Source organism: Leptodactylus fuscus, chromosome 2 (genome assembly GCF_031893055.1).
Source record: "Leptodactylus fuscus isolate aLepFus1 chromosome 2, aLepFus1.hap2, whole genome shotgun sequence".
Taxonomy (NCBI): domain Eukaryota; kingdom Metazoa; phylum Chordata; class Amphibia; order Anura; family Leptodactylidae; genus Leptodactylus; species Leptodactylus fuscus.
The window spans coordinates 18,085,207-18,157,295 of record NC_134266.1 but is presented as its reverse complement, the minus strand read 5'-3'; positions in this window follow the sequence as shown (position 1 = coordinate 18,157,295).

Here is a 72,089-nt window from a genome sequence, read left to right as displayed (position 1 = left end):
CTATCTATCATCTATCTATCTATCTATCTATCTATCTATCTATCTATCTCTATATCTATCTCATATCTATCTATCTATCTATTTTATTATCTATCTATCTCCTATCTATCTATCATCTATCTATCTATCTATCTATCTATCTATCTATCTCCTATCTATCTATCTATCTATCTATCTATCTATCTATCTATCTATCTCCTATCTATTTATCTATCTATCTATCTATCTATCTATCTATCTATCATCTATCTATCTATCTATCTATCTATCTATCTATCTCCTATTTATCTATCTCCAATCTATCTATCTATCTATCTATCTATCTATCTATCTATCTATCTATCTATCTATCTATCTATCTATGTCATATTATCTATCTATGGATGACAGTGTAAGTGTCGCCCCCCTGCTAATGTTAGAGCTCATTACAGCTGTGTACACACTTGCCTCCTCCATCTACGTGGCGGACACTTACCCGCTGATGGGGTGTATTTTATTCCAAGTGAATTGTCCGCCTTAAGACCTATTGGCATTAATTTGCCTCTCCTGCGCTATCCAGGAATACTTGCAGAATATAAAGCAGCCTCTCCTGTTAGATGAGAGAAGACTAAGAGCCGGTTGTTTAGTATAAGGGGGGCAGTAAACGGAGGGGGGTTATTAGGAGGCCGGGCGGTGGCGCCGGAGTAATTATGGCAGCACATAGTGGCGGCCTTAGTGCTCTCCACAAAAGGATATTTCCTTCTACAGATATTAAGACGACTTTGAAAATGTCACCGGGGGGGAGTAAGGCGAGTGTCAGCGAATTCACCGGCCCTAGTTAGGAATTCATCTCGGTGTGTTGTGTAATTCCTGTGCTTAGCGCTGATACAGGGGGCCGGGGATGACAATAGGACGTGGCCATGAATTATACAACAATTACAGCAGCTCCCATGTCAGCACGAGGCCCCCGCTTACATAACACAGCCCCCGGCATAGTCGCTGGATGAAATGGACACCTACGCGGAAAATATTCAGCTTATTAATTGTAATGTATTGCTTTCCCAGGTTACAAGTGATCAGATCTCACGGCCCAACCCAATGCCTCAGTGTCAGCACAGCGTGCGCTCTGGTACCGTAAATGCACTTGTTACGGTATTCAGAATCTGATTTAAAAAAGAATAATTCACTGCCTCCACCATCTGCAGCTCTTTGTATCCCTCAATAGGTGGCGCTCCACTGATCCCAGCGCATTTGGAATTTTTCTCTAGTCCAAATGGTTCCCGAGCAATCAGTACCCAGTATGCTGGTGCAGCTCTCTACTGTCAGGTAGGCGGTCTTTGGCGGAATCGGATAGCCAAGGACTGCCCACTTGACAGTAGACAGCCTACTTAGACTATTGGATGCTAAAACTGACAAAACCCTAATAGTAAATAGCTTTAAGGGAATAGTCAGAGTCAGCATGGCTACCAAACCTCTCAGACTGGAGGACCCACATTGTCCACGTAGTACACACGCAGGCCATTGATTTTAGTAGGATTTGTGTAATACTTTGTTTTACCTGTGGAGACGCTGCAGGGAAATTAAACACTGGCGTCCAGGTTGCTTTGCACATTACAGTTGTTCACTGGAGATCCATCTCTAGACTGTCTATCTATCTATCCAATATCTATCTATCTATCTATCTATCTATCTATCCAATATCTATCTATCTATCTATCCAATATCTATCTATCTATCTATCTATCTATCTATCTATCTATCTATGTCTTATCTATCTATCTATCTATCTATCTATCCAATATCTATCTATCTATCTATCTATCTATCTATCTATCTATCTATCTATCTATCTATCTATCTTTATCTCCCTAACCTTGGCTCACAAACACAAGACTAAAATGACAACTTCAGCTCTGCTACATGGGTTCTCTATACATTGTGCAGTAATTCTATACAGCCCATCAGGCCTCGGAAGTTTCTATCTTCCCTCTGTACTATCTGCTTTCCTTTCAAGGTGAATAGCAAACACATTTAGAATCATTTTCCTGCAGAAATGAAAATCTTCCCTTTTATTGAATGGACGGCTGAAAGGACAAAGGCAGAGGTATCGGCACGTGCAGGGGTCTGAGATCAATGAAATTACAGAAGACTTTTCAGGATGGAGAAATGTAGGAAATGCAGAACTGGCGCTAAATAGAAGAATCCGGCTGTGAAGTGTATTATAAAGAGTATCTTCTCTGTGATCCGCCGCCCCGGCCATCTACAACTAGTTATTCATGTATTAGGATTATGCCTGAAATACCTGCTATAATATTGGGCGCCCAAAAAAAGGACACTGGGAATGAAGCTTGTGTGTACAGATATGTTGGGAACAAGTCTTCATGATGGTCTGGCCCAGGTAGAGAAGAAAAGGCAAATGTAAATCTTGTAAAAGTGTACAGATGGGCACGGCTGATGGGTCTGAGGAGGACGTATGCAGAGGGGCCTGAGCTTTTTGTACCAGAGTCCATGAGCCTTTAGTTTGGCCCCTGACCAAGCCTACTAAAAGCATCGAGCCTGGATGAAAGATATTTGTAACGCATATGAGGACTATGGTGTATGTAGCATTACAGTACCAGGACATGGAACTTTTTGTTTCTGACCCACATGCATTAAATAGAGGCCAGTCCAACTTCTCAGACATTAATTTCAGGGTCACCTGAATCATGTTAAGGTTCACATCTGTGTTCGGGTTTTGATTCAGAGACTTAATACGCATAGATTAAAATGGGGTCCGTGTGATTTCCACTCTGTTTCCGCCCAAAAGGGCAAAAAATGCGGAGAGAAAAGTGCTCTCTCCACATAAATCATGCAGAGAGAGGAACAGATTTCCCGGATGAAGTGTAAGCACTGGTATGAACCCGGTGTCAAATGGTGTTGTGAATTGCTTTTCTATCTGCAGGGCTGGGGTGATATGCTGGTTCTGGTGACAGTAACCTATCTATCTGCAGGACTGGGGTGATATGCTGGTTCTGGTGACACTAACCTATCTATCTGCAGGGCTGAGGTGATATGCTGGTTCTGGCAACACTAACCTATCTATCTGCAGGGCTGGGGTGATATGCTGGTTATGGCAACACTAACCTATCTATCTGCAGGGCTGGGGTGATATGCTGGTTCTGGTGACACTAACCTATCTATCTGCAGGGCTGGGGTGATATGCTGGTTCTGGTGACACTAACCTATCTATCTGCAGTGCTGGGGTGATATGCTGGTTCTGGTGACACTAACCTATCTATCTGCAGGGCTGAGGTGATATGCTGGTTATGGCAACACTAACCTATCTATCTGCAGGGCTGGGGTGATATGCTGGTTCTGGTGACACTAACCTATCTATCTGCAGGGCTGGGGTGATATGCTGATTCTGGTAATACTAACCTATCTATCTGCAGGACTGGGGTGATATGCTGGTTCTGGTGACACTAACCTATCTATCTGCAGGACTGGGGTGATATGTTGGGTCTGGTGACAGTAACCTATCTATCTGCAGGACTGGGGTGATATGCTGGTTCTGGTGACAGTAACCTATCTATCTGCAGTGCTGGGGTGATATGTTGGGTCTGGTGACACTAACCTATCTATCTGCAGGACTGGGGTGATATGCTGGTTCTGGTGACAGTAACCTATCTATCTGCAGGGCTGGGGTGATAAGCTGGATCTGGTGACACTAACCTATCTATCTGCAGGGCTGGGGTGATATGCTGGGTCTGGTGACACTAACCTATCTATCTGCAGGACTGGGGTGATATACTGGTTCTGGTGACAGTAACCTATCTATCTGCAGGGCTGGGGTGATATACTGGTTCTGGTGACACTAACCTATCTATCTGCAGGGCTGGGGTGATATACTGGTTCTGGTGACAGTAACCTATCTATCTGCAGGACTGGGGTGATATACTGGTTCTGGTGACAGTAACCTATCTATCTGCAGGGCTGGGGTGATATACTGGTTCTGGTGACAGTAACCTATCTATCTGCAGGGCTGGGGTGATATGCTGGGGAGTCCCCCTCCCACAAATATGACGCTAGCTGTGGTGATATCTCAGGGCATGCTGTGAAATGACAACCTTAGCCTGCTCCACCAGTGTCAGTAATGGCTGACATATAGCGGATAATGTGCGCTCTTGATAGACAGCAGTAAGTGTGGCTGTCTTAGGTTTGCTGAGGAAGTGGTTAGTGTGACAGATACTTCCTGAGCCTCGCTGAACTTTATAATTGCCGTGTCTCTGTCGCCTTGCTCACTTCCATTACGTCAGGGCTGCTGTTGGGAAGCAGAAAGGCCATCTGTATCATCAGGTAAGGGGGAAAAGCGCTCGATACTCCCACTCCCACACTACACCTAGCTGTCTATGCAAATCCCTGCCCTGGGGATTTTAAGCAAATTGCTCATAAAGATATTTTTGCCCCTGAAATTTTACACATCATTTAGAGGAATGATAAGAATCCCTTTCATATAGATGACACTTTGGAAACTCCACTGCGACCACATAGGTCATACGTGTAAAATCGCAACGAGCTGTGAGCAGTAATAGTGGGGCAGTAACGTGGAAGCGGTTTATTAGTTACCCTGCGGCTTTCCAGTTGGTATAGAACTAAAACACCCAGCATGTCCTTGTTACTTCAGGTTGTGTAGACCGGGGGTAGATGGAAGCCAACAGTGTTATATATATATATATATATATATATATATATATACCAAGCTATTACACTAGTTTGTATATTATACACTATATGTCTATCTATCTATCTATCATCTATCTATCTATCTATCTATCTATCTATCTATCTATCTCCTATCTATCTATCTATCTATCTATCTCCTATCTATCTATCTATCTATCTATCTATCTATCTATCTATCTATCTATCTATCTATCTCCTATCTATCTATCTATCTATCTATCTATCTATCTATCATCTATCTATCTATCTATCTATCTATCTATCTCCTATCTATCTATCTATCTATCTATCTATCTCCTATCTATCTATCTATCTATCTATCTATTTATCTATCTATCTCCTATCTATCTATCTATCTATCTATCTATCTATCTATCTATCATCTATCTATCTCCTATCTATCTATCTATCTATCTATCTATCTATCTATCTATCTATCTATCTATCTATCTATCTATCTATCTCCTATATCTATCTATCTATCTATCTATCTATCTATCTATCTATCTATCTATCTATCTATCTATCTCCTATCTATCTATCTATCTATCTATCTATCTATCTATCTATCTATCTATCTATCTCATCTATCTATCTATCTATCTATCTATCTATCTATCTATCATCTATCTATCTATATGTCTATCTATCTAATAGCAGTAACCCCATATAGTTATTTACTTTTTTCCTATTAACACCTAGCATCCATATTGAGTGTACGCTTTACCTATGGATACTTTGTAGCTATGGAGCGCCTTCACTGTATATACAGCAAATCATATACATTGTGTATCTAAATTTTTTCACCATTTTACAGGACTATAAATTCTACATTTACATCTCAGTATGACATGTCTGCCCTTAGCCTGACCTGGCCCGAAATAACTAAGATTTACCATCACAATAAACCTCAATATGATACGAAACCGGCAGCCATGTGTCAGTAAGAACTTTATACAGGGGAGTGTGTTATTGGCTCAGTGGTCTTGGAATGATGAGTGTATCTGAGGAGTAAGAAGACGGACATCTACAGAGTATACAATGGGGCTGTGTATCAGAAACATGCTCAGATCTGCACAGCAGCTGTATACAGAAAATCATTGGACTTTTTGGAAATGATTTGCAAAAATTCTTCAGATTACAAACAGGAAAACAATGGTGGACAAAGTGATCATCTCCTTGCACTGGGCCACTAGGGCCTACCTATGTAACAAGGTGGCAAGCGGTGGGCAGTGTAATCCTTATCAATGATCCATCTCTCCATGGTAATAATAGGAAAGGGAGGAAGTCAGATGTTTATGCATTGAGGCTAGTCAGGAATGGTAAGACGTCCTAGGCATCCTGAGATGGGAAGGGGTGTAAGGTACAAATGAACTCCCTGGGTCTCACTATACAGGACCAATACTATGGCTGGCAACAAAATTCCCTAAAAATCCACAACCAGGAACAACAGGGTTGTCAAACCTGCAGAGTCAGGTCTGTACGAAAGCCCACTGAAGTCCCCATACAACATGACCCTATAAATCATGATCTTACATGAAAAACACATTTACCACAATGTAACAGAATGCCGACAGCACACAGACTTTAACTTGACTTTTCAATGACTTTTTTTGTGAAATATCACAATGCAGCAAGTTATCAGATTCAAGGTAAACTTTGCTACATCTGTACGGTACCCGGGCAAATAGCTTAAAGTTCTAGAGCTACATCATCTAGACCTGGAGACATGTCACAAGTAACTTTAGACTCCAGAAATTTCTAATCTACAACATCTGTGGTTGTAGGACCATGCCACCTCCATACCTGGTGCTCCTGTACTCGAGGACGCTGATACCCAGCTAGGGTGGGTCATCAACACCTGAGTTACCAGCACTTGAGCATGACAAAGTTTGTTGCAGTTGAATTATGGATCAGTGTTGGACTGGCCCACTAGACTACTGAAGGATCCTCCAGTGGGTCCAAGCTCTAACACAAGCATGGTCCAGTAAGAGACACCCAAATTTGAAGGGTTCTATAGTCTATGTCCTATGGGTTGTTGGAGGGTGGGCCCAAGGAACCTCAGTCAAACATCTAGAACCCCAAAATAATGGTAACCCTAAAGGAACACCTCAGCCTAAAACCTGGATCCCTTATATATCAGATAGGTCATAAATCTTAGGTTGACCATCTGACTTGTTTCCTTCAAGGCAACAACCTTTGAATGGAGCTGCTTGACCAATGTTCCATTCATCTTTTTGGATATAACCATGGATCCCCCATCTAGAAATCGTTGGGTCGCCAGCAATTGGAATCCCACATATCTAACAGTGGATAGGTGATGTGTTTTAGGTTGGAATAGCCCTTTCCAAACATTCTTCGAATCCACTAAAAAATGGCCAATTTTGAGTCAAAACCATCTTAAAGTTTGGGGTTTCATCTCATATTAGCACCTTGGATTTTAGGACTGTGTTCTAGACGCTAAGATCTCTACCCAATTGGGTCCTACTCTTGGTTTTAGATGACCACCAATGGACAAGTTTCTTTGGACTTGTTGGACGACTACTATGAAAATTTAGTTGGGTTTTACAAAAAATTATGATGTAAGACCCAGAAGAACTTGGCGACCATCTAGATTTCACAAGAGAATGACCCAACCTCTACGTCGTAAAGTGGATTTTCTTCATAAACAACCTAGTTCCAGACAAAAACTAGACCTTATTTCCTGAACCGTTTAGTTCCTCTCGGATAAAACAAAAACATACTTACCGAGATGTCCTGAGATGCAGCGCGTTAGTATCTGTAGACCACATACTTCCTTTACTGGCTCCTGCCTGGCACTGTTATACAAGCCTTTGTGGTTACGTTGCTTCTAAGACTCGTAGGCTTTCAATCTTACATCCTGCTCTTCGGCTTGTAAGCAGTGACAAAAAGTCAGCCCCGAAAAGCGAAAGACCCTTTTATAGATGACTAAAAGTGAGTCATTAGATTTTGATATTCCCCGCCTATTCTTCTCGGAAAACAAAAAAAAATATTGAGAAGCTTTACCGAGATGATTTATTCAATGGACTTTCCTTGTGCATGGTGTTTGTAAGAATAGAAGTGAAATATGAAGAAAAGTACCTTCCTGGGACGAGATGGCGGTGACCTATGAATGTGCTTTCCCAACGAATTCCAAATAATTCTGTAATTCTGAATTTATCGAAAGCTTAAACATAAGAAAAATGAAAAAAAATTTGAGTCAAAGGGGTTGTCCAGGTAGTAAAGAGTAGTCTCACGGCAAAGAATAGGCTACAAGAAGAAATACCCATTCGTCACCTCTTATGTCCTCGTCCACTACAATGGAGTCTGACGCCCCAGGGCGATTCAAAAAGAGGAGAAGAGCTTTGCTATAACTCAAATATCCAAAAATTATTATGGACTGATGACCTGGGGTACATTGGCATGGTCTACATTGTTGGGAATGCTGCAGCCCACCACTAGCCATCATGTCATGTCTCCATATGGCAACAGACTACACAAAGTTTCTGTGTATAGAGATGAACGAACAGTAAAATAGTAGATATTCGATATTCGATATTCGTTTCAAATAGCCGCTCAATATTATATTATTATTATTATCAATAATAATTATACTCTGTATGACATTCGGCAATCAACGCTGGTCAATGCATTCCTATGCCGAGATGTAGCAGTGCTGGCCGTGCGCTCAGCTTGGTTACTCCGAAGGTGCAGTCGAGCTCAGCGCACGGCCATCATTGCTACATCGGAGATAAAGCAGAGCTGGCCGTGCTCTCGGCTACTCCGGAGATGCATCTGAGCTGAGTGCACGGCAAACACTGCTACATCGGAGATGAAGCAGAGCTGGCCGTGCGCTGAGCTCGGCTACTCCGGAGATGCAGCCTAGCTGAGTGTGCAGCAGGGTTCAACGCACACTCAGCACTGCTACATCTCAGATGCAGCAGAGCTGAGTGTGCATTGAACCCTGCTGCACACTCAGCTCTGCTGCATCTCTGTGTGTGCTGAGCTCTGCTGCTTCTCCGTGTAGCAGAGCTGTGTCAGCACTGCTACATCTGAGATCGGACCACAATGGAAACTGCTGTGGACCGATCTTAGACTCCGCCTCCTCTGGCAGAACCAGCGTTGATTGGCCGAATGCTGTACTCTGTATGGCATTTGGCCAATCAACGCTGGTCAATGCATTACTATGGGAAAAAGTCAGCTCGCGCATATCCCAAGCTGACAGGGATCCCGACCAGATAGAGCCCCAAAGAGCTAGGAGAGTAACATTCCCCCCTAAATAAAGGTAATCCCTAGCTAACCCTGCCTGTACATCTATCCCTGTCTCACAGTCACATAGTTCACAGTCTCAAATTAATCGAATGTTAAATCCACCATTTGTATAAATCGGAGGTCACCTGATTTCGGCCGCCAATTACTTTTTCCGATTTTTTTTCGATGCCTCCGTTGTCGTAGTTCCTGTCCCACCTCCCCTGCACTGTTATTGGTGCAAAAAAAAAACGCCAGGGAAGGTGGGAGGGGATATGAATTTTTACTGTGTTTGCCTCGTGGTATTCGATTCCAATCAAATATCCTGAACAGCCTGATAAATCGAATATGTATTTGATTGAACAGTGTTCGCTCATCTCTATCTGTGTAGTCTGTTGTCGTGGAGCCACATACGTTTTTATAAGAGTCGTAGACACAGAAGGAATTTGATTGGAATATAGAGCTCTGTGTCTGGTTAGGTTCACGTATGCGTCAGAGTCTCCACCGGAGACTCCATCACACAGTGGAAAGTTCTGCACGGAGGACTTTTCTCTCCGCTGGTTTCTGTAAAAAATTGGCAGAAACCCAACGGACATCCAATGGACACCAATATAATCTATGGGGTACACAGGTGTCCATAGGTTTTATTAGAGGATGGGTTATGTCATTGTGTTCTGTTATGTCCATTAGTCACACCCCACCCCATAGATAGGTGCTTTTCTTTAGGCCACTTAGTAACATCCCACCCCATAGGAAGGTCCTTTACTTTTTGGTCACTTAGTCACACCCACCCCAAGGGAAGGCCCCTTTCTTTAGGTCACTTAGTCACGTCCCACACCATAGATAGGTCCTTTAATTTAGGTCACTTAGTCTTGCCCGACCCCATAAATAGATGCTTTTCTTTAGGTCACTTAGTCCTGCCCAACATCAGCGAATCCTGAAGCTTAGGTGAAGTATCTGGTATAGAATCTGCAGGCTGGGCATCATTCTTCTCCCCCTAACAGAGCTTCAGTCACCCATTGCCAAATATTCATTAAAGAAAATAAAAAAAAAAATCTTGTTCCTTCTCAAATTTTATGTGAAAGAGGTGACAGTATAGCCAGAGCTCCTTCTGATATTACAGCTTGTACAGGGTTCCAGGAAAGCAATCTGACCCTTCCAAGGCTGAGACAAGCAGCTTCAAGTATAAAGAGAAAATCTTAGAAAAGTCTTAGAAAAGTTACGTGAAGTTATTTTTCTGTATTTCTGGTGATGGCTTCTACTTGGGCTTGAAGAATGTAGAATATAGAACCTCAGTGCCTGGAGGAATTCCTCAACTTTTTCAGTTTTGACAAAGCATGTTTCTATCTACAGTACATGTAGCTCGAGTATATACATCCACTACCCCGATAGGAATACAATACAGAGAAATCCTTGGGCTTTCTTATACAGGGAATAACTGGAATGCTTTAACTGGAATTTCCCTTCTCTTGGGAATAAGAGGAGCGAGAGACTTTTAGATTTGTCTTCCTTCTTTTGTACCTTTTACCTTTTACATGTCCGAATAGACACAATCGCTATTGTATTAATGAAGTCCAAGTCAGCAGAACCATGGCGAATCCCCTACAGACCCATTAATGGGCTCCGCACTGTTGTTACACGGCCAACATCTACTGATGGACCTGCTGGTGACCATACAGCCATGCAATTATAGTAAGTGGTATATGTGCCAATGGCCGCCTGAGACTTATTTCTATGTCCACCACTTGCCACCAGGGAGTCGGGACTGAGCGGCCAACATGATATAACATTAGAACCAAGTCCTGTATTGTAGAGACCTCCATACATTTCTGCCCTTAATTTTACTCCAATTTTATTCCAGGTTTCTTGCAACAGAAAGGTATTAAATTATCTGCGACATAAGATAAGATAAGACATGCTATTAAATCCATCAGCAGTTCGTATACCATAAATCTAGCCAAGTTTACCTTGACTATTGATGTACTGTGATACATTTCCATAGAACAAAAAAGACCATTGAACGAGTTGAGTTAAAGTTCCAAACTACAATGTTGCTAAGTGTCAAGTTAAACTTTGCTAGATCTGTAATTCAGATCCCAACCACCAGGTGGTCACAGGCAAACAAATATAGCGTAAACATCTCCTGACAAAGTATCCCAAAATTAGTTTGTTTGTTCACCAATCTGAGGTTATGTCAATGCAAGAGGAAAAGTAAGTCAGGTTACACGTGTATGCAGCACATTATCTTGTTACCACGAGGCATCCGGTAGCAAGTCATCTGTGAAATATCGAAAATTACCTCTGCCATTTGTTACCTTGACGTTAAAATTTCTCCCATTCTTTTTTACAGAATCCTGTTTCATCTTTATGTTAAAAGTGAGGACTGTTCTGTACACTCTATCTATCTATCTATCTATCTATCTATCTATCTATCTATCTATCTATCTATCTATCTATCTATCTACCTATCTATCTATCTATCTATCTATCTATCTATCTACCTATCTATCTATCTATCTATCTATCTATCTATCTACTATCTATCTATCTATCTATCTACTATCTATCTATCTACTATCTATCTATCTATCTATCTATCTATCTATCTATCTACTATCTATCTATCTATCTATCTATCTACTATCTATCTATCTACTATCTATCTATCTATCTATCTATCTATCTATCTACCTATCTATCTATCTATCTATCTATCTACTATCTATCTATCTATCTATCTACTATCTATCTATCTACTATCTATCTATCTATCTATCTATCTATCTACCTATCTATCTATCTATCTATCTATCTACTATCTATCTATCTATCTATCTACTATCTATCTATCTACTATCTATCTATCTATCTATCTATCTATCTACTATCTATCTATCTATCTATCTATCTATCTACTATCTATCTATCTATCTATCTATCTACTATCTATCTATCTATCTATCTATCTATCTATCGCCTATCTATCTATCTATCTATCTATCTATCTATCTCCTATCTATCTATCTATCTATCTATCTATCTATCTACTATCTATCTATCTATCTATCTACTATCTATCTATCTATCTATCTACTATCTATCTATCTATCTATCTATCTCCTATTTATCTATCATATATTCTATCTATCTATCTATCTATCTATCTCCTATCTATCTATCTATTTCCTATCTATCTATCTATCTATCTATCTATCTATCTATCTATCTATCTCATATCTATCTATCTATCTCCTATCTATCTATCTATCTATCTATCTATCTCATATCTATCTATCTATCTATCTATCTATCTATCTTGCCATCTATCTATCTATCTATCTCATATCTATCTATCTATCTATCTATCTATCTATCTATCTATCTATCTCTCTATCTATCTATCTCCTATCTATCTATCTATCTCCTATTTATCTATCATCTATCTATCTATCTATCTATCTATCTATCTATCTATCTATCTATCTATCATCTATCTCCTATCTATCTATCTATCTATCTATCTATCTATCTATCTATCTTCTATCTATCTATCTATCTCATATCTATCTATCTATCTATCTATCTATCTATCTATCTATCTATCTATCATCTATCTATCTATCTATCTATCTCATATCTATCTATCTATCTACCTATCTATCTATCTATCTATCTATCTCCTTCCTATCTATCTATCTATCTATCTATCTATCTATCTATCTATCTATCTGCATTATCTATTTATCAATCTATCTATCTATCTATCTATCTATCTATCTATCTATCTATCTCATATCTATCTATCTATCTATCTATCTATCTATCTCATATCTATCTATCTATCTATCTATCTATCTATCTCATATCTATCTATCTATCTATCTATCTATCTATCTATCTATCTCCTATCTATCTATCTATCTATCTATCTATCTATCTCATATCTATCTATCTATCTCATATCTATCTATCTATCTATCTATCTATCTATCTATCTATCTCATATCTATCTATCTATCTATCTATCTCATATCTATCTATCTATCTATCTATCTATCTATCTCATATCTATCTATCTATCTATCTATCTATCTATCTATCTATCTATCAATCATCTATCTATCATCTATCTATCTATCTATCTCATATCTATCTATCTATCTATCTATCTATCTATCTATCTATCTATCTCATATCTATCTATCTATCTATCTATCTATCTATCTATCTATCTATCATCTATCTATCATCTATCTATCTATCATCTATCTATCTATCTATCTATCTATCTATCTATCTATCTATCTATCTATCTATCTATCTATCTATCCCAATTGGAGGAATAAAACCTTCTCAATGTGACTATATTGATGATATATGGAAGTGATTATAATTTTATAGCCACGAGGAGAAGTTTATTGTGGAAAACAAATTGGAAGGAGGTTCTCGGACCCTGTTGTGTTTCTTCTAGACTGGATACAAGACAAGATACCGTTGGACATGGAGGCCATTAGAGACAACAGAACCTGAATTTGTCTCCCAAGTCTATGCAATTCCAAGTTTCTCTTTCATGACACTACTACAATAGAAGATGATGGTGTCTACTACCAATGGCAGGCCGTGTAATAGGTGCTGGATACCAAATTTCCTTCTGCTCCAGATGCTCCAGAGACAAGGGTGTGTAATGATGGTGTCACCTATGTCTTTATGGTGGACAAGGAATCTCTGGAATCTACTTGTGCTTGTAGATAGATAAAACGTTCTTCTCTACTGGTGGTCTGTCTAGACTGCCTGGAGCCGTTCACCGTGTTTGTGTCCTCTTGAAACCAATGCTCATAACACCAATTTGGTAATTTGTCAAGATGACCATCCTGCCTTTCTCAGTCCAATGTGTGCCCCCTCTCACTGTCTATCAACTGGGCAAAATTCAGTGTATCATAGAAACTTAACTAGCAGTCAACAATTTCTCGCTATGAGTTACACTACCCAAAAGTAGCCTCTGAAAGTTTTTTTATAAGCCAGTAGGGGAAGCACTTTTGCAACCTCTCGTATCAAATCTGACCCTACCTGTAACTCTTTACATATCTACCTGAAATTCAACTGCATACCAAGTTTTGCAGCAATCGTATAATTTTTTCTGGGTGTGCCATCTATATAGAAAAGTTGTACTCAATGGTGACCTTCACTGCTTCACTGGGTTTCCAGTCACGGCCAATTTTTAGGTCAATGTCTGACCCATGGGAGTCCGATATCTGAAACCCCCATAAGAGATAAGCTGTAGGATAAGATGTAATGAGCTGCAATACCAAAAACAACCTACAGACCACTGTGGCGCTGTTGTTAATGAAAACAATGTTCATAGAAATCCTTTGAATACTTGGTTTTGGAACGTTTTTCTGGCCATCCTACATACATTGCCCTATTCCATAAAGCTACGAGAACTACCCTACGTGCTATAACCTCATTTGTGGAGTGAAGGTGATTCCCATCGCACTGGTGTCCTCTTCATTTTTAGAGTAGACACCTAATACAATGAGCATTTCTGACCACTATCTCAGCTCGGGGGAAGTCATAGGCAGCGCTGGCTGTCTAGTAATGATAAGGCTCGGGGGGTTTGACATTTAGGTTTTTCCCAAATCAGTGTATTCATTTTAATCATACATTCACCATTGGATGCACTTGGGAGAACGAGCACTAGACAAGTGTTGGGAAGTTCCCATTCATCTCTGGCTTGTGAAGAAAACTACATGTCACATATGACGCACTTACATCTAATCTGGAGGTCTCTTCCACCATGTTGTCACCATCACTAGACTCCCGACAGGACTCGTCATCATGTAACACTGCGACTTATACGGTTGCATGTGGTCTACTTAGATATTTACTGACTCTGGGGATGTAGTATGGTCATGTGTCGTATTATATTGGAGTAATATTCCCATTACCATTATGGAAGAGTAGCGAAGGGAAATCAATTTCTGCTCCATTTTTGGGATTGTTCATGGTGGACAAGTGCTCTATATGGACCTGTATCCAGTCAATATATAAAGGTCAGAAGGGCTACTGAATCTCATTCAGGAGAGACCATGGTGACGTGTACAGGGGTTTATTAGACCATGCATGCCCTGCTAAGAATTGTACGTAAGGAATATACAAATAAGACATCCTTGGTAGAAAAGAGGAAGTTGCTCTAGTGCCACCTCTTAGAAGGTATATCCCTATAGATCAATGCCTGGCTTTCACTGTGGGAATAAAGCCAAGCCAGAATAATTCCTGTAGAGTAAACCATCTGCAGAATGCATGACCTGCTAAGAGTTCTGGGTCAAGGAATCTGCAAGTAGACCTTGGGGGAGAAGAGGAACTTTCTTTAGTGCCATCTTTTGATGGAGTTATTCTTGCTTTGGGATCATTCCCAGATCATGATATTAGGTTGCCAGGCATTAATCTACAGGTAGCTACTTTTTAAAAGGTGGTGCTAGAGCAAGTTCCTTTTTTTTTTTTTTTTTTTTTATTAAGGAGGTCTATTTCCACGTTCCTTAGGATTTTGGATTCCTTCCAAGAATTCTTAGCAGGACGTGCACGGTCCCTGTATGCCGGCTACACACTGTATATTAAATAGGGGAACCTACATTGGTCACCCATTGAAGAGACCCCAGTCTATAATACTGACTCATGGCTAGACAAAGTGTTTTGGGTTCAGAACCTGAAATTTTTGAGAAATTTTGAGAAATCCAGCGAGTTATAAACTGTTTTTCTCATCTCATGATTAGGGTTGAGCCGATCTTGAGATTTCAGGATCAATCTTAAAATCCGATTTCTGATCATTTTCCAGAAATTTGCTTGATCGCCGATCAGGATCCGATCTTTCCCAAGCCCGATCGCTCAACCCTAGTCAATGCTTCTCTATGGGAAAAGTCACATTTAGGGTTGAGCTGATCTTGAGATTTCAGGATGAATTTTAAAATCCGATTTCCGATCATTTTCCAGCCGATCCCGATCGTGAGATTTGCTCGACTGCCGATTGGGATCCGATCTTTCCCGATCCCGATCGCTCAACCCTAGTCAATGCTTCTCTATGGGAAAAGTCACTTTTAGGGTTGAGCTGATCTTGAGATTTCAGGATGAATTTTAAAATCCGATTTCCGATCATTTTCCAGCCGACCCCGATCGTGAGATTTGCTTGATCGCCGATCGGGATCCTGGTCCTGATCACTCAACCCTAGTCAATGCTTCTCTATGGGAAAAGTCACTTTTAGGGTTGAGCCGATCTTGAGATTTCAAAATCTGATTTCCGGCCGATCCCGAAATTGGCTCGATCGCCGATCAGGATCCGATCCCAATCGGATCGCTTAACCCTACTCATGATATAAGCAGTCAATGTGATCTCAGCATCAGTGGAGAACACCGAAGACCCAGCTGCTTTTGTTAGAGATCCCGCACTCACCTCTACCACGATATACGGGCAGAACTGTATAATAAATACGACCGTACGACACGATTATATTCACCCTGAATTCCTGGACCAAGGGCTTTAAAATGCTTAAATTCTTGGTTGCAATTTTCACAGATTTATACTTATTTTCAATTATTAACATTTTCGGTGATTTATAACCAGCGGGATCCACGTCCGCTCCTTTGCCGTCCGACTGAGACGTTTTTTTTATTGAGAAACCCAAACACTTGTTTCTTGAAAAAGATTCTATCCAAGTAACCATGGCAGCTAAGTGTTACTCAAATAAGAAATGGTGTAGGCACCGCCTGCTTTCTGATTCATCGATATTTCATTTCTGTTACATTATTGTAGATAACCACATGATGCCATGGAAGCCAAAACAACATTCCGTACAATGATACAAAGACGGTATGTGGTGTAGTTACCGCCTGTGTCATATTCTGATACAAGAGATACAACGTTCTACTGGAAATTGGCCGCCTGAGCAAAAACTAAGTGTAACAATTATCTGCACCAATATGGTTTCCAACCTGACTAAGGAGTGTAAAGGGCATCCAATAGGGGAATGATGGGGCCACCTCACCTACTGTCCAGAGAGGAGAACAAGTACAAGGAACCTCTTACTCTGGATGACTTGGTATGTCCAGACATTACATGGACAACCCATAGATTTCCTTAGGAACCATGTAATACATCAATTGCCCTACGGTGGCGCAACAGGAGAATGGAACACGTGCAATTGTGTTCCCTGCAGGTTGCTGAATGTCCCTTCCTAGGATCATCTCAGGGAAACCTTTGTACTAAACTGGACAAAGCATGAAGTCATGATGTAACACCGCAAAATTGGGCAGTGAATCCTATTAATATTATAAATGTGAAAGTTTGTGAGTTTGTGTGTTGGTTTGGATGTTCGGATGTTTGTTCCTCAATCACGGAAAAACCGCTCCACCGATTTGGCTGAAAGTTTCCACAAACATAGTCATTACACTCGATTAAACAATAGGCTACTTTTCATCACAATAGCGCACATACGTTTGTGCCAGGACCCCCACAAAACCCAAACTCACATCACTATCTCTGCAATCTCACACACTTTAGACCATAGCAAGCCCCAAAATTTATATTGCCCTCTACAGCCTCGCCCCTAACCCCACACAGTCTCATATACATATACTTTACCACTTTGCCCCTCACCTTAACGATACTCTAGGAGGCGCTCTTTAACGCTCCGGAGCAGCCATGTTTGCCAACCCCCACCGCTCTGACAATCTGCGACACCGCCCACCCATGTCAATACCCCTAGGCGGTCTAATAAATGCAAAAAAAAAGTTTAACAAATGTAAAAAAAATATAAAAAATAAAATAAAAAGGATTAAAAGTTCAAATCACCCCCCTTTCCCTAGAACACATATAAAAGTAGTTAAAAACTGTGAATCATATACATGTTAGGTATCCCCACGTCTGAAATCGCCCGCTCTACAAAGCTATACAAATATTTTTCCTGTTCGGTAAACGCCGTAGCGGGAAAAATGGTCAAAAGTGCCAAACCGCCATTTCTTCACTGTTTTGATTCTGATAAAAATTTGAATAAAAACTGATCAAAGCAATAGCATTTCCCGAAAATGGTAGAACTAAAAAGTACACCCGGCCCCGCAAAAAAAGACGCCCTATACATCCCCGTACACGCACGTATAAAAAAGTTATGGCTGTCGGAATATGGCGACTTTTCAAAAAATAATTTTTTAACACAGTTTTGGATTTTTTTTAAGGGGTCAAAATGTACATAAAACCATATAAATTTGGTATCCCCGGCATCGTAACGAAACACAGAATACAGGGGACATGTCATTTTGGTTGCACAGTGAACGCCGTAAAACCAAAGCCCGTAAGAAAGTCGCAGAAATGCATTTTTTCTTCAAATCCACCCCATTCTGAATTTTTTTCCTGCTTCCCAGTACATTATATAGAATAAATAATGGCGGCATCATGAAGAAAAATTTGTCCCAGGAAAAATTAAGACCTCATATGACTCTGGGAGCGGAGAAATAAAAAAGTTATGGGGTTTAGAAGGAGGGGAGTCAAAAACGAAAATCAAAAAATGCCATCGGCGGGAAAGGGTTAACTTCAAATACCTCTGTCCCAAAGTCACTATGTACAGTTTCTCACAACACCGTATATATAGCGGCTCAAATACAAATTAACTGCAACACAAAAGTCTCACGGATTCTCTGAATTACAGAAAAAACAAGATACAAACTTACATTTCATATCCCATACCTTATACACAGTACGAAAACCTTACCCACGCCTGTATATACCCACTGCTACAATCACCGCAGACGAAGTCACGGGTAACAGCTAGTATATATTATATGTTTCATTTCATGTCCAGAGTTGGCCTCACTGACCTTTAGCCAGAATGTTAGAAGGGAAAACCTAGTTTCATATTCCTACAATGATTCAGTATTGCTCCACCTACTGTATTCAAAGCTGTAATGCAAACACATATATAGTGAAATCCATAAAGAAAGATATGGAAGGACACGTCTGCAGGATTCTAGTCCATAGAAGGGAAAGCACCCAGTGATGTCACAGTACAGGGATAATACACACAGTGATGTCACAGTACAGGGATAATACACACAGTGATGTCACAGTACAGAGATAATACACACAGTGATGTCACAGTACAGAGATAATACACACAGTGATGTCACAGTACAGAGATAATACACACAGTGATGTCACAGTACAGGGATAATACACCCAGTGATGTCACAGTACAGGGATAATACACACAGTGATGTCACAGTACAGAGATAATACACACAGTGATGTCACAGTACAGAGATAATACACACAGTGATGTCACAGTACAGGGATAATACACCCAGTGATGTCACAGTACAGGGATAATACACACAGTGATGTCACAGTACAGGGATAATACACACAGTGATGTCACAGTACAGGATAATACACACAGTGATGTCACAGTACAGAGATAATACACACAGTGATGTCACAGTATAGAGATAATACACACAGTGATGTCACAGTACAGAGATAATGGACACAGTGATGTCACAGTACAAGATAATACACACAGTGATGTCACATTACAGGATAAGACACACAGTGATGTCACAGTACAGGGATAATACACACAGTGATGTCACAGTACAGAGATAATGGACACAGTGATGTCACAGTACAAGATAATACACACAGTGATGTCACAGTACAGGGATAATACACACAGTGATGTCACAGTACAGGGATAATACACACAGTGATGTCACAGTACAGGGATAATACACACAGTGATGTCACAGTACAGGGATAATACACACAGTGATGTCACAGTACAGGGATAATACACACAGTGATGTCACAGTACAGAGATAATACACACAGTGATGTAACAGTACAGAGATAATACACACAGTGATGTCACAGTACAGGGATAATACACACAGTGATGTCACAGTACAGGATAATACACACAGTGATGTCACAGTACAGGATAATACACACAGTGATGTCACAGTACAGGGATAATACACACAGTGATGTCACAGTACAGGATAATACACACAGTGATGTCACAGTACAGGGATAATACACACAGTGATGTCACAGTACAGATATAATACACACAGTGATGTCACAGTACAGGATAATACACACAGTGATGTCACAGTACAGGGATAATACACACAGTGATGTCACAGTACAGGATAATACACACAGTGATGTCACAGTACAGGATAATACACACAGTGATGTCACAGTACAGATATAATACACACAGTGATGTCACAGTACAGGGATAATACACACAGTGATGTCACAGTACAGGGATAATACACACAGTGATGTCACAGTACAGGGATAATACACACAGTGATGTCACAGTACAAGATAATACACACAGTGATGTCACAGTACAGGGATAATACACACAGTGATGTCACAGTACAGAGATAACACACACAGTGATGTCACAGTACAAGATAATACACACAGTGATGTCACAGTACAGGGATAATACACACAGTGATGTCACAGTACAGAGATAACACACACAGTGATGTCACAGTACAAGATAATACACACAGTGATGTCACAGTACAGAGATAACACACACAGTGATGTCACAGTACAAGATAATACACACAGTGATGTCACAGTACAGGGATAATACACACAGTGATGTCACAGTACAGATATAATACACACAGTGATGTCACAGTACAGGGATAATACACACAGTGATGTCACAATACAGGGATAATACACACAGTGATGTCACAGTACAGGGATAATACACACAGTGATGTCACAGTACGGGGATAATACACACAGTGATGTCACAGTACAGGAATAATACACACAGTGATGTCACAGTACAGGGATAATACACACAGTGATGTCACAGTACAGAGATAATACACACAGTGATGTCACAGTACAGGGATAATACACACAGTGATGTCACAGTACAGGATAATACACACAGTGATGTCACAGTACAGATATAATACACACAGTGATGTCACAGTACAGGGATAATACACACAGTGATGTCACAGTACAGGGATAATACACACAGGGATGTCACAGTACAGGAATAATACACACAGTGATGTCACAGTACAAGATAATACACACAGTGATGTCACAGTACAAGAAAATACACACAGTGATGTCACAGTACAGGGATAATACACACAGTGATGTCACAGTACAGGGATAATACACACAGTGATGTCACAGTACAGGGATAATACACACAGTGATGTCACAGTACAGGGATAATACACACAGTGATGTCACAGTACAGGGATAATACACACAGTGATGTCACAGTACAAGATAATACACACAGTGATGTCACAGTACAGGGATAATACACACAGTGATGTCACAGTACAGGGATAATACACACAGTGATGTCACAGTACAAGATAATACACACAGTGATGTCACAGTACAGGGATAATACACACAGTGATGTCACAGTACAGGGATAATACACACAGTGATGTCACAGTACAGGGATAATACACACAGTGATGTCACAGTACAGGGATAACACACACAGTGATGTCACAGTACAGAGATAACACACACAGTGATGTCACAGTACAGGGATAATACACACAGTGATGTCACAGTACAGGGATAATACACACAGTGATGTCACAGTACAGGATAATACACACAGTGATGTCACAGTACAGAGATAATACACACAGTGATGTCACAGTATAGAGATAATACACACAGTGATGTCACAGTACAGAGATAATGGACACAGTGATGTCACAGTACAAGATAATACACACAGTGATGTCACATTACAGGATAAGACACACAGTGATGTCACAGTACAGGGATAATACACACAGTGATGTCACAGTACAGAGATAATGGACACAGTGATGTCACAGTACAAGATAATACACACAGTGATGTCACAGTACAGGGATAATACACACAGTGATGTCACAGTACAGGGATAATACACACAGTGATGTCACAGTACAGGGATAATACACACAGTGATGTCACAGTACAGGGATAATACACACAGTGATGTCACAGTACAGGGATAATACACACAGTGATGTCACAGTACAGAGATAATACACACAGTGATGTAACAGTACAGAGATAATACACACAGTGATGTCACAGTACAGGGATAATACACACAGTGATGTCACAGTACAGGATAATACACACAGTGATGTCACAGTACAGGATAATACACACAGTGATGTCACAGTACAGGGATAATACACACAGTGATGTCACAGTACAGGATAATACACACAGTGATGTCACAGTACAGGGATAATACACACAGTGATGTCACAGTACAGATATAATACACACAGTGATGTCACAGTACAGGATAATACACACAGTGATGTCACAGTACAGGGATAATACACACAGTGATGTCACAGTACAGGATAATACACACAGTGATGTCACAGTACAGGATAATACACACAGTGATGTCACAGTACAGATATAATACACACAGTGATGTCACAGTACAGGGATAATACACACAGTGATGTCACAGTACAGGGATAATACACACAGTGATGTCACAGTACAGGGATAATACACACAGTGATGTCACAGTACAAGATAATACACACAGTGATGTCACAGTACAGGGATAATACACACAGTGATGTCACAGTACAGAGATAACACACACAGTGATGTCACAGTACAAGATAATACACACAGTGATGTCACAGTACAGGGATAATACACACAGTGATGTCACAGTACAGAGATAACACACACAGTGATGTCACAGTACAAGATAATACACACAGTGATGTCACAGTACAGAGATAACACACACAGTGATGTCACAGTACAAGATAATACACACAGTGATGTCACAGTACAGGGATAATACACACAGTGATGTCACAGTACAGATATAATACACACAGTGATGTCACAGTACAGGGATAATACACACAGTGATGTCACAATACAGGGATAATACACACAGTGATGTCACAGTACAGGGATAATACACACAGTGATGTCACAGTACGGGGATAATACACACAGTGATGTCACAGTACAGGAATAATACACACAGTGATGTCACAGTACAGGGATAATACACACAGTGATGTCACAGTACAGAGATAATACACACAGTGATGTCACAGTACAGGGATAATACACACAGTGATGTCACAGTACAGGATAATACACACAGTGATGTCACAGTACAGATATAATACACACAGTGATGTCACAGTACAGGGATAATACACACAGTGATGTCACAGTACAGGGATAATACACACAGGGATGTCACAGTACAGGAATAATACACACAGTGATGTCACAGTACAAGATAATACACACAGTGATGTCACAGTACAAGAAAATACACACAGTGATGTCACAGTACAGGGATAATACACACAGTGATGTCACAGTACAGGGATAATACACACAGTGATGTCACAGTACAGGGATAATACACACAGTGATGTCACAGTACAGGGATAATACACACAGTGATGTCACAGTACAGGGATAATACACACAGTGATGTCACAGTACAAGATAATACACACAGTGATGTCACAGTACAGGGATAATACACACAGTGATGTCACAGTACAGGGATAATACACACAGTGATGTCACAGTACAAGATAATACACACAGTGATGTCACAGTACAGGGATAATACACACAGTGATGTCACAGTACAGGGATAATACACACAGTGATGTCACAGTACAGGGATAATACACACAGTGATGTCACAGTACAGGGATAACACACACAGTGATGTCACAGTACAGAGATAACACACACAGTGATGTCACAGTACAGGGATAATACACACAGTGAAGTCACAGTACAGAGATAATACAGTGATGTCACAGTACAGGATAATACACACAGTGGTGTCACAGTACAGGGATAATACACCCAGTGATGTCACAGTACAGGATAATACACACAGTGATGTCAGAGTACAGGATAATACACACAGTGATGTCACAGTACAGGGATAATACACACAGTGATGTCACAGTACAGAGATAATACACACAGTGATGTCACAGTACAGAGATAATACACACAGTGATGTCACAGTACAGGGATAATACACCCAGTGATGTCACAGTACAGGGATAATACACACAGTGATGTCACAGTACAGGGATAATACACACAGTGATGTCACAGTACAGGATAATACACACAGTGATGTCACAGTACAGAGATAATACACACAGTGATGTCACGGTATAGAGATAATACACACAGTGATGTCACAGTACAGAGATAATGGACACAGTGATGTCACAGTACAAGATAATACACACAGTGATGTCACAGTACAGAGATAATACACACAGTGATGTCACAGTACAGGGATAATACACACAGTGATGTCATAGTACAGGGATAATACACACAGTGATGTCACAGTACAGGGATAATACACACAGTGATGTCACAGTACAGGGATAATACACACAGTGATGTCACAGTACAGGGATAATACACACAGTGATGTCACAGTACAGAGATAATACACACAGTGATGTCACAGTACAGAGATAATACACACAGTGATGTAACAGTACAGGGATAATACACACAGTGATGTCACAGTACATGGATAATACACACAGTGATGTCACAGTACAGAGATAATACACACAGTGATGTCACAGTACAGGGATAATACACACAGTGATGTCACAGTACAGGATAATACACACAGTGATGTCACAGTACAGGATAATACACACAGTGATGTCACAGTACAGGGATAATACACACAGTGATGTCACAGTACAGGGATAATACACACAGTGATGTCACAGTACAGGATAATACACACAGTGATGTCACAGTACAGGATAATACACACAGTGATGTCACAGTACAGGGATAATACACACAGTGATGTCACAGTACAGGGATAATACACACAGTGATGTCACAGTACAGGAATAATACACACAGTGATGTCACAGTACAGGATAATACACACAGTGATGTCACAGTGCAAGATAATACACACAGTGATATCACAGTACAGATATAATACACACAGTGATGTCACAGTACAGGGATAATACACACAGTGATGTCACAGTACAGGGATAATACACACAGTGATGTCACAGTACAGGGATAATACACACAGTGATGTCACAGTACAAGATAATACACACAGTGATGTCACAGTACAGGGATAATACACACAGTGATGTCACAGTACAGGGATAATACACACAGTGATGTCACAGTACAGAGATAACACACACAGTGATGTCACAGTACAAGATAATACACACAGTGATGTCACAGTACAGAGATAACACACACAGTGATGTCACAGTACAAGATAATACACACAGTGATGTCACAGTACAGGGATAATACACACAGTGATGTCACAGTACAGATATAATACACACAGTGATGTCACAGTACAGGGATAATACACACAGTGATGTCACAGTACAGGGATAATACACACAGTGATGTCACAGTACAGGGATAATACACACAGTGATGTCACAGTACGGGGATAATACACACAGTGATGTCACAGTACAGGAATAATACACACAGTGATGTCACAGTACAGGGATAATACACACAGTGATGTCACAGTACAGAGATAATACACACAGTGATGTCACAGTACAGGGATAATACACACAGTGATGTCACAGTACAGGGATAATACACACAGTGATGTCACAGTACAGGGATAATACACACAGTGATGTCACAGTACGGGGATAATACACACAGTGATGTCACAGTACAGGAATAATACACACAGTGATGTCACAGTACAGGGATAATACACACAGTGATGTCACAGTACAGAGAATACACACAGTGATGTCACAGTACAGGGATAATACACACAGTGATGTCACAGTACAGGATAATACACACAGTGATGTCACAGTACAGATATAATACACACAGTGATGTCACAGTACAGGGATAATACACACAGTGATGTCACAGTACAGGGATAATACACACAGGGATGTCACAGTACAGGAATAATACACACAGTGATGTCACAGTACAAGATAATACACACAGTGATGTCACAGTACAGGGATAATACACACAGTGATGTCACAGTACAAGATAATACACACAGTGATGTCACAGTACAGGGATAATACACACAGTGATGTCACAGTACAGGGATAATACACACAGTGATGTCACAGTACAGGGATAATACACACAGTGATGTCACAGTACAGGGATAATACACACAGTGATGTCACAGTACAGGGATAATACACACAGTGATGTCACAGTACAAGATAATACACACAGTGATGTCACAGTACAGGGATAATACACACAGTGATGTCACAGTACAGGGATAATACACACAGTGATGTCACAGTACAAGATAATACACACAGTGATGTCACAGTACAGGGATAATACACACAGTGATGTCACAGTACAGGGATAATACACACAGTGATGTCACAGTACAGGGATAATACACACAGTGATGTCACAGTACAGAGATAACACACACAGTGATGTCACAGTACAGGGATAACACACACAGTGATGTCACAGTACAGAGATAACACACACAGTGATGTCACAGTACAGGGATAATACACACAGTGAAGTCACAGTACAGAGATAATACAGTGATGTCACAGTACAGGATAATACACACAGTGGTGTCACAGTACAGGGATAATACACCCAGTGATGTCACAGTACAGGATAATACACACAGTGATGTCAGAGTACAGGATAATACACACAGTGATGTCACAGTACAGGGATAATACACACAGTGATGTCACAGTACAGAGATAATACACACAGTGATGTCACAGTACAGAGATAATACACACAGTGATGTCACAGTACAGGGATAATACACCCAGTGATGTCACAGTACAGGGATAATACACACAGTGATGTCACAGTACAGGGATAATACACACAGTGATGTCACAGTACAGGATAATACACACAGTGATGTCACAGTACAGAGATAATACACACAGTGATGTCACAGTATAGAGATAATACACACAGTGATGTCACAGTACAGAGATAATGGACACAGTGATGTCACAGTACAAGATAATACACACAGTGATGTCACAGTACAGGGATAATACACACAGTGATGTCATAGTACAGGGATAATACACACAGTGATGTCACAGTACAGGGATAATACACACAGTGATGTCACAGTACAGGGATAATACACACAGTGATGTCACAGTACAGGGATAATACACACAGTGATGTCACAGTACAGAGATAATACACACAGTGATGTCACAGTACAGAGATAATACACACAGTGATGTAACAGTACAGGGATAATACACACAGTGATGTCACAGTACATGGATAATACACACAGTGATGTCACAGTACAGAGATAATACACACAGTGATGTCACAGTACAGGGATAATACACACAGTGATGTCACAGTACAGGGATAATACACACAGTGATGTCACAGTACAGGATAATACACACAGTGATGTCACAGTACAGGGATAATACACACAGTGATGTCACAGTACAGGGATAATACACACAGTGATGTCACAGTACAGGATAATACACACAGTGATGTCACAGTACAGGATAATACACACAGTGATGTCACAGTACAGGATAATACACACAGTGATGTCACAGTACAGGGATAATACACACAGTGATGTCACAGTACAGGAATAATACACACAGTGATGTCACAGTACAGGATAATACACACAGTGATGTCACAGTACAAGATAATACACACAGTGATGTCACAGTACAGATATAATACACACAGTGATGTCACAGTACAGGGATAATACACACAGTGATGTCACAGTACAGGGATAATACACACAGTGATGTCACAGTACAGGGATAATACACACAGTGATGTCACAGTACAAGATAATACACACAGTGATGTCACAGTACAGGGATAATACACACAGTGATGTCACAGTACAGGGATAATACACACAGTGATGTCACAGTACAGAGATAATACACACAGTGATGTCACAGTACAAGATAATACACACAGTGATGTCACAGTACAGAGATAATACACACAGTGATGTCACAGTACAGGATAATACACACAGTGATGTCACAGTACAGGGATAATACACACAGTGATGTCACAGTACAGAGATAATACACACAGTGATGTCACAGTACAGGGATAATACACACAGTGATGTCACAGTACAGGGATAATACACACAGTGATGTCACAGTACAGGGATAATACACACAGTGATGTCACAGTACAGGGATAATACACACAGTGATGTCACAGTACAGGAATAATACACACAGTGATGTCACAGTACAGGGATAATACACACAGTGATGTCACAGTACAGAGATAATACACACAGTGATGTCACAGTACAGGGATAATACACACAGTGATGTCACAGTACAGGATAATACACACAGTGATGTCACAGTACAGATATAATACACACAGTGATGTCACAGTACAGGGATAATACACACAGTGATGTCACAGTACAGGGATAATACACACAGTGATGTCACAGTACAGGAATAATACACACAGTGATGTCACAGTACAAGATAATACACACAGTGATGTCACAGTACAGGGATAATACACACAGTGATGTCACAGTACAGGGATAATACACACAGTGATGTCACAGTACAAGATAATACACACAGTGATGTCACAGTACAGGGATAATACACACAGTGATGTCACAGTACAGGGATAATACACACAGTGATGTCACAGTACAGGGATAATACACACAGTGATGTCACAGTACAGGGATAATACACACAGTGATGTCACAGTACAGGATAATACACACAGTGATGTCACAGTACAGGGATAATACACACAGTGATGTCACAGTACAGGGATAATACACACAGTGATGTCACAGTACAAGATAATACACACAGTGATGTCACAGTACAGGGATAATACACACAGTGATGTCACAGTACAGGGATAATACACACAGTGATGTCACAGTACAGGGATAATACACACAGTGATGTCACAGTACAGAGATAATACACACAGTGATGTCACAGTACAGGGATAATACACACAGTGATGTCACAGTACAGAGATAATACACACAGTGATGTCACAGTACAGGGATAATACACACAGTGAAGTCACAGTACAGAGATAATACAGTGATGTCACAGTACAGGATAATACACACAGTGGTGTCACAGTACAGGGATAATACACACAGTGATGTCACAGTACAGGATAATACACACAGTGATGTCAGAGTACAGGATAATACACACAGTGATGTCACAGTACAGGGATAATACACACAGTGATGTCACAGTACATGGATAATACACACAGTGATGTCACAGTACAGAGATAATACACACAGTGATGTCACAGTACAGGGATAATACACACAGTGATGTCACAGTACAGGATAATACACACAGTGATGTCACAGTACAGGATAATACACACAGTGATGTCACAGTACAGGATAATACACACAGTGGTGTCACAGTACAGGATAATACACACAGTGATGTCACAGTACATGGATAATACACACAGTGATGTCACAGTACAGAGATAATACACACAGTGATGTCACAGTACAGGGATAATACACACAGTGATGTCACAGTACAGAGATAATACACACAGTGATGTCACAGTACAGGGATAATACACACAGTGATGTCACAGTACAGGGATAATACACACAGTGATGTCACAGTACAGGGATAATACACACAGTGATGTCACAGTACAGGGATAATACACACAGTGATGTCACAGTACAGGGATAATACACACAGTGATGTCACAGTACAGGGATAATACACACAGTGATGTCACAGTACAGGCATAATACACACAGTGATGTCACAGTACAGAGATAATACACACAGTGATGTCACAGTACAGAGATAATACACACAGTGATGTCACAGTACAGGGTAATACACACAGTGATGTCACAGTACAGGATAATACACACAGTGATGTCACAGTACAGAGATAATACACACAGTGATGTCACAGTACAGGATAATACACACAGTGATGTCACAGTACAGGATAATACACACAGTGATGTCACAGTACAGGATAATACACACAGTGATGTCACAGTACAGGATAATACACACAGTGATGTCACAGTACAGAGATAATACACACAGTGATGTCACAGTACAGGGATAATACACACAGTGATGTCACAGTACAGAGATAATACACACAGTGATGTCACAGTACAGGGATAATACACACAGTGATGTCACAGTACAGGGATAATACACACAGTGATGTCACAGTACAGGGATAATACACACAGTGATGTCACAGTACAGGGATAATACACACAGTGATGTCACAGTACAGAGATAATACACACAGTGATGTCACAGTACAGGGATAATACACACAGTGATGTCACAGTACAGGGATAATACACACAGTGATGTCACAGTACAGAGATAATACACACAGTGATGTCACAGTACAGAGATAATACACACAGTGATGTCACAGTACAGGGTAATACACACAGTGATGTCACAGTACAGGGATAATACACACAGTGATGTCACAGTACAGGGATAATACACACAGTGATGTCACAGTACAGAGATAATACACACAGTGATGTCACAGTACAGGGATAATACACACAGTGATGTCACAGTACAGGGATAATACACACAGTGATGTCACAGTACAGAGATAATACACACAGTGATGTCACAGTACAGGATAATACACACAGTGATGTCACAGTACAGGATAATACACACAGTGGTGTCACAGTACAGGATAATACACACAGTGGTGTCACAGTACAGGATAATACACACAGTGATGTCACAGTACAGAGATAATACACACAGTGATGTCACAGTACAGGATAATACACACAGTGATGTCACAGTACAGGATAATACACACAGTGATGTCACAGTACAGGATAATACACACAGTGATGTCACAGTACAGAGATAATACACACAGTGATGACACAGTACATGGATAATACACACAGTGATGTCACAGTACAGAGATAATACACATAGTGATGTCACAGTACAGGATAATACACACAGTGATGTCACAGTACAGAGATAATACACACAGTGATGTCACAGTACAGGATAATACACACAGTGATGTCACAGTACAGGGATAATACACACAGTGATGTCACAGTACAGGGATAATACACACAGTGATGTCACAGTACAGAGATAATACACACAGTGATGTCACAGTACAGGGTAATACACACAGTGATGTCACAGTACAGGGATAATACACACAGTGATGTCACAGTACAGGGATAATACACACAGTGATGTCACAGTACAGGGATAATACACACAGTGATGTCACAGTACATGGATAATACACACAGTGATGTCACAGTACAGAGATAATACACACAGTGATGTCACAGTACAGGGATAATACACACAGTGATGACACAGTACATGGATAATACACACAGTGATGTCACAGTACAGAGATAATACACATAGTGATGTCACAGTACAGGGATAATACACACAGTGATGTCACAGTACAGAGATAATACACACAGTGATGTCACAGTACAGGGATAATACACACAGTGATGTCACAGTACAGGGATAATACACACAGTGATGTCACAGTACAGGGATAATACACACAGTGATGTCACAGTACAGGGATAATACACACAGTGATGTCACAGTACAGAGATAATACACACAGTGATGTCACTGTACAGGGATAATACACACAGTGATGTCACAGTACAGGGATAATACACACAGTGATGTCACAGTACAGAGATAATACACACAGTGATGTCACAGTACAGGGATAATACACACAGTGATGTCACAGTACAGAGATAATACACACAGTGATGTCACAGTACAGAGATAATACACACAGTGATGTCACAGTACAGGGTAATACACACAGTGATGTCACAGTACAGGGATAATACACACAGTGATGTCACAGTACAGGGATAATACACACAGTGATGTCACAGTACAGAGATAATACACACAGTGATGTCACAGTACAGGGATAATACACACAGTGATGTCACAGTACAGGGATAATACACACAGTGATGTCACAGTACAGAGATAATACACACAGTGATGTCACAGTACAGGATAATACACACAGTGATGTCACAGTACAGGATAATACACACAGTGGTGTCACAGTACAGGATAATACACACAGTGGTGTCACAGTACAGGATAATACACACAGTGATGTCACAGTACAGAGATAATACACACAGTGATGTCACAGTACAGGATAATACACACAGTGATGTCACAGTACAGGATAATACACACAGTGATGTCACAGTACAGGATAATACACACAGTGATGTCACAGTACAAGATAATACACACAGTGATGACACAGTACATGGATAATACACACAGTGATGTCACAGTACAGAGATAATACACATAGTGATGTCACAGTACAGGATAATACACACAGTGATGTCACAGTACAGAGATAATACACACAGTGATGTCACAGTACAGGATAATACACACAGTGATGTCACAGTACAGGGATAATACACACAGTGATGTCACAGTACAGGGATAATACACACAGTGATGTCACAGTACAGAGATAATACACACAGTGATGTCACAGTACAGGGTAATACACACAGTGATGTCACAGTACAGGGATAATACACACAGTGATGTCACAGTACAGGGATAATACACACAGTGATGTCACAGTACAGGGATAATACACACAGTGATGTCACAGTACATGGATAATACACACAGTGATGTCACAGTACAGAGATAATACACACAGTGATGTCACAGTACAGGGATAATACACACAGTGATGACACAGTACATGGATAATACACACAGTGATGTCACAGTACAGAGATAATACACATAGTGATGTCACAGTACAGGGATAATACACACAGTGATGTCACAGTACAGAGATAATACACACAGTGATGTCACAGTACAGGGATAATACACACAGTGATGTCACAGTACAGGGATAATACACACAGTGATGTCACAGTACAGGGATAATACACACAGTGATGTCACAGTACAGGGATAATACACACAGTGATGTCACAGTACAGAGATAATACACACAGTGATGTCACAGTACAGGGATAATACACACAGTGATGTCACAGTACAGGGATAATACACACAGTGATGTCACAGTACAGAGATAATACACACAGTGATGTCACAGTACAGAGATAATACACACAGTGATGTCACAGTACAGGGTAATACACACAGTGATGTCACAGTACAGGGATAATACACACAGTGATGTCACAGTACAGGGATAATACACACAGTGATGTCACAGTACAGAGATAATACACACAGTGATGTCACAGTACAGGGATAATACACACAGTGATGTCACAGTACAGAGATAATACACACAGTGATGTCACAGTACAGAGATAATACACACAGTGATGTCACAGTACAGGGATAATACACACAGTGATGTCACAGTACATAGATAATACACACATTGATGTCACAGTCCATAGATAATACACACAGTGATGTCACAGTACAGGGATAATACACACAGTGATGTCACAGTACAGGATAATACACACAGTGATGTCACAGTACAGGGATAATACACACAGTGATGTCACAGTACAGGATAATACACACAGTGATGTCACAGTACAGAGATAATACACACAGTGATGTCACAGTACAGGATAATACACACAGTGATGTCACAGTACAGGGATAATACACACAGTGATGTCACAGTACAGGGATAATGCACACAGTGATGTCACAGTACAGAGATAATACACACAGTGATGTCACAGTACAGGTATAATACACACAGTGATGTCACAGTACAGGGATAATACACACAGTGATGTCACAGTACAGGGATAATACACACAGTGATGTCACAGTACAGAGATAATACACACAGTGATGTCACAGTACAGGGATAATACACACAGTGATGTCACAGTACAGGGATAATACACACAGTGATGTCACAGTACAGAGATAATACACACAGTGATGTCACAGTACAGGGATAATACACACAGTGATGTCACAGTACAGGGATAATACACACAGTGATGTCACAGTACAGGGATAATACACACAGTGATGTCACAGTACAGAGATAATACACACAGTGATGTCACAGTACAGAGATAATACACACAGTGATGTCACAGTACAGGATAATACACACAGTGATGTCACAGTACAGGATAATACACACAGTGATGTCACAGTACAGAGATAATACACACAGTGATGTCACAGTACAGAGATAATACACACAGTGATGTCACAGTACAGGGATAATACACACAGTGATGTCACAGTACAGGGATAATACACACAGTGATGTCACAGTACAGAGATAATACACACAGTGATGTCACAGTACAGAGATAATACACACAGTGATGTCACAGTACAGGGATAATACACACAGTGATGTCACAGTACAGGGATAATACACACAGTGATGTCACAGTACAGGGATAATACACACAGTGATGTCACAGTACAGAGATAATACACACAGTGATGTCACAGTACAGAGATAATACACACAGTGATGTCACAGTACAGAGATAATACACACAGTGATGTCACAGTACAGAGATAATACACACAGTGATGTCACAGTACAGGGATAATACACACAGTGATGTCACAGTACAGGGATAATACACACAGTGATGTCACAGTACAGGGATAATACACACAGTGATGTCACAGTACAGGATAATACACACAGTGATGTCACAGTACAGAGTTAATACACACAGTGATGTCACAGTACAGAGATAATACACACAGTGATGTCACAGTACAGAGATAATACACACAGTGATGTCACAGTACAGGATAATACACACAGTGATGTCACAGTACAGGATAATACACACAGTGATGTCACAGTACAGGATAATACACACAGTGATATCACAGTACAGGGATAATACACACAATGATATGACAGTACCGGGTATACACAGTTGTACAGTCCTACCCCTATTAATCTTAATCATTTTTAGTTCTAAATATTTTGGTGTTTATAACAGCCATTTCAGTTTGATATATCTAATAACTGATGGACACAGTAATATTTCAGGATTGAAATGAGGTTTATTGTACTAACAGAAAATGTGCAATATGCATTAAACCAAAATTTGACCGGTGCAAAAGTATGGGCACCTCAACAGAAAAGTGACATTAATATTTAGTAGATCCTCCTTTGTTCCTCCTGTATCACGTTATGCCCAGTATGATTTCATAGCACACAAAATGATGACTGTGTACAATGTGACATCACAGTGTATGAAGAAAGTAACTATAGTGATGTCACACGCAGACATTATGATGTCCCAGTACAGTAATGGAGGTGCAGTCCGCTTTCCTCATCTCCTCCCATCATCCATACTTATCACTAACTATACCCTAGGCCTCGGTGGACATCGGTTCCCCTTAGTTGTTGGCCCCGTTGCCGCTGCTCTTCCTCCTTTCCTGCTGGTTACACTCATCGCTGGCACAGAGCTCTGTCCTTACACTTTGTACAATGGGTGACACTAAGACTCAGATTTGTGGTGTCTGTAAGTATGGAGTTATTATTAGAGTCTGCTTGTCAAAACAGCAGATACCAAGACAGAAATTAGATGGCCCTTACAGAGTCCCCAAGTCCCAGATGCTGTTGCCATCCATCATTGCCATTACACAGATGTGAACATAGTCTAATGGGTGACAGCAATGTTTACCTGCCTGAGATACAAAAATCCAGCAGGTTTGCCCCCTATGTACGCCGGCTGTGTGACCCACGCACCATTACTAGAGTCCCAAGAGTATTTCATCCCCTAGGAGGCGCCACTTACTCTACAGCTCCCATTCAGGTCAAGCTATGGAGCAAGTGAATACAGAATGACAGCAGAATTTTTGGAATTGTCACCTATACAGTGTAATAACCTATTACTGTCCAATAAGTAATCTTCAGCCGAACGCTCCTTACAAGACGCTGTAACATTTCTGATATGGAAATGAGTGAGAAATGTCACGTCCGACCTTGTGTGCTTTATTTTGCATCCTATCTTTGTCCTTATCGCAGGTTTTTATTTCTTCCCATAAAGTAGATTTATAATGGCGCCGCTCTTCTCAATATTATTTCTGTACAGAGCGACTATTTTACAGTATTTGTTCAGTGCACATTTCATGTTTCCAGCACCGGCAAAATGAACAAATACGATAAGGGAGAAGACAAACACTGAAGACGTTGCCCAACCAGTACCCGGAGAGAATTGTACATCGGCGGTAACATATTCCGCTGTAGTGGAAAATCACTTCGTACAACAACCTCCATTCTTTACAATGGAAATACTAATAAGTCACCATGAAGTTTAGCCCTGGAGTGAAAGCTGCGTCTGCACCGGGACGGGGACAAAACAAGAAGTTCAGACAATAGAAGCCAAATAATTTATTAAACCACACGGAGAATACAACGTCATTGGAATACGAAGTCATTGGGATTCTAAGGGAATGTTCTCATGTAGGAATCCGATTCTGATTTGGGGGCAGATTCCACCCAGATTCTGCCTCCTGTTGTTTTCAGTGGGGGGCAGGAATCCCAGCAGGTTGAATTTTCCAAACGTTTCAGACTCGACCTGAGCCCAAAACTTTTGGGATTCATCACCAACGAATCAGTATTATATGAGGTCTCCTCAGAGTATAATCAATGGAGGCCCAGAAGAACTGCTGACACATAATAAACACTTATACTCATTTTGCCTCACTTCTCCTGGGCTCCTTTGGCATCTTCTTTGGGGATCTTCCAGCCTGGTTCTCCGGGGACTGCTGAGGCCTGTCATTGGGCTTTGAAAGTTCCCTGTAGCATGTGGCCTGAAGAGGACCCTGATCTTTGCCTCACCTTTCCTGGGTTCCCTTGGGGGTCTTTTTGGGTGATCTTCTGGGCTCCTGGGTGATATCACTTTTTACGAGGCCACTGATTGAGCGAGAGAACTTTCCAGCGCCACCTCTGTCTTTGCCTGGAGCGTCCTCTCCATGTGTCTTCTTCCGGCGCTGGCTTCAAACTTCTAGGTATGCGCAGTCAGCTCTGCTGTTGGGCCTTAGGCAGAGCCGACTGCACATGCCTGAGCAGGGGTGAACCTTGGCTTTCTGGCGCCTGAAGCAGACGTCAGAAACCCGCCCCCCCCCAAAGAGGGGGGCGGGGCCGCGAGAAAGGGGCGGTGCCGATCAGAAAGGGGCGGGGCTGGTGTAAAGGGGGTGGGGCCTATCAGAGCGAGCAGAGTTCGCAGGCAGGGAGAGGACCTGCTCTCTGCCTGCTTGTGAGGGGCGGCCCTGCTGGAGCAGCGCTGTGTCCAGCAGGGCCGCCCCAATACACCGCTCGCTTCCCGTGTCGGCTGCAGACATGGTGACACTTAGCCAGTCCAGGACAGATTGTCCTGGACTGGCTTAGGTCGGCAAAAATGCCGCCCTCCCGAGGCCCTGGCATAGCGCCGCCTGAAGCGGTCGCTTCAGGTTGCCTCATGGGAGGTGCGGCGCTGTGCCTGAGGCCAAATTCTTGTGGCCACTTACCCCAGCTTATAGTGTACGTGGCCACAAGAAAATGGCTGCTTACACTAGTTTACTGTGTAAGCAGCCACAGGAAACTTGCCGCGGGCATGCTCAATTGGCTCTGCCTGAGGCCCAACGACAGAGCCGACTGCGCATACCTAGAAGTTTGAAGCCAGTGCCGGAAGAAGACACATGGAGAGGACGCTCCAGGCGAAGACAGAGGTGTCGCTGGAGAGTTTTCTCTCGCAACATTGGGGACGCCCCCAGTGCTGTTTGAGTGCTGAGGACCGCCCCCAGCGCTGCAAGAGAACTCATTTGCATACAGAAGAAAATCAAAATGGCGCGGAGGAGACATGTAAAGGTAGGAGAAGAATAGTCTTTCTTAAGGCTATTGCTACGTGTTAGGGACAGAAAAATAGCATTTTAATGATAGAATCCCTTTAAGCTCTGTAATATCAGGTGGGCAGTGTCACGCAGGCGACGTGATTTAGAGCACCAATCAGAGCTCAGAATCCCACCCCTTGTTTGCTCCACCCTGACTCCGCCCTCTTGACAGTACAGACAAAACAAACCAGCATAGCGGTAACGGGTGACAGCAACCTCGGAAGAAAAGGCCTGGTAAGGTTTAATAATACCAGAGCCAGATTTTGACCCCATATTTGATGTTTGGATAATGCAGAAGTGGCCAGGACAACATCAGTATTTTTTATTAGGACATTATTCAGCTGGTGCACGTACAATAAACTATTGGAGAACCTTCTGAGCATCTCTTGTTTACCGCTGCAGATTATTTCCACTTACGTCTGATGCCAATTTTTTTCAGCATCTTGTGGAAAAGAAATCTTGCATATGAGAGAAAATCTTAAGTAGTTCTCCCCAGTGTAGCCCTATATCAAGATACCATCAGTGAAAGTGCTGAGAGCGGGCCTAAGGCTATGTTCTAGAAATACATCCCGACCATAACTGGTCACAGACTATACGTTACACTGGCTTTCTCTTCCATGTCAGAATTCTTGCCATTAAAATAGCAAACCCAATCGAAATTTGACAGAGCCATTATACATTGATAGGATTTGTCAGGAATAGTGGGGATTTATATAAAAATGGACCTGGTTTGTATAAGTAGGGTCACCATAATATAATGTGGAATAAACCTAATATAAAACGTGTCCATCAATCTGCAAGAAACAAAGAAGAGAATCATCGTAAAACAAAAATATATCAAAATTGTATCGAGATGCAGATCAAAAAATATACAGTATAAGTCTTCAGGAACACGACCGAGCGTTCCAATTTATAACGGAAAGCACTCAGAGGACGTCCGAGCGTCTTCCGTCTTCCATTGATTTTAGTGGCAGGCTCTGATCCTTTTTCACAGATCTGGATAGGACATGGAACAGACCATTGGAACACCCTTGGCACGCAAACTTGGTGATGCTCATAAACCTGACAGATCCAGCCTAAAGCACCTGGCAAACCCCACTATCCCACCAATGTCCCACCTTACAGGAGGACCAAAGGGATTTCATTATCACCCAATGACCTATCTGTTGTGTTAGCAACTATAACATCACAGATCTGTAATCAAATCAAATCAAAGAAGCTTTATTGGCACGTCCAAATAGATATTTGGCATTGCCAAAGCAAGTAATGTGGGGGGGGGGAGTTGGGATTGGGGAGAGAGTGGTGGGTATGGGGGGTGGCGTTGGTGATTTGGGGTATAATAGTCTTTGGGGTGTCATCTTCCTCTTAGTTGGTGGCAGGTGGACACCTATTGGGCAGTGATCTCCACAGTGGCCTCCTCTTCTCCCAGTAGGATGTAGAGTTTCCTCTTCTTATCATCCAATCAGATTAAGACAAGTCAGAAGAGCTTTATTGGTGTCAGAGGGTATGGTTGGTATGGCGGGGGGAGGTGTTGAGACATGTTGGGGTAGATATTTAGGGGGGGAGAAATGTCCGGGGGTGGGGCGGGTGGTTTGGGGTATAACAGTCCGTGGAGTCTCATCTTCCTCTTAGTTGGTGACAGCTGGACACGTATTGGGCAGCGATCTCCACAGTGGCCTCTTCTTCTTCCAGTAGGATGTAGAGTTTCCTCTTCTCATCTGCAGATATGAAGTCTGGGATGTGGGCAGAGAGTCTTGGGAAGTAGACGGCCCTCACAGCTGAGTATTTGGTGCAGTGTAGCAGGAGGTGGGTCTCGTCTTCTAGGGCCCCCTGGTCACAGTGCTGGCACAGTCTGTTCTCCCGTGGCTTGTACGTCTGCCTGTGTTGCCCCGTCCCCATCTCCAGGTTGTGGGCGCTCAGTCTATACCGGCTGAGGGTCTGTCTGTATTTGGGGTGGGGTATTCTCTCCAGGTAGGTGGCCATGGTGTAATCCCTTTGCAGTGACTGGTACACAGTGAGTTTCTTGGAGTTATTTATTGCGCTTCTCCATTCCTGTACTGATTCACTCGCAGATTTCTGATACCTGATGCAAAACTGCCTATGTATAGTCAGGGAAAGGGAAACAATCATGGGAGTAACTAGCAAAGACGACATAGCACCCCTTTCCTGGCCCCCACATGGTATAACGCCCCATTTACACACTAGAATGTAAAAAAAAATGGCCTCAGATAGTATAATATTCCATAGAATCCCCTCACACAGTATAATGTCTCATAATGACACCCCACACAGTATGATGTCACATAGTGGGCCCAATACAATATATTGCCCCATAGTGGCCCCTACATACAGAATAATATTCTATAGTGGCCCCTCCACACAGTATTATGTCCTGCTCCTATATTGAATCCTATGGAGTTCACTACAAATATTGCAAACATTTCTGGTATTTATTAGCCAAAAACTATTCTAAATATTATAGACCCCAGAATACAATTATTGGAGGCCCAGTGTGGTGACAAACATAAAAAGCAGTGTTACTCACCTCTTCTGAACTCCAGTGCAACTCCCTGCTGTCTCTGGTCCTCTTCAATTAAGTCACATACACTGTCCACCAATAAGTATTTGGACCCTGTGGTAGAATAGAAAAACAACCTTTCTTCCTATACAATAGTTGGTAGACCCCAGCAGATGCTTCCTTATGGATGGGATTGAGCAACACAATACCCCCGGATGCCTGGTGACACTCCTGGTGTATGGGAGCCATCGGTTTGGTGTGGTTTCTCTGGTCAGCACTCGTCGGTCTCTATCTCCCAGTTTCGGGGGTCTGCTGACTTGGGGCACATTCCGACAATCACCGTTCACCTTCCACTGTGTAATCACATAGGCCACTGTCATTTTTGGGTAATTCAGTTCACTTGCTATGTCCCTTAACCCCTTCCCGCCGATGGCATTTTTTGAATTTCGTTTTTCGTTTTTGACTCCCCTCCTTCTAAACCCCATAACTTTTTTATTTCTCCGCTCCCAGAGCCATATGAGGTCTTAATTTTTGCGAGACAAATTTTTCTTCATGATGCCACCATTAATTATTCTATATAATGTACTGGGAAGCTGGAAAAAAATTCAGAATGGGGTGGATTTGAAGAAAAAATGCATTTCTGCGACTTTCTTACGGGCTTCGGTTTTACGGCGTTCACTGTGCAGCCAAAATGACATGTCCCCTGTATTCTGTGTTTCGGTACGGTTCCAGGGATACCAAATTTATATGGTTTTATTTACATTTTGACCCCTTAAAAAAAATCCAAAACTGTGTTAAATTTTTTTTTTTCTAAAAGTCGCCATATTCTGACGGCCGTAACTTTTTTATACATAGGTGTACAGGGATGCATAGGGCGTCTTTTTTTGCGGGGCCGGGTGTACTTTTTAGTTCTACCATTTTCGGGAAATTTTATTGCTTTGATCACTTTTTATTCAAATTTTTATCAGAATAAAAACAGTGAAAAAACGGTGGTTTGGCACTTTTGACTATTTTTCCCGCTACGGCGTTTACCGAACAGGAAAATTTTTTATAGATTTGTAGAGCGGGCGATTTCGGACGCGGGGATACCTAACATGTATGTGTTTCACAGTTTTTAACTACTTTTATATGTGTTCTAGGGAAAGGGGGGTGATTTGAACTTTTAATACTTTTTATATTTTTTTATATTTTTTTAACTTTTTTTAAAAATTTTTTTTTTGCATTTATTAAACCCCCTAGGGGTGTTGAACCCCAGGGGGTCTGATCACTAAGGCAATGCATTACAATGCTAATGCATTGCAATGCATTGCAAAAAATCATCCTTTCTTTTGCAGCCTGCATAGACCAGCCTGCAAAAGAGACAATTTGCAGACTGGCCTGGGAGCCTTGTACAGGCTCCCGGCTGTCATGGCAATGTGACATCAGCCCTGGAGCATGCTCCAGGAGCCGGCGATCCCGGACAAAATGGCGGCGCCCATGCGGCGCCGGGAAAATGGCGCCTCCGGCGCCTTTGACCGCGGCACCGGAGGGGTTAATGCCTCCGATCGGTCCGGGGACACCCAGCGGCTATGGTGGCTCCCGGGCGGTCGCCATAGTTACAGACCCGACATGCGCCGTACTATTACGGCGCATTTCGGGAAGGGGTTAAAGATCGACCATTTCTTTGGTACCCCACAATTACCCCTTTCTCGAAATTGGACAACTCTGCACTTCGTGGTATCTTGTATGAGACTAATGCCAATGCTGTTTCCTATTTAACGGTGGAAGGCGTGACGTACATCACGACCACAGATATCTTCATTTGCATGGGTGTCCAAATACTTATTGGTAGAGAATGTATGTGGGTTACGCTAGTGTCATTATGCATCATGACACCGACCTCACCCACGTAATGTCTGGACGCTACTGAAGAAGCAGGTAGTCCCACCAGACCCAGGAGAGGTAAGTAACATTATTTTTTATGTTTGCACACCTTTCCTGGGCCTTCGATCACTCAATCTGAAGAGACTCCAGCGTATATTAATAGCAGTTTCAGTTTGGACCTATTCGTCTGTGCAGAACCACCAAGCAAACCTTGGGAGAGATTCGCCCAACAAATACTCTTGGTGTGCGCCTGTGGCCTTACGTACCAGTTCCCGCTCCTGCTCACTCCTGCCTCTGCTTCCCCTTCTCTCCTCCAGGGGCGCAGGCGTCCATTATCACATTGCTGTTAGTATCAGTGACATGATATGGAACACATAGAGCCCCCTGGAGGACAGAAGGAGAAGCAGAGGCAGCCATGAGCAGGAACGCGGATCGGTAAATCAACAGGGTCCATTACTTACTGGGGTTACCTGCTCTTAAAGTTGTGGCTACGCTACGGCTGCTACAGTGCTATAGTTACAACAAAAATAGGAGCAGAACTTCTTCCAGCTCTGTCCATTGCTATAACGTCCAGCATCAAGTAGGATGAATTGATCGGTGCGAGGTCTGGGTGTTGAATCCCAACCCAATCAGATACCGATGACCCCTTTGATACCTTTATAACAGGCAAATTCATTAAAAGTTAAACCTTTGGTGCAACTTTTGAGCATTTTGGTGTTTTGTTTATCCAAATCTGTCCAGCTATTCCACAGATATAAGCCCTTAATGTTGATGCAGATTAGGTTATACTAGTCAAGTGGGCGGTACCACTGTGGTTTCTTTGAGGATGGGGTCTCTGTGTGCTGTATGTCATGCTGGGTTACCACCAACTTGGCTAGTAAACCCTAATCTGTATGAACATAAAAAAGGGCTTGTATCTGTGGAATGGCTGAACAGATTTGAATAAAGAGATCACCAAAATGACCAAAGTGACAGGTGAGGTATGTCATTGGGCTTTTCAGACTAGTCCCTTTATTAATATGTTAGGCTGATTTCATACAGATGTGATCAGGTTGGAGAATATGGCCATATGTCATACACTGCTCGGCTGAACTGATACTGAACTTTGGTTTGGCTAAGCCTCGCTTGATTTGACCGAAACATTGAGTCATTTTTTCCTGTCTATTGTGAAAAAGCTCTTATGTATTAACATCCCTCTGTAATTCATCTCTACAGCACCCTAGGAGTTAATAACACAATAAAATAAATAATAATAATAATAATAATAATAATAATAATAATAATATTCAGTAACAATCATAGTAATAACTGTAATCCTACTAATATTATCAATGTGAATGTTTGTGTGTTTGGATGTTTGTTCCTCAATCACGCAAAAACGGCTGAACAGATTTGCATGAAATTTGTCACATACATAGATAGGAACCCCGATTAAAACATAGGCTACTTTTTATCCCGGTAAATGATGTCTCTACATGACCACAGTGAAGCAATTTAGGTTCACACTACACTAAAGGACCTTTGATGACATCATCACAGGTCCTTGAGCCATTCTCAGATAGAATCATGCTAGGCAGTGGGTGGAGCTACACACTATTTTGTGGGCGGAGCTATATAGGATGAAGCTGGACAGTATGAAAGCTGAAGAAAATGGAGTCTCATAGAAGATCAGGAGACTACAGAACATGCAGGCTGTGTGTGGGCAAGAGGACTATATCGGGTGTAGAGTTTCAGTAAGTACTACAGGGAATGTGTTGTTCTGCCTCTGATGGGGGAGGGGGAGAACTTTGGCACATTTCAGCAACATCCGTTCAGCCCTTTGTAACACAGAAGCTGCTCAGACAGTCATATAACAAAACCCCTGTAATCACAATTGTCCGATATAGCAGAGTTCAGGCAGCACTGTAGCATAGCTGAGTACGCTCTCCATATACAGAGATGTACATACAACTGAGTATGCTGCGCATATGCAGCGATGTAGCAGAGCCGAGACGCGGGAGCAAGCGGATCATCCACAACAGCAATTGGCTAAATATAAGTGGCTCAGCGCCAACACCAACCTGCAGACGAAGTCGTGGGCAGATGCTAGTAAAACAATAATGCAACTATATTATTATTATTAATAATAATAATAATAATAATAATAATATAATAATAAAATAATAATAATAATAATAATAATAATAATAAAACAATATAATAATAATACGATAATAATACGATAATAATAATAACAATAATAACAAAAACAATAATAATAATAATAATAATAATAATAACAACAACAACAACAATCATTTATTCCTCGCACACCGGCTTTGACCTCAGAACCCCACAATATTCGGGAACTTTATAACCATATCCAACCTTACCTACTAATTCTTATAACTAGTACTTTACAAGGATTACTAAAAATTGTGTATTCGACCCCCGTGTTTTCCGTTGTGAGGAATAATTGATCTAGAATCCAAAAAAAAAAAAGAGTTTGCTATTAGGAACTCTTTGTTCCAAACAGCCTCTGCCATCTCGAAAACAGCCCCCTTACAGACACTTAAGAGACGCCATCTCATCCTGCAGGCGAATTGGTAATTGGAAAATGATGTTAGGGAATTATTAGAGGCCATAGGGAAAGAGACAAACCTTTTATTTAGATTAAATAATGAGCTGTGAGAGAAAGCGCCTCGACTTAATAAGATGTTCATCAAGTCATTCCGAAATCTGTTCCAATAAAGACCTCAAAAGCAATACAAGTTAGATTACATTTTTTATGATGAGCGGGGTAGGCATGTCCCTGCGTATTACATTTACATTCATTAAACAAGGATAATATTACTGCAGATCTGCTAACTTTACGGCTTTGTTGTAGAAGTCAGCTTTGATACGTTTTTGATGATTTCATTAGAGATATAGTTGTGTGATGTTTAGAAAGTATCGGATTAGGCGCCATCGCTGTGGGTCTTACAGAAATATTAGGTTTCATTGCTGTTCTTATTGAAAAGAATTAAGCTGCATGTACTGTATACCAGATATTGTATATGGAGGCACCATGGAGCTCTCTGGCCAGGGCTCTACGTTGAATGGTTACATTTGGGGCAGGGGTCTACCTACCATAGAGACAGACCGGCTGGAAAAGAGGACCCAGTCTTAGCTAGACTCATCTCCTCTGCTGCGGTGGGTAACAATCTGTCCACGACTCCCACATCCAGAGGAACGGCATGTTTAGCAAGCAAGAGGAGAGAATTGGTCCAAGGGTCATAGAAAGGAAGATGGAGGGAGATCTGGTCTTGGCAGGGCGGCCCAGGTTGACAATTGCTACAAAGTTCCTTTTTTTTTGCCATGACAAAAAAGTTGGACTTGCAGGAATTTTTTGTCCAGCGAGTTCTGATGGATCTGACACCCAGCGCTGAACCCAAAGTTAGGTATCGTTCACATCTGCGTTGGTATTCCGTCTGGGGGAGTTCGCATGAGAACCTCCCCCTAACGGAATACCGAACGCAACTGCAAGTGGTGTGCCAGTGAAAGCACATGGATCCCATAGACTATAATGGGGTCCGTGTGCTTGCCGCCAGATCTCCGCAGGGATCACAATTTAGTTCACATCTACTTTCCTGTCCACATGATTCGTGCAGGGAGCGCGCGGCCAGCACATGGACTCCATTATAGTCTGTGGGGTCCGTGTGGTTTTACTGCACACCGCTTGCAGTTGCGTTCGGTATTCTATTCGTGGGGGTGGGGGGTGTCCCCATGCAGACTCCCCGAGCGGAATACCGAACACAGATGTGAATGAAGGGTAAGTCTGGGATGGGAAGCTTAGTTGTGACTTATACTGGGTTCACATGGGCACCGGGTGGTATCTGCCTCTTCTTGGGGGACCTGGTAAAGATTTTGCACAGGGGTCCAGGAGCTTCATCTTGCGCCTCTGAGCCCAATAGTCATCCTAGTCTGCTGCAGTCTCAGTACATCACCGTCTCTAGTACAGCAGCCATATTTGGGCTTCATGCAGGTATTTTTTTTTTTTATAGATTTAAGGCTTGTGCAACATACAGGTCTTGAGAACAGAACACTGAATTGGGGGTAGAGAGAAAAGAGTAAGATATAATGTACATGTATGCAGATTGGGAGCATGTACACAGATGCAAGGTGGCATGAGGAGTGAGACCATAGAGACAAACACTGGAGAAATGGGGATGAGAAAGGGTAAATGGTAAATTAGGATTTGAGGATCAAAAGAGTGAAACATGGAGATAAAAAAATTTCCAAGGTGGAGATGGAGTAGTCCTTAAAGGGGCCGTTCACACGGTGGAAAATGAAGAGTCCATGTCTGCAGCATCATCAAGCAGGACGATTATTTTTTCAGCGTCCTGCTGCAATCTCTGACTCCCATTGGGTGGAATCTGCCCCCAAATCAGCATTAAATTCCAATATGTGAACGGCCCCGACCTGCTGAGACTGAGTAGATGAGGACCAATCACTCTTAATACATTTGACACCATTGCAAATGATGGTTGTCATTGGTAGGACACGTAATGGGTGCAGTGACACCGAATTTCCTTCTGCTAATCTCCTGTAAATGGTCTGGGCAGAGACAAGTTTGTGTAATAAAGGCGCCCCCTGTATCTGGATGGTGGACAAGGAAACTGTAGGAACTACTTGTGCTTGTCGACAGATCAAACAATCCTCTCTACTGGTGGTCTGTCTGTTTGCTGTGCGTGCATGCGCCCATAAAACCACTGGTCCCAACACCTCCTAGCAGCTAGATCAGAATGGCCTAGATAGCGGGTGGTCAAAACGACCATCTTGTTCTTCTCTGTCCAATGATATGAAATCTCTTGGATGCATAGTAGAGGCGTGACTTGCAGCCAATGAGGTTGTGTTGAATCGGACCCCAATCATGATTCTCAGCTATATTAATAACTACCTATGTATTGTGTTGACTGACGCTCAACTGTATATCTTAGTATCTGGTCTGTAATTGCCCTTTGCCTCAGATGGACTCCCTGTCACTGCTTAGTAGGATGTGAGAGATAGTGTGCACATGCCTAAGCCTAATTACTCCCTGGAAGTGGTTTTGATTATCCCTTATCCCTAGCAGGGGGCCATCTTGCTCAGTGCACTGAGAGTTCTCCTAACACCTTGTGGTAGACTGCCTGACTCCACGAAAACGTCAAACAGTTATGGGATTTATGAAGTTATTGTCACAGGAAAATATGATACAGTCATGACAATAACTTCCTCCTGTGCGCAGGACCAGGCCGCACGTTTCGAGCCCAAGCACTACCCGATCAGAGACCTAGGAGGGGTTCCAACACTGAACTCGTTACCCATAGGGAATTGGGGAATCGTCCTTGGTCTCTACCTGATGGGGACTTCGTGAGGAACCCCATCATGCCCCTAGCCAAACAGTGGGTTCACCTGGCAAAGAGTTATGGCCGTTTATAGTTATTCTGGTATGGGGTGAGGGGGCTGAGTTGCCCACCTTCCTGACCTCATTGTGGGAGGGGGCTGAGGGGAGATATATTGTCACCCATGCCAGGACCCTGGTGTTCTTTGTTCTTATTCTTCCTGGTCTGCTGGCATGTGTCACTAGGTGCTGTGATGCTGTGGAAACTGTTCCCTTGGACTATTGACTAATGCCTAGGAAAATACCATGCACCCTGGACTATTCTGTTAATGGGGTCGTCAACCCTTTTCCATCTGTGGACTACTTAAAAGGACTCTAAAGCTATGTGCCCTGGATTTCGTGAGTGGAATTCCGAAGATCAAATCTGGTATTATATCCCTGTTTCTAATCTTTTATTCTTTTTACCTTACTGTACTGTATCATACCTTTCTGTAACCGTATAAGCTTGTAACCGCCAGAGTATATCTTTATGTATTTCTGGTTGACTGGTATCGACCATCTTGGGTTAATAAAACATTAAAACTTTAGAAGGCTTTTCTCGTATTATCCTATAAGGTCCTGTCCTCTCTCTGGTTGTGGCAGTGGACAGTATAGATAAGAAGGTGATCGCGTTTTTTGCGTCAAAGTGGTTTTGGTGAGGCGTGATCCATCACAGAGGTATACTCCAAAAGTAGCCTCTAAGAGTCTTTTTATAGGGCAGCAGAAGAAGCACTTTTTTGCCCATTGTCTAACCAGCCACTCCTGAAATCATTTACCCATCTGCCTAAGATATAATTGCAGGAAAAGTTTTGCAGCAAGCTAACATTTCTATCAGTGTAGTATTCTTTATCAGCAGTGAGTGTACGTAGGGTTGGGGCCTCAGGATCTTCACAGCCTGCCTGTTGAATTGCGACCATTTTCTTGCCTTCTCGATAGCACAGTACGGACATGACTATATAATTCTGATGGAGAGAGGTGCCTTTTATATGTCAGCCTCTGGAGAGATATGTTTAGACTAACTATTAGGTTTCGCTCCGGCGGCGATATAGCTGTACGTCTATAGCTTTCTATTCATCTAGTCTCCAGATACCGATTAATATGTTTTTTTTGCACAAAGTCTACGGTTAAAGTGAGTCTCCATAACAGCTCGGTAGTAGAATCCCGGTGAGACATTGATGTGGAGGCGGCGCTGATACATGGCAGCAGTGTCACTTGATATGAGATGAGCCTTCGTAGGTGCCAAAGGGTCTCGAGAACAAACGATAAGATTCATCTCCCTATTTTTCCCTTTGATTTCACAGTAACCCATATTATGTTGGATCTCGAGTAGACACAATGTATATAAACCATTGTTTAAGTAGCGCATTATAATAACAAAGTAGCAAATCAGATGGGTTTGATTTCTTTTGGTCTTTTCCTAGGAAAGACTATTAACATGTTTCATTACTTTTCTTTGCCATAGGGATGCATTCTCTTCTCACTTGGCAAAGCTGTGTTCGGTAAATTTCACTAATACCTCTTATCTTATACTTCAATGACGCTAGCCCCAGGCCATTTTTTTTGCTCGACTGTAACTGACACAAAGGAAATATTCCCGCTCACTTCTGATAACTCCAGGTTCTTGCATTTTAAGGGAAGGAAAGAAATGGCTGATGATATTATACAGACTTGGTGACAGATCGGAGACGGCACCTTGAGGGGTCAGCAAATATAAAACTATTATGACGTGATAGTTAAAGGGTTTTAACCTATAGATAGGTTCCTAGGAGCCCTGGCAGTGTTCTGCACTATGTATTATAGATAGGTTCCTAGGAGCCCTGGCAGTGTCATACACTATGTTTTATAGATAAGTTCCTAGGAGCCCTGACAGTGTTATACACTATGTATTATAGATAGGTTCCTAGGAGCCCTGGCAGTGTTCTACACTATGTATTATAGATAGGTTCCTAGGAGCCCTGACAGTGTTATACACTATGTATTATAGATAGGTTCCTAGGAGCCCTGACAGTGTTATACACTATGTTTTATAGATAGGTTCCTAGGAGCCCTGACAGTGTTATACACTATGTATTATAGATAGGTTCCTAGGAGCCCTGACAGTGTTCTACACTATGTTTTATAGATAGGTTCCTAGGAGTACTGACAGTGTTCTACACTATGTTTTATAGATAGGTTCTTAGGAGCCCAGACAGTGTTATACACTATTTATTATTAGAGATGAGCGAACACTAAAATGTTCGAGGTTCGAAATTCGATTCGAACAGCCGCACACTGTTCGAGTGTTCGAATGGGTTTCGAACCCCATTATAGTCTATGGGGAACATAAACTCGTTAAGGGGGAAACCCAAATTCGTGTCTGGAGGGTCACCAAGTCCACTATGACACCCCAGGAAATGATACCAACACCCTGGAATGACACTGGGACAGCAGGGGAAGCATGTCTGGGGGCATAAAAGTCACTTTATTTCATGGAAATCCCTGTCAGTTTGCGATTTTCGCAAGCTAACTTTTCCCCATAGAAATGCATTGGCCAGTGCTGATTGGCCAGAGTACGGAACTCGACCAATCAGCGCTGGCTCTGCTGGAGGAGGCGGAGTCTAAGATAGCTCCACACCAGTCTCCATTCAGGTCCGACCTTAGACTCCGCCTCCTCCGGCAGAGCCAGCGCTGATTGGCCGAAGGCTGGCCAATGCATTCCTATGCGAATGCAGACTTAGCAGTGCTGAGTCAGTTTTGCTCAACTACACATCTGATGCACACTCGGCACTGCTACATCAGATGTAGCAATCTGATGTAGCAGAGCCGAGGGTGCACTAGAACCCCTGTGCAAACTCAGTTCACGCTAATAGAATGCATTGGCCAGCGCTGATTGGCCAATGCATTCTATTAGCCCGATGAAGTAGAGCTGAATGTGTGTGCTAAGCACACACATTCAGCACTGCTTCATCAAGCCAATACAATGCATTAGCCAGTGCTGATTGGCCAGAGTACGGAATTCGGCCAATCAGCGCTGGCTCTGCTGGAGGAGGCGGAGTCTAAGATCGCTCCACACCAGTCTCCATTCAGGTCCGACCTTAGACTCCGCCTCCTCCGGCAGAGCCAGCGCTGATTGGCCGAAGGCTGGCCAATGCATTCCTATGCGAATGCAGACTTAGCAGTGCTGAGTCAGTTTTGCTCAACTACACATCTGATGCACACTCGGCACTGCTACATCAGATGTAGCAATCTGATGTAGCAGAGCCGAGGGTGCACTAGAACCCCTGTGCAAACTCAGTTCACGCTAATAGAATGCATTGGCCAGCGCTGATTGGCCAATGCATTCTATTAGCCCGATGAAGTAGAGCTGAATGTGTGTGCTAAGCACACACATTCAGCACTGCTTCATCAAGCCAATACAATGCATTAGCCAGTGCTGATTGGCCAGAGTACGGAATTCGGCCAATCAGCGCTGGCCAATGCATTCTATTAGCCCGATGAAGTAGAGCTGAATGTGTGTGCTAAGCACACACATTCAGCACTGCTTCATCAAGCCAATACAATGCATTAGCCAGTGCTGATTGGCCAGAGTACGGAATTCGGCCAATCAGCGCTGGCTCTGCCGGAGGAGGCGGAGTCTAAGGTCGGACCTGAATGGAGACTGGTGTGGAGCGATCTTAGACTCCGCCTCCTCCAGCAGAGCCAGCGCTGATTGGTCGAGTTCCGTACTCTGGCCAATCAGCGCTGGCCAATGCATTCTATTAGCCCGATGAAGTAGAGCTGAATGTGTGTGCTTAGCACACACATTCAGCTCTACTTCATCAGGCTAATAGAATACATTGGCCAATCAGCGCTGGCCAATGCATTCTATTAGCTTGATGAAGCAGAGTGTGCACAAGGGTTCAAGCGCACCCTCGGCTCTGATGTAGCAGAGCCGAGGGTGCACAAGGGTTCAAGTGCACCCTCGGCTCTCCTACATCAGAGCCGAGGGTGCGCTTGAACCCTTGTGCAGCCTCAGCTCTGCTACATCAGAGCCGAGGGTGCGCTTGAACCCTTGTGCACACTCTGCTTCATCAAGCTAATAGAATGCATTGGCCAGCACTGATTGGCCAGAGTACGGAATTCGGCCAATCAGCGCTGGCCAATGCATCCCTATGGGAAAAAGTTTATCTCACAAAAATCACAATTACACACCCGATAGAGCCCCAAAAAGTTATTTTTAATAACATTCCCCCCTAAATAAAGGTTATCCCTAGCTATCCCTGCCTGTACAGCTATCCCTGTCTCATAGTCACAAAGTTCACATTCTCATATGACCCGGATTTGAAATCCACTATTCGTCTAAAATGGAGGTCACCTGATTTCGGCAGCCAATGACTTTTTCCAATTTTTTTCAATGCCCCCAGTGTCGTAGTTCCTGTCCCACCTCCCCTGCGCTGTTATTGGTGCAAAAAAGGCGCCAGGGAAGGTGGGAGGGGAATCGAATTTTGGCGCACTTTACCACGTGGTGTTCGATTCGATTCGAACATGGCGAACACCCTGATATCCGATCGAACATGTGTTCGATAGAACACTGTTCGCTCATCTCTATTTATTATAGATAGGTTCCTAGGAGCCCTGACAGTGTTATACACTATGTTTTATAGATAGGTTCCTAGGAGCCCTGACAGTGTTATACACTATGTAATATAGATAGGTTCCTAGGACTTCTGACAGTGTTCTACACTATGTTTTATAGATAGGTTCCTAGGAGCCCTGACAGTGTTATACACTATGTAATATAGATAGGTACCTAGGACTTCTGACAGTGTTCTACACTATGTTTTACAGATAGGTTCCTAGGAGCCCTGACAGTGTTATACACTATGTTTTATAGATAGGTTCCTACACTATGGGGGGGGGGGGGGGCACAGATAATCTGTTCTAGCAGTCTCTTGGTGCTGGAAGCTGCTAGTAGCCGGGCATTGCATGTAACACTGCTTCTAGTTAAAGGGAACCTGTCATGATGATTTGGGATGCTAAACCACACACAGGTCTTTATGAACGGGGGGTTTAGTGTCCTAAATTACCTTCATATAATGCAATCTGCTTCTGCATTAAAAATAAAAAAACCTTTATTTTTGCCTAGAGGTGAGTCCAATAAGTCTATTCTTCTGTTACAGTCATTTGCCTCTTATCTGTATGTTACAAATCCTTGGTGTTCCTAATGAGAATCTCGCCTAGTTCTTGCCCTACATAACTTCCTCTCCTAGTTTGGCTGTAACTTTGCTTGTCATTGGATCTGATGATCCTCGGATCATCTTGTGCTGTCAGTAGAATAACATTGAGGATATGCTTTTGTCCCCAGGTATGTGTTTTCTAATGGCATCATTTTTAACATTGTTTCCACACTTCAGTCACATTGCTATAATATTGTTATGTCCTCTTTCACGACGATGATGCTTTCAGATTCCGAGCGAGGGAGGAAATAGCTTTCCAGGCTTAAAACCCCGCATACAAATTGAAGCAATTTACAAGGTCCAGTAAACCCAGGTATTATGTGCCAGTGTAATGCGAGATCTGATCTCTTCTGGCATAACTCAGGGGCAAGGCTGCGTAGTCTCTACACGGGGAGAGGATGTGATCGTCTCACTCCAGAATTCCCTACAATTGTTAAAAAGCATTTTTCTTCATTATCAGATCCTGTCAAGCACTTGGACTCTGGAGACGGAAATCAGCACAGATCAGACATTTGCTATCACGCTTTGTCATGTTCTATAATATAATATAGAAATCAGAGAGGCGCCTTATATTTTTGAGGAGGCAGATCCTTTATAGCATGGAAACGACTGAGCATGTTAGTAAGGGTGTGTTCACACATATTGCAGATTTTTTTAAAAAATGTCTTATAAATGATCCCTTTATTATAGTAAAAGGTGTTTTTTTTTAGCTATACAGCAATAATTTTGTAGAAAAATTAACCCATTTTGATGACTTGTAGGTGCTACAGGCTCATTGTTATTTGGGAGAAAAATTGGACAAACTCACCTTTCAAAGAAGAAAAAAACAAACACCAAAAATTATCCCTTTATGGGAGCAGAATTCCACAGCAACATTGTGTTGGTTTTGGAAGACACAATGATCGGAGATCAGATTTTAAAAGCAATCCTATTCACTATACAGCATGGAATCTAACAATTGAACGCTTCAATTGTTTGAATCCACGCTGTGTAGTGAATCACTAAGTAGCCAGAGGATTTTTTTTTTAATCCTCTGGCTACTTAGTCCCCCCTGGTGTCCACTTACCTGCAGAGATGGCTGCTCCGGAGTTCTTCTTCACCTCGCTGCTGCTCCACGCTGCTCTTCTCGCCTCGCTGCCCTCTGCCTCCCAGGTTAGGAGAGTGTGGGCGGGTTAGGAGAGTGTGGGCGGGTACTGGGAGGGGAGACATCACATCTCCCCGCCCTGTACCCACCCACACTCTCCTAAGCCACAAGCCCCCCCCTTCCTAGCTCTTTAAACACTAACCTGGGAGGTGGGACAGCGAGGCGAGAAGAGCAGCATGGAGCGGCAGCGAGGCGAAAAAGAACACCGGAGCAGCCATCTCTGGAGGTAAGTAGCTACTAGAGATGTTACTTTAGTCTCCCATTAGAATGAATGGAGGCAGCCGGCGCGCAGGGGGTTAAGGCTGTGTGCCGGCTGCTTCCATTCATTCCTATGGAACCACAGCGGAGCCTTCACACTGAGTATACACTATATACTCAGTGTGAAGGCTAAGCAAAGCATTGTGGGAAATAGTACCAATCTCGATCCCACCTAAAAAGATCGTGTTTGGAATTCTGATCGCGATCGTGAAATTTTCTCAATCACCGATCGGAATCCGATCTTTTCCGAACATTATCGCTCAACCCTACATGCCAGGCCTGCCAACAGAAAAATAGAATATATTATGAAATGGAAAGGATTCTATGACCATAAAAGAACCTGGATTATCCTGCCAGTTATCCCTTTATGGGAGCAAATGCCGCATCAACATTGTGCATACACATACACCGCTAATAACAAATAATAACTCATTATATGCTAAATAGTTGCAAGTCACATTTATGTATGAGATAGCCAAGAGGATTATCTATAAAATGATGGTAGTCTCATGTTCCAAGCTGTTGTGGATGGTGAGATATGGAGCCTGGAAGTCACAAGTTCTAAACATTGTTACCCTTTTGCTTGTCAATGTATATTACAAACGAATCACCTGTACTACTCATTTATGCAAAAGGCCACTGGCTTCCTTAAAAGTGGAAGTGTTGTCAGTGAAAGTTTTTTTTTGTTTTATTGACTTAAGCAATTCTGGACCACCCATAGACTATATACATCCACTCTTAACTTTGCAAGGACATAAGAACTGGGGAGTTGTCAGTACCTACTGGAGCACCTCTAGAGAGCGCTGTATACACAACCATGGGAGCCGCCATGAAGCAGCTCCCCTCTGGCCTGGCAGTGATGTCATCTCCTGGGGACAAGAGACTGTAAGAGCTGCTGGGTCCTAAAGCACCAAGGTCAACTCTGCAGGCTGTATCCCTCTTGTAACTGGGGCTAAATGTATCAGCCCTAGTCACTGTTGGTAAAATAAAGCAGGCATGGTTTATGAATCTTCTACAATCCCTTTAACCGAGGGGGCCCCTTTGTTCAGGAACCTCATTTCCTAGCCGAAGCAGAGAACAACTACAAAGGTCCAGAGGACAAGATGCGAAATGTTATTCTACTGCACCTTCCTTGGGTCTCTGATCTTTACACTCCGGGGTCCCAAGAGACCCCACAGTATAATAATAGAACTTCTAGATAGGAAAGAACTATGGTTTAACTAGGAATGGTGGGGCCCCATGGTGAACTTTTAATATGGGCTCCCCCCAACCGACCGAAGCTGAAGACCCCGACCTCCCCCCTACATTCCTGCGTGCTTTTTTATGCCCCCATAGTGGCCCCTGCACACAGCATTATGTCCCACAGTGGCCCCTGCACACAGTATTATGCCCCATAGTGGGCCCTGCACACAGTATTATGTCTCATAGTGGCTTTTGCACACAGTATTATGCCCCATAGTGGCCCCTGCACACAGTATTATGCCCCATAGTGGCCCCTGCACACAGTATTATGTCTCATAGTGGCCCCTGCACACAGTATTATGCCCCATAGTGGCCCCTTGCACACAGTATTATGTCCCACAGTGGCCCCTGCACACAGTATTATGCTCCATAGTGGCCCCTTCACACAGTATTATGTCCCTTAGTGGCCCCTGCACACAGTATTATGCCTCATAGTGGCCCCTGCACACAGTATTATGCCCCATAGTGGCCCCTGCACACAGTATTATGCCCCATAGTGGCCCCTGCACACAGTATTATGCCCCATTGTGACCCCTGCACACAGTATTATGTCCCATAGTGGCCCCTGCACACAGTATTATGCCCCATAGTTGCCCTTGCACACAGTATTATGCCCCATAGTTGCCCTTGCACACAGTGTTATCCCCCATAGTAGTCCCTGCACACAGTATTATCCCCCATAGTGGCCCCTCCACACAGTATTATCCCCCATAGTGGCCCCTGCACACAGTATTATGTCCCATAGTGGCCCCTGCACACAGTATTATCCCCCATAGTGGCCCCTGATCACAGTATTATCCCCCATAGTGGCCCCTGATCACAGTATTATGTCCCACTGTGGACCCTCATGAACAATTATTATACTCTGCGGTCTTTTCAGACCCCAGAGTATAATAATCGGAGACCGAGAAGGGATACCAACATAAAAAAACATTATCACTTACCTCTCCCTGGCTTTGCTGCAGTCCTCGGTGGTGTCGGCCATCTTCAATGACATCTGGGATCTCACAGAAGTAGGCCCGAAGCCTGTCTGGAACCTGGAGAGGTACGTAACACTGTTTTTTATGTTACCGTTACCTCTCCTGTTTTTTACCGTTACCTCTCCTGGGCCACCGATCATTATACTTGGGGGTTTGAAAAGATGCCCGAGTATAATACTAGTGTTTGTGGGGCCCGCTGCGTCACTTACTGATCCCCGCCCGTGCCAGGATCGGTAAGTAAATAGGGCCCGTTACTGTCTGGAGTAACTCTAGCCGGTGATGGCCTATTAAGAAAAAAAAAAAACGCAGCGACAGCGGCTGTCGTCGAGTCCTAAATGTCCCGGGCCCTGTGGCAGCCGCTACCCCTGCTACCCTGGTAGTTACGCCCATGGGAAAGAATAAATTTAGTGTGGAAAGAAACTTATGGAAAACTTCCTGAATATTTGTGACACAATTCTTAGGAAGATTCGCCCATCACTAGTCTGTAAAAGATTTTATGTCATTTTCTCAGGACATCTTAAAGGTTTGTGGTCTTGGTGGGTTCTGTAGACACAGTTTCTTCTCAGTCACATGTATGGTTACATGACACACAAAGATTCCCACCTGAGATGCTGACTTGATGGTTCTGCATTTTCCTAGGAATATTGTGTGGGTAGAATGTACATAGACTTATCATGACTCACGTCGCGCTCGGCAAACCCTTCCGGAATGGGTTTCTGGATTTGCAGTCGGAATAATGAAAGTGAAAAATATAAAATAAAAAAAAAAAATCTGAATAACACTATGTAATATTCTATATGTTGTAATAGTCCTGGAGGCTGCTGTATAATATGATGTAGACTTTAACTTGGGGCTTAGTAATGGGTCAGAAATCTCAGGTAGAAGTTTATAAATAGACTGCGTTACCTCCATCTGACTATAAGGTGCCAATGGGATAAAGTAGGGAACCTTGTGACACCCCCTGCTTCATTGTTTAGCCCATCTCTGCTCCCTGTGACTTGGCGCATTAGGTGCTATCTAGTGAAGTCATTGACAACAGTGAGGGCAACTGTAAGGGGACATGAAACTGTGGGGTGACCTAAAGGGCGGGAGAGAAATATAGGGAAAACTGGAGGTGGGCGTGAAAATGTGGTTGCAACCGGAGGGGGACAATATAGTATAATATAATATATAGGGGCACTGGAGTGGGACAGATTAATGTCTAAGGGGCCACGGGAAGAGGGAGGCCAGGCTATTGTGCAATGCATGCAGGGATATTTGACTGCATGATGGGCCACTGAGCGGCTTTACATTGTATGGGGCCACTAGGGAAGTTTTTATACTACGTTGGGGCCACTGAGGAGGCCATTATGTGGGTCAATTATTTCTAAGTGGTGGTGATGGTAGTGGGTCCACTTATGAAACCTTTGCTAATGCTCCTTAGTGCTCCCACCAACAATAATGCTCCTTAGTGCCCCAACCTACAATATAATGCTCCTCAGTTTCCTGACCTACAATATAATACTCCTTAGTGCCCCCACCTACAATATAATGCTCCTTAGTGCCCCCACCTACAATATAATGCTCCTTAGTGCCCCCACCTACATTATAATGCCACATTGACAAATATTTTTTTCAAATTTTTTCTTATTTTTCTTATTTTTTAATATGTCTTTTTGTTTGAAAAATACCGTATATGCTCAGACTATTACTTGATGTTGGAACGCAGTCAATGGACCTTTACTAAAAGTAGTTGAGTAGCCCTGCTGTAAAGCGTATCAGTAAATGCTGCTAACCGAGCAGAAGAGAAGATGGCCGTCCCTATAATAAATACAGAAAATAGAATAAAAAATCTACAATTAGAATTTTTTTTTAAAAAAGTGATAAATTTCACTACTTAGCTATGATAAATACATTTAATAAATGACTGATACATTCCGGTAAAGCACATGACATAACCCCGATGACTTTATACCCCCTCTAAAACCTATATATACACTGTATACTATGGCTATTACTAGAGCGTTGCTCGGACCTCGGTGTCATCCAGAAGTTGCAGAATATTCGCTGTATTATTATTCCGAGCTCTCAAGGACAAAATGTTAGTAGTGATCAGCGGAGTGATTCCCTGCAGCCCATCCCCCACACCCCTTCCCCAATAATATCCTGCTGGCTGCGGCCCTCTCCCTGACAAGTATTAATTTGTTCTGTGCAGGTTTTGAAGACTTTATTTGGCAGTCATCCAAATTGAAATAATTACAGAAAATTCTGGCTGCAATCACTTCCATCGCAATCCTCTAGATACAGTTAGTACTGATTTAGTTGAACACATGAGGTGCAGAGACGCTAACAGATGTTCATTGGGCTCCTAATGCACCGAGTCCATAGTACATACAGAACATAAAAGTGACAAGTTCCACAATAACACCGAGCTCGCTGCTATCTACAGCCCGTCTATCACATCCCGGGGAAAATTACATCATGTTATTTCCAAAATACTAAATGGAATGGCGCATTACTATCATACGTTTAATAGTGGGGAGGAGTAATATACCGCAGGAGATGGTGGAAATATCGCCGTATTATCCCGAGTCTTCTGGAAAGTAGTTAACAATCTTGTGACTATAAGAAGGGACGGGAGATGAGATTCTGGTAATTGTAAGAGATAAAAGCGAAAAATTCTAGCAAAATCTCCTTAAAAAAAGTGTTCAGATATTCTGTTGTATCAGATGGTAATAGAGAAGTATAGGACGTTGTAGGGGTTGTAACAGCATGTTATAGAGCAGGAGGAGCAGAGAAGATGGATATAGGATTCTGTATAACTTGCAAGACTCCAATGGGCGGTCCTAATCAGTGATTGAGAGCTGTCCCTATATAGGTTATCTGTGAATCAATAGTGGCACCGCCCATTGGACTCTTAAGCCCTAATATGTCATATTTTTAACACCACCACTATGACAGAGCTGAGGGTCTTTGTGATTATTTCATAGTATCCCAGTATATTAGACAAATAACCTACACTGTCTACCAATAAGTATTTGGACACCCAATAAAGTTCCACAGAGGTGGAGTTATGGTCTGGGGGTGTTTCTCCTGGTATGGATTGGGACCCTTGGTCCCAGTGCATGGTAAACTCAACGCCAATGCCTATTGCACTATTTTAGATAACAGTGTGCTTCCTATATTATGGCGGTTCTGTGGGTCGGAACAAGGTTACTTCCAGGATGACAACGTCAGCTGTCATGTAGTGAGGTCTACCATGGCTTGGTATAGTGACAATTAGGTTAATCAACTGGACTGGCCTGCCCAGAGCCCAGACTTGAACCCTATCGAGCAGCTCTGGGATGAGTTGGATCGCCGAACTAAGGGGTGCAGAAGCCAACCAAAATCTGTGAAAGAACTTACCTGACTTCTCCAAACCAAATGGAATAAATACCACTAGCCATCATACAAGGACTTGTGGAAAGCATGCCCCGGAGGGTTGAGGCTGTTATTGCCGCTCGTGCCGCTCGGACCACAGGTGTCCAAATACTTATTGGTAGACAGTGTATAGTACAATGACTTGCACTATAAAACTAATAGGTTTGCTGAAAAAAAGCTAAAAAAGTGTCAAACTTGCTGCTATTTTTTTCTTTATTCTTTCCATTTTTTTTTTTTTAAACTTTTTTCTTTGTGGGCGAAATAGTTACGGGAAAATTTGGGTCAAATCCAATTCTATCTAAACACGTTTGCTCATCCTTTCTCAACAGTAACAGAAAAATTAAAAGTTCTGGTGCTCAAAATCCGGTGATAAAAAAATTTCTTCAAGGCTGAAGCCCCATATAGTGGGTCACAGCAAAAAAGTGCTGCTGGAAAAAAAACTCCCGGCTTCTTCTTCAGATATAACTAAGAACACTTTCTGAAGGCTGCATATTTATGTACAACAGGACACATAGGGATAGAATTTTAGGAGGGAGGGGGGAAGGGGGAAGAGGGTTATTGGTATATACATGTAAACAGTTCGCAGGTTCTTATCTTTATGGCTGTCTAAGTTCAGTGGTTTCTGTAGGATGACATGAACCCATGTGAAAGATTCATTCCATTCTCCAGAGTGTTAAATAGGGTCATGTACTTGTACTCATAAATCCGTCTCTGTTTCCTTGATTTAAAATTCCCTCTTAAAATCAAAATTTTCATGTCATTGGTGATATTATGATCTTCATTGCAGAAATGTTTTGACACGGGAAGGTCCAGTCTTTGTTCCCCACTCATATTGCGATGTGCGTTCATTCTCATTCTGAGCTTCTGACTGGTCTCTCCAACATACAGATTATCAGTGGGACATTTGGTGCACATTATCAAATACATTAGGTGTGTTACAGGTGAACGTACCTGGGATTTTATATTCCCTGTTAGAGTTTGGTATCTCTATCCTGTCAGTGGTCAGTATGTGAGGGCAGGTTTTGCATCTTTTCTGTCCGCATGGGAATGTTCCTGTGTTAGTTGGAGGTGACAGAGAGCTGCTAATAACCATATTCCTGAGGTTTGGTGGCTGTCTGTAGCACAGGAGAGGGGGGTCAGAAAATATGGATTTTAGACGGTTGTCTTTTTGCAGTAGTGGATGTAATTTGCGTGTGATTCCTCTCAGCGTCTCCAGGTGGGGGTTATATGTGACGACCAGGGGCACCCGATTGTTTTCCCGTTTGGTATTGTATTTTAATAACTCCGATCTTGGTATTCTGGTGGCTCTGGTGATATGGTTATCAATTGTTCTTGGATGGTAACCCTGCCTCAAGAATGTGTTTTTGAGGCCCCCAAGGTGTTCGTCTCTATCTGTAGGGTTTGAGCATATGCGATGGTATCTGATGGCCTGGCTGTATACAATGGAGTTCTTTATGTGTTTCAGATGAAAGCTATCCCATCTTAGGTAGGTAGGGCGGTCAATTGGTTTCCGACACAGCGGTCTCAATTTTGTTGTCCTGTATCTTGATGACTGCGTCCAGGAAGTTTATTTCAGAGAAGAAGTGATTGAGCGTCAAGTTGATGGTGGGATGGAACTGGTTGAATTGTTCATGGAAGGTTTTCAGCTGTTCCTCAGACCCAGTCCAAATGATTAGGATATCGTCAATGAATCGGTAGTAGGCCAGAGGCCTGGTGGTGCAGGTGGATTGGAAGTCACGCTCAAGCTTGGCCATGAAGAGATTAGCGTACTGTGGCGCCATTTTACTCCCCATTGCGGTGCCGGTTTGCTGTAGATAGATGCAGTCACCAAAAGAAAAGTAATTGTGGATGAGTAGAATATTAAAACTTAGAAATTTTAGCATCATAGACACCAATAAAAAAAAGAATATAAAAACTTCACCTAGTCCTAAGTTTCTTTACATAAAATAACCGAATGACACCGGTAAAGACGTTCCTGGAAATAGCTACTTACATCCCCCAAACTCTAGTAAGTCAATAAGCAGAAAGAAATAGTAAAAGGTTTATAGACTATAAAAGTGATAATGAAAGACTGTGCTGCGCGAGTACAGTAAAAGCCGAGCCTACAAGTGCTTTATTTTATTTGTATAAAGTCATCTATTTCCTGCTTCATTAAACCCTTGTACTCCAAAGCCCGGGCAAGTAAATCATGACGGACATGTTTATGCACTATTTAGAGAGGGGCCGATCTATACAAAGTAATTAGTCACTCAACATAAACTATACAAGTCTGTCTAACGCGTTTCGTGTCCTCTCTAAATATAGCCGCCGTTTCTGGATTTTTAAGACTAAAAATTGCTCTTTGTGGTCAGTTTTTGTAGACAGTGTAATGTTGGGTGACAATAGATTTGTATTCACATGTAGGTTCGTGTTAGATTTGATACACAATAACGGGCGTTAAGATACCGCCAATCCCATTACATCATGTCTTCCTACAAATACTGGACTAGGTTAAACCACAATATAGCAAGACAGAATATGGTATGATGAGACATCTTAAAGATACCCACAATAAATCACAGTAAAAATAGTCTAGTATGCCGAGTACGTGATGTACATGATCTACAAATCTGGCACAAAAATCTGGTTTAGATAAAGGGATGTTATTTTTAGGATTTAGGGGATTTCACTCTATATACATATGCCTATAGTCTAAATGCAATAGATTCATTTTTAAAGACTAGTCTTAAAGGGATCCTATCACATGGAAAATGGCGTCCAATCTGCAGGTAGCATGTTACAGAGCAGGAGGAGCTGAGTAGTTTGATATATAGTTTATGGAAAGATGTTCACTATAACTTGTTATTAACCCCTTAAAGGGAGTCTCTCACCAGGGTGAAACATATTAACCACTTCAGTACCGGGCCAATTTGTGGTCCAGGACCAGACACATTTTAGGTTTATTTTGTATGTGCGGTTTTGAGGGGACACATAGGGCTTTATTTATATGTTGTTTTTATTTTCAAATGTGTTTTATTTTTTTTTTATATCCGGGAAAATATAAACAAAATAGGAGGGAAATTGTGTCTGGTTTTCAATTTTTTTTTAAATTTAATAACACAAAGTGTCACTGAAAAACTTTATAAAATATTTTCCTCTCCATTACGGTAATTTTTATTTTGTATGGTGTCGTCGAGGGTGGGGCTATAACCTTTAATAACAGCGTTTTATTAATTTTTTTTATTATTATTTTATTTATTTTTTTAAAAAACTTTTTTATTATATTATTATTATTATTTTTTTTTTTCAGATGGTGTCCCCATAAGGTGATAAGAGACCTTTGGGGACATCTGATCACTTTTTTTTTTTTGTACTGGATACTGATTTCCCCTATAACTGGGGCTGCTACCTTTAACCCCAGTTGCAGGAGAAATCCAGCCTCCTGCACGCTCTATATACAGCTTACTGACCTGATCTGGGGTCCTGTAGGACCCAGCAGCTCTTGGAAGATGCTGCTCCCGGCGAATCACGTAACCGCCGGGTCAGAGGGCAGCTGAATTATGGCTGTGTCCATAGCTGTGTATACAGCGCTCATTGGGAGCTGTATACACAGCGATCGAGAAGGCAGGGGAGGTAATAAATCTTCCCTGCCATCTCTCTGGGAGCATCGGCTGAAGTTACAGCCGGCTCCCAGCTTCAGTAGCTGCACGATCTCCGTGCAGCTACTGTGCTCTGACTGGACGTACCGATACGTCCTGTCGGAACTAGGCAACCACTATCCGGACGTATATACTCTATGGGCGGTCCGAAAGTGGTTAAACCAGCACAGATAGGTCAGGCTCTCCCACATGTAACACGCGGAAACCTGCAGACTTCATAGACTATAATGGGGTCCGCCGGGTTTCTGCCTGAAAAATCTGAATTTTTCAAATTGATTCAGGGATGGAATCCCTGAATGGAGACCAGGCGAAGGGGTGAACCTAGCCTTATTGTATTGCTGGTGACAGATTCCGTTTTTTGCTTTTTTTCATCCCGTCTTCTGACAGTTTTTATTCTTAGATTGACATCGCTATATGATAGTCTGATTTTGGCACGACAAGTTGTATTTTTAGATGGAATCATTTTAGAGTATAATACAATGAAAAACTTTAATATTTTTTAAAGGGGGAAAGAGAAACAAAAAAATTCTTAGACTTTTCCATGTGTGCAAATATATAAAAATATTTTTCCCGTACGGCGAACGATGCAGTGTAAAAAAATATCAGTTTTCAGCAAATCCTACAGAATATTAATTAGAACCTTTACAAAGTACAGGTTGTCCCACAAACATTAAGCCCTCATATGGCTCTGTGAATGAAAAAGTTAAAAAAGTTATGGGGTTTAGAAGGTGGGGAATCAAAAATGAAAAATGACCCCTCCAGTACTTGTGAACCATCCAATACATTCTTTGAGTGCAGTGTTATTTTCTTACATTGTCCCATGTGACCACTAAAGCCCAATCAGGTCTCAGTTGGGACCCTGGACAAATGATGTCACCAGATGCCCAGAGAGCTGAGGACGCCACGCGGAGAATCAGAAGAAGGAAGGGACAGTGAGTATAATTATTTGGTATTTTTTTACATCTCCCTTCGGCCTCCACCTATTATATCGTGAAGAGACACCAGTGTTGGGAACCTGATGTGACAATAACAGACAGTTAGTCCTGGGCCAACCAGAATCCCTGAACACCGAGGCTTGTTCTCCTAAACAGAGGGGAACCAAACCCCAGAGGTCTTCGCCAGAGCTCCTGATGCTGGAGTTGGACTTGGTAAATTCTGGAACCCAGAACTGCAATTTCCCAGAGAATGCCGCACCCCAAGTAGCAGAGGACCCACAAAACCCAGAAATACTAACCTCAGAAGATGAAGAAATGGGGGAACTGGTCAACAAGGAGAGAGCTGGTCTGAGGTATGCCAGGAGATAGCAGAAGCACCACAGGAAGGTTATACAGGCCAAGTCAGTACACAGGAGATCTTGCAGGTCCCAGGGGATAGCCAAAATGAAGTCAATCAAGCCGGGTCGGTACAAAGGAGGTCACGAGGTAGCAGGAGGGAGAAGCAAATGCGCAGTCAGGAGAGTCGGGTCATACACAAGAGGTCACGGAGTATCCAAGCAGAGGTCAAGCAGGAGTAGTCAGGAAACAGGAGGTCAGAAGGTAGCCAAATCAGGAGGTCAAGGAGAGTAGTTTGGAAGGTACACAGGAACACAGAAGGACAAATAGGAGGTTCAGGGGTCAGGACCAGAATACAAACACAAGAAGAGCTTTCACCAGGTATTCTGAATAACCAGCAACAGCCCGGAGCCAAAATGAGGCTTAAATAGCCTCTGGTCCGCCGCTGACCTCCCCAAACTCGGAAGTAGGGTTTCCGGTCCCAGAAGGAGACTGGAATCCCTGCAGACCATTGCGAAGGTTCCGTCCCTCTTCCATAGGCCTGGAAGCGCTGATGCGCGCTGACAACAAAGCGGGCCAGCAGCCTCTGCGCGGCGCAGTGGACGCTCCAGCCCAAAGCATTAACACTCTGAGTATTATAATGTCACTTCCAGTTCTATCCAAACTTGTCCAACTCGAAACAGGAACATCCGTGCAGTGTTTGGAGTGGACTGCCTGGACTTAAGTAGTTTATGGGTGGTCTGGAAGCAGTTAAATTTGGTTTAAGGAGTTTATGCCAATCTTTTGACCAATATTTTGGGAAATTTATCAATAGTAAATGTGCCTCAGTGCCTATGTCTACAAGAAATCAGTGGCGATTCCAGCTCTGAAGCCTGCGGCATAGTCAATGTGCTGGACTATCGTGCATGGTCTATCTCAGGATCATTACAAGGTAAATACAGAACTTTGGCAACATTGGGGGTTCCAGCAACAGGAATGAGAATCTGAGGATTCTGTTACATTAGGTAATGGCGACTGCCCAGCTCATGGCGTACACGGGGGACAAGAGGAAAAGCAGAATAATGTTCAATTAATTGGAAAATAAACCTTCTCTTCCTTCTCCTTCCATAATGTGACTTGGAATCTATTTCCTTGCTTATGTGTAAATTACTCTCACTTTACGCACTTTACGCCAGTGTTAGTCTCACCCACCAGGAAGTGTTATTGAGTGTCCCGGTGGATTTGTCACCGATGCTAAAAGCCTCAGAACAATTTATATAATGAGTGTTATTATTGTATTTGTGCTTGTTGTTAAAATTGTCACAAATGTACAACTCGTATTCTTACCTGCAGCAATTTTCAGAATAAGTTCTGACATATTATACTGCTAGAATCGAAAAAAAAAACCGGCAAAAACAGAAAAATTACCTTATTGTGAAGTGCGGGATTTATCAAGTATTTTCATCTCGCCATTGTGAATGATACAATGTAAACTGTACGGATTTCTGGAAAGTTGTATGAGGCGTCAACAACATGCTCAACCAATGCGCCATCGCCACACCACTCATGAGGCGACCTGAAGCGACCGCTTCAGGCGGCGCTACGTCGGGGCTTCGGGGGGCAGCATTTTTACTGACCTAAGCCAGTCCAGGACAAGCTGTCCTGGACTGACTTAGTGCCACCGTCTCGGTGGATTGGGGCGGCCCTGTGGACGCAGCGCTGCTCCAGCAGCCGCCCCTCACGCTTCGCAGAGAGCAGGTCTTCTCCCTGCCTGCTAACGCCACCCGCCCCGCCCCCTCTGCTCCGCTCCCTCCTCCCCACACGCCGGGTGATGTGGCCACGTAATCAGGCCCGCACCCGGCGTGTGCCTGCGTCCTACGCGGGGGGTGCTCTGAAGACCGGACCGGACCAAGAAGAACAGGGAGCTGCAGGTAAGCGGACACCAGGGGGGGGGGGGGAGGGGGTTAATCACTACACAGCGTGGGATCCAAAAATTTAAACAATTTGTGGACTAGTCAGAGGTGAACCTAGCCTTTTTGCCGGGGGGGGGGGGGGCGGCGGCTTTCTGTCGTCAGGCGGCAAGAAGGCTAGGTTCACCCCTGGCACCATCCATCCATACTGGTAGAATCAGAACCCACAGACCTAATATTTACAGTGGTGCTTAAAAGTTTGTGAACCCTCCAGAACGTTCTGCAGAAATTCATCCTAAAATTACATCAGTCCTAAAATTAGATAAGGAGAACCAAATCACAGAAATAAGTCACACATATTGGACTTGGTCATATATTCATAGAAGAAAATGATCCAATATCATCTACCTGTGAGTGGCAAAAGTATGTGGACCTTTGCTTTCGGTATATGGCGTGACCCCCCCCCCCCCCCCTTGAGCAGCACAATGATTTGGAGGGATTGTATTCCTCTGTACAAAACCGTGCCAAATCTGTTATGTTGGTGGTTTTCTCACATGAACTCCTGACCTCAGAACCTTTAATGTCAGGACTTTGACTTGACCATTATAAAATTTTTACTTTATTCTTCTTTAACCCTTTAAAGATGCAGGGTAGTTTGGATGTCAATGCTCGATGATATTTTATTTATTTTTTCATATTTTCCATCTCCAACCTTCCAAAATTTTTTATTTTTCGGTTGCATAGCTATGGGAGGGCTTATTATTTGCATGATCAGTTGTCCTTTCATTTGGCACCATTTTGGGATATGGGATTTTTAGTAACTTTTTTCCTGTCCCACAAGGAGACTTGAACTTGGGATCTGCTGACCGCAATACATAGTATAGGGATAGGCAGCTAAGAGACTGTTGATTGGTCGGGCAATGCCTCAGATCCTGTGATCTCATGGTGGGAATCCAATGGGTTGCAAAGGAGGCAATTTTGCCTCCTAACCACCAAGATGCTATTAGTCAGGGTTTCTGAGAGGTTAAGATGCCAGAGTTGGAGAATTTTCTGACTTCGGTAGCTAATATTGGGTCTCAGCTATGTAATACAGCCAATACCAGGACATCATGCTGCAGGCACGACTCTTGTGACTGCAGCATGTGGCGCCGTACTATTATGGCTCTGAACGTTAAATATACACTCAGCGAAACGTAAGTGGGACATTATTTGGTAGAGCAGGTCAGCTGAATAGACTTATTCTGGGCCACATGACACATGTGAGCTTAGGACCAGAACTCATAAATACCCACAGGTAAGAAGATTACCTTCACTACACTATAGGGACAAAACGAGTACCAGGTCTGGCCAATAGTTCATAGATCTCGTTGTAGATTTGAAACTTGTCGAAAAGTCTCATAAGACTTTGGCACACACACAAAAAAAGCGATAAAGCTCATCTTTGGATTCAGCCCATCTTAAAGGGGTTGTCCAGTCCCTGTTCCCTTTCCTTCTTGTGCCAGGACTCATCATTTCAGAAGTGGAGAGGATGACATGGCCGCTGAGACCAATCAGTAGCCTCAACGGTCAAAGGAGACGGCAACTTTTGACATCACATACTTCACCACTAGGGTTGAGCCGATCTTGACTTTTCAGGATAGATTTTAAAATCCGATTTCCGATCATTTTTCATTCGAACCCGATCTCGATCCCAATTCCAATCCCAATGCAAGTCAGTGGGATTTTTTATTAATTGGAGATCAGATTTTAAAAGCAATCCTATTCACCATACAGCATGGAATCTAACAATTGAACGCTTTAATTGTTAGAATCCACACTGTGTAGTGAATCACTAAGTAGCCAGAGGATTTTTTTCTAATCCTCTGTCTACTTAGTCCCCCCTGGTGTCAACTTACCTGCAGAGATGGCTGGTCCGGTGCCTGGTGTTCTTCGCCTCACTGCTGCTCCACGCTGCTCTTCTCGCCTCGCTGCCCCCTGCCTCCCAGATTAGGAGAGTATGGGCGGGTACTGGGAGGGGAGACGTCACGTCTCCCCGCCCTGTACCCGCCTACACTCTCCTACGCCACAAGCCCCGCCTTCCTAGCTCTTTAAACACTAACCTGGGAGGTGGCGGCAGTGAGGCAAGAAGAGCAGCGTGGAGCGGCAGCGAGGCAAAGAAGAAGGAGAACACCGGGCACCGGACCAGCCATCTCTCGAGGTAAGTAGCTACTAGAGATGTTAGTTTAGTCTCCCATTAGAATGAATGGAGGCAGCCGGCGCACAGGGGGTTAAGGCTGTGTGCCGGCTGCTTCCATTCATTCCTATGGAACCACAGCGGAGCCTTCACACTGAGTATACACTCCACTCAGAATGAGCGGAGTGTATACTCAGTGTGAAGGCCAAGCAAAGCATTGTGGGAAATAGTACCGATCTTGATCCCACCTAAAAAGATCATGTTCGGAATTCCGATCGCGATCGTGAAATTTTCTCGATCACCGATCGGAATCCGATCTTTCCCGAACATGATCGCTCAACCCTAGTCACCAGTTTCCTAGAAGCGACTCTGAAGCAAGTGAGCATGAGAGTCCTGGCATGGGAACTGGACAATGGACAATGGTGTGCACCTTGGTCACCCTTGAGTTTGCATTAAATCCTTGACAACCCCTTTAAGGTTAAATAACATCCAAAAAACAAACAATATAAAACATGTAATAAAGTGTAAAATGATCAGCAGTTAACCCTTTAGCAGCGCTCCATTGGGATACTGCAGTCTTTATCTCAATTTCGATAGGTCCCAGGATATTTATACATCACGGGAACAGCCCATTATTCTTTAATAAGAAAGGTGCAATGCCTCATTTGCCTTGCAGTCGCACTGTAGGGAAATTGTTCACAGCTATGCTCATGATATCCGTTGTTCTGCTCCATTATAGGAAGAGAACAATGAAAATCACTAAAGTGCCAGATCTAGAGCATCATGGACACTAACAGCTCCCGATAGATCCCATTGTCATTTATAGGACTAAATAGTTCAGATAGTCTTTACAGAACTCTATTTTATGTATCATCAGACTACAAGCGTACCCCGTGTGTAGTCTCATCCTGCTGCCATGTTTTGCTTTTATCTCCCCCCCTCCTACTATTAGTATCAGGTTATTAGGTTTCTATCTGTAGTCTGGAAGTCTGGATGATAGAGATGGGCAGGAGATGTGAACATTTATAGATCGTATCGGAGGAATACAAGTTGCAATAAGGGTCATATATGTGTAGGTTTAGAGGGATTGTTAATGGAGTTTTATTTCACTCACTTGCTCTAGGGTTTTTTCCATCCTGCAACTGGAGGAGGGGGATCCAGGCTGGTGATAAAAAAATGGTACACGGCCCCACAGCCAGTCTGGTCCCAAGGTCGTCCATATACTGTAGGTATCTCTCACCCTTTGCTCTTGGTCAAGAGGCAGAAGATGATTATAATTTTCTTCTCATGTTCATGGTGCAAGTTAGTCTTTGGAGAGAATTTTTACAGGGCTTCATAACCACAGCTACATCTCTATGAGCTTCTGGACAAGCCTAGAATTCTTGGTTCTTCCCATTACTGTGTCAATGTAAAACATGGCGACAAACTACCATTGACACCTTATGTCTCCATTGTCCCTTGTGTCTGTCTAGATGTTAGAAAGTTGGAGGCATAGAAATGATTGTCCCCAACGCCTCACAACCTAACCCATTCCTTGAACTTACTGTGTCAATGGAAAATATTAGTAAGGATGTAGCACCGAGCGACCGTCTGTTGTCAGCTCAGATGGTTTTCTAGAGCTTATGACAACATAGGTGGTACAGGTAAACGGAGATGGTACAGCATCAGGGGTCCCCAAACACCCACACAGGATGGCAATGCAGTAAAAGGACGACCAGGACCGGAAACACACCGCGCTTACTCCAAAAGGTTTTGAATTCAGTCGCAATTTTATTTCAATAACATTAACACAATGCTTTGTAAACATTTCAGGGTTTTACCCCTTTCTCAAGTGCAATGAAACTACACCAGAGTCTCTTCTGTGCATTCATTCAAGGTGAACGTGGGTACTCTTCTACGTTCTCGCAAGTCTCTCATGAGACTCTAAAATCTTGTTTATACTGACACACTGTAGGTATTTTTTGTGGACTTTGGAAGAAGAGCGCACTTAAGGCAAAGTAGAATATAGAGACTGAGGGACAAGGCCTGTTGACCATGTGGAGGGCTATTTCTGACCAGAGTTGGACAGGGGTTCCTTGGTCCCACCAAATAAAACCCCAACAGCTTCTAGAATTAAGACCAAAATACCCTTCAACTTTGAGTGTCTTCTGCTGTACCAATATTAGAGCCTGAACCCACTGGAGGATTCTGTGGTACTTTAGTGGCCCAACCCGACACTGAACATGACCCCCTTTTTCAAACCCAGAAGACTTGAAGAAACTTAGAATTAGAGGAATTTAGTCTAGATCGGTCACAGGCAGGAATGGGGCTATGTAAACCATCATGAATAAATTCCCCATGGACTGATACAGACAGGCAGAGATGAATCCATGATCCCGAGAAAACCCCTATAACTTTACATAGTAGTTCTGTAGGGTATTTAAGGCAGTGTCTCTAAAATATGGAGTCTGAACCTGTGATAAAAATAAATAAATTGTGAATTAAATTAGAATTAGAATTTGGCATGAAGCAAAATGGCGTTCCAGGGCATTCACCTTAAATTCCAGGACTCGCAGACTGTTCTTGTTATATTGGAATAGACGGAACATTTTGAGAAGGGTCTAAAATCTCCATCTATTTGATGTGTCCTGGCCAGAGGGAAGCAAATCTTCTATTATGGATTTATGTGATGTTAAAGATTCCGAATCTGATTTTAACACCCTAGCAGATGGCGATGGACACTTAATCACTTCATTAATGCTGGATTAAGCACATCTAATCTAACTCCCAGTTTTAATGTATCAAATATGACTTTTATCCATGTCAGAGAGGTTGCGAGTTTTTTTTGCTGGCTGGAACTGTAAAAAAAAATATAATCTTTAACTCCAACTTGGAAACAGACCATGCCGTATGCGAGCGGAGTCTAATTATTTCTATAAAAAGTTCTTTCTCTGAACCTAGAAAAAAATTAATTATGGTAAATGTAGAGATATGGCACCAAGACCCTGCTCTCCTGCCGTGAGCTCATTTATCACGTCAGTCTATGAACAGTCTGTTCCCCCGGACATAGTAGGTTGCCTCCATCTCCGTTGGTTGTACGGACAGTGTGACAGTCAAGAGCCG